The following is a 72089-nucleotide window of genomic DNA, read 5'->3' as shown; positions in this document are numbered from 1 at the left end:
AACCCCATGAAGTGTAGGCCAAACAGGCTCCTCTGGCCTTGGGGATTCTCCAGGCCAGAATACTGGAATGGGTTGCCATGCTCTCCTCCAGGGGATCTTCCCAACCCAAGGATGGACCCAGATCTCTGAGATGCCAGGCACTTTCTTTAAGAGCTGACCTGCCAGAAAAGCCTAAGAATACTGAAGTGGGTAGCCCATCCCTACTTCAGGGAATCTTCCCAACCCAGGGATATTAGATTTTATCAAATTATTTTTCAGCATTTATCGAGATGACCCTACTGTGTCATCATTTTCAGTTCTTTAGTAAGTTGCTTTATCCTGATGGATTTTCAAATGTTTAACGAATGCTACACTCTTAAGGGGACAAAAACCAATGGATTATGCTATGTCATACATTGTATGTATTGGTGTAGGCTGCCACAGATCAGCTGATTCATTCTCAGCCTTAACTGTTTCTCCTCTGATCCAAACAATTACTCCAATGTGGGGAGTGGAAACCTACTTCAGTTCTCCCACCCACCAAGGGCAGGTCAGGTTCAGACCTATTAACACTCCTGTTTTTCCCCTAGTTCCTTCATCCTACCAAGTTTTGTGGTTCTATACATTCTTTTCCACTGGTCAGGTACTCCTGTCAGCTCTCAGCTGGTGTTCTGCAAGCACTTCTGTGTCTGAAGATGTATTCCTGATGTGTCCAAGGAGAGAGGTGTATTCCTCCTGCAACTACCACTCTGCCATCTTGTTCATCTCAACTTTTTGACTATTAGAAATAAGACTGCTATGAACATTCATGTGCACGTCTTTGGGGAAACATTTTTTTTTTTACATAGTGAGGTGACCATGATTCCAAGACTTGAAGCAAGACAGCTCCATGTGGAGAAAGGGCAAGTGTATTCAGTGCAGTCTCACAGTCTGAAGACAGCAGTGTCTGAATGGAAGCTAGAACAAAGGAGGTGGGATGGAAAAAGCTTCTGGGAGGTGGCCCAGAATTAAATGGTCTTGAAAGTGCTTTAAGACCACCTCTCAAAGAGTCAGACATGACTGAGAGACTGAACTGAACTGTAGGAGGAAAGTGGGATGATTCTCATTTCCACAGACACTTCAATACAGCCTAATTATCATGGAGGTACTTTAGGCAAGATATTACAATCTAGATGATGGTGAAATGTGGGAGAGAACAGAATCAAAGCCTCGATACTGTGGCTGTGGGTCAAGGTTTGGAGGAGACATATGCTCCCCGCCTTGTGACACAACAGAGTTGACTTAGAGAGATGAGGATGACAGGTGAGTTTGGAGGGCTCCTAAGGGCCATTAAAAATGATGCATTTCCCCCCCATCAAATCATCTGGGTTGCCCCCCATTCTGCCCTAGAACTATCAGGATTGCGCTTTGTGATGTCAATTCTCAGCCAGGGCCACCATTGGCTGGGGAAGTGAGTTGCTGATCTCATAAAGCATAATGCTGTGGACCCTAGGGAGGGGTATATAGAGGTGTGCTCAGGGGCTCTGGAGCAGACCACTGGGTGTCTTCAAAATGACTAAAGGGACTCAGAAGCCACAAGGCTCTAGAGCACTTATGGAACAGCCGACTTCAGGTAACCAGGAGGAAAAGATGAAGACTTCCTGTCAACTGAGGTCCACAAAAGTGTCAAGGTGAGTTGAACCCATCCAAGCTCCTCTTGCCCATTGACACCGCCCCATGAGACCCCCCCCTGCCCTCTACTGGCCTGGCACATAGCCCGTCTCTGGTCACACTTTTCCTGAAACTATCGTTCCTATCCATCTTCACCCTCTTCCCCAAACAAGTGGCATTCTGTGCTCCCTCTCTTGTTCTCTCCAAGTGTCCAGAGTAACCAGGAGGGTGAATAAGTCATCTGGTCCTGAGCTTCATTTTTGTTCAATGGAAGATTTTTGATTACAGTTTTGCTTTCCATGCTTGTGATGGGTATGTTGGGATTATCTATTTCTTCCTGGTTCAGTTTTCGATTGTTATACTTTTCTAGGAATTTGTTCATTTCTTCCAAGTTGTCCATTTTATTGTCCTATAGCTGCTGATAGTAGTCTTTTATGATCCTTTGTACTTCTGTGTTGTCTGCTGTGATTTATCCATTTTCCTTTCTAATTTTGTTGATTTGATTATCCCCCCTTTCTTTCTTGATGAGTTTTGCTAATGGTTTGCCTATTTTATTTATCTTCTCAAAGAACCAGCGTTTATTTTTGCTGAGTTTTGCTATAGTTTCCTTTGCTTTTTTTTTGTATTTCTTCCCTAATTGTTTTTTTTTTTTTTATTTTATTTTTTAAACTTTACAAATTGTATTAGTTTTGCCAAAATATCAAAATGAATCTGCCACAGGTATACATGTGTTCCCCATCCTGAACCCTCCTCCCTCCTCCCTCCCCCCCATACCATCCCTCTGGGTCATCCCAGTGCACTAGCCCCAAGCATCCAGTATCATGCATCGAACCTGGACTGGCAACTCATTTCATACATGATGATATATACATGTTTCAATGCCATTCTCCCAAATCTTCCCACCCTCTCTCTCTGAAACAGAGTCCATAAGACTGTTCTATATATCAGTGTCTCTTTTGCTGTCTCATACACAGGGTTATTGTTAGCATCTTTCTAAATTTCATATATATGCTTTAGTACACTGTATTGGTGTTTTTCTTTCTGGCTTACTTCACTCTGTATAATAGGCTCCAGTTTCATCCACCTCATTAAAACTGATTCAAATTTATTCTTTTTAATGGCTGAGTAATGCTCCATTGTGTATATGTACCACAGCTTTCTTATCCATTCATCTGCTGATGGACATCTAGGTTGCTTCCATGTCCTGGCTATTATAAACAGTGTTGCTATGAACATTGGGGTACATGTGTCTCTTTCAATTCTGGTTTCCTCGGTGTGTATGCCTAGCAGTGGGATTGCTGGATCATAAGACAGTTCTATTTCCAGTTGTTTAAGGAATCTCCACACTGTTCTCCATAGTGGCTGTACTAGTTTGCATTCCCAGCAACAGTGTAAGAGGGTTCCCTTTTCTCCACACCCTCTCCAGCATTTATTGCTTGTAAACTTTTGGATCACAGCCATTGTGAGTCGTGTGAAATGGTACGTCATAGTGGTTTTGATTTGCATTTCTCTGATAATGAGTGATGTTGAGCATCTTTTCATGTGTTTGTTAGCCATCTGTATGTCTTCTTTGGAGAAATGTCTATTTAGTTATTTGGCCCATTTTTTGATTGGGTCATTTATTTTTCTGGAGTTGAGCTGTAGGAGTTGCTTGTATATTTTTGAGATTAGTTGTTTGTCAGTTGCTTCATTTGCTATTATTTTCTCCCATTTTGAAGGCTGCCTTTTCACCTTGCTAATAGTTTTCTTTGATGTGCAGAAGCTTTTAAGTTTAGTTAGGTCCCATTTGTTTATTTTTGCTTTTATTTCCAATATTCTGGAAGGTGGGTCATAGAGGATCCTGCTGTGATGTATGTCAGAGAGTGTTTTGCCTACGTTCTCCTCTAGGAGTTTTATAGTTTCTGGTCTTATGTTTAGATCTATAATCCATTTTGAGTGTATTTTTGTGTATGGTGTTAGAAGTGTTCTAGTTTCATTCTTTTACAAGTGGTTGACCAGATATCCCAGCACCACTTGTTAAAGAGATTGTCTTTAATGCATTATATATTATTGCCTCCTTTGTCAAAGATACGGTGTCCATATATGCATGGATTTATCTCTGGGCTTTCTATTTTGTTCCATTGATCTATATTTCTGTCTTTGTGCCAGAACCATACTGTCTTGATAACTGTGGCTTTGTAGTAGAGCCTGAAGTCAGGTAGGTTGATTCCTCCAGTTCCATTCTTCTTTCTCAAGATAGCTTTGGCTATTTGAGTTTTTTTTTTTTTTTTTTTTTTTTTTTCCACAAAAATTGTTTAATTATTTATCTAGCTCTGTGAAGAATACCGTTGGTAGCTTGATAGGGATTGCATTGAATCTATAAGTTGCTTTGGGTAGTTGTAGAGGAGGTAAAACTTCAAACTCATTCTATGAGGCCACCATCACCCTAATACCAAAACCTGACAAAGATCCCACAAAAAAAGAAAACTACAGGCCAATATCACTGATGAACATAGATGCAAAAATCCTTAACAAAATTCTAGCAATCAGAATCCAACAACACATTAAAAAGATCATACACCATGACCAAGTGGGCTTTATCCCAGGGATGCAAGGATTCTTCAATATCCTCAAATCAATCAATATAATACACCACATTAACAAATTGAAAAAAAAAAACCATATGATTATCTCAAAAGATGCAGAGAAAGCCTTTGACAAAATTCAACATCCATTTATGATAAAAACTCTCCAGAAAGCAGGAATAGAAGGAACATACCTCAACATAATAAAAGCTATATATGACAAAACCACAGCAAACATTATCCTCAATGGTGAAAAAAAAATTGAGCATTTCCTCTAAAGTCAGGAACAAGACAAGGGTGCCCACTTTCACCATTACTATTCAACATAGTTTTTCAAGTTTTGGCCACAGCAATCACAGCAGAAAAAGACAATAAAAGGAATCCAAATTAAAAAGAAAAAACAACTCACTATTTTTGCAGATGACATGATCCTCTACATAGAAAACCTAAAGACTCCACCAAAAACTTAGAACTAATCAATGATTACAGTAAAGTTGCAGGATATAAAATCAACACACAGAAATCCCTTGCATTCCTATACACTAATAATGAGAAAACAGAAAGAAAGAAAATTAAGGAAACAATTCCATTCACCATTGCAATGGAAAGAATAAAATACTTAGGAATATATCTACCTAGAGAAACTAAAGACCTATACATAGAAAACTATAAAACACTGGTGAAAGATATCAAAGAGGACACTAATAGATGGAGAAATATACCATGTTCATGGATTGGAAGAATCAATATAGTGAAAACGAGTATACTACCTAATTGTTATTATTACTTTTTTTTTTCTTCTAACCCTGGGATCTTCACTTCTTCTTTTTTTTAGTTGATTTGGGTGTAAAGTTAGGTCATTTATTTGAGGTTTCTCTTGTTTCTTAGGGTAAGTTTGTATTTCTATGAACCTTTTTCCCTTCAGATCAGATCAGATCAGATCAGTCGCTGAGACATGTTCAACTCTTTGTGACCCTATGAATCGCAGCATGCCAGGTCTTCCTGTCCATCACCAACTCCCGGAATTTCACTGAGACTCACGCCCATGGAGTCAGTGATGCCATCCAGCCATCTCATCCTATGTCTTCCCCTTCTCCTCCTGCCCCCAATCCCTCCCAGCATCAGAGACTTTTCCAATGAGTCAAGTCTTCGCATGAGGTGGCCAAAGTACTTGAGCTTCAGCTTTAGCATCATTCCTTCCAAAGAAATCCAAGGGCTGATCTCTTTCAGAATGCACTGGTTGGATTTCCTTGCAGTCCAAGGGACTCTCAAGAGTCTTCTCCAACACCACAGTTCAAAAGCATCAATTCTTCGGCACTCAGGCTTCTTCACAGTCCAACTCTCACATCCATACATGACCACAGGAAAAACCATAGCCTTGACTAGACGAATGTTTTTGGTAAAGGAATGTCTCTGCTTTTGCATATGCTCTCTAGGTTAGTCACAACTTTCCTTTCAAGGAGTAAGTGTCTTTTAATTTGATGGCTGCAGTAACCATCTGCAGTGATTTTGGAGCCCAAAAAATAAAGTCTGACATTGTTTCCACTGTTTCCCCATCTATTTCCCATGACGTGATGGGACCGGATGCCATGATCTTCGTTTTCTGAATGTTGAGCTTTAAGCCAACTTTTTCACTCTCCACTTTCGCTTTCATCAAGAGGCTTTTTTTGTTCCTCTTCACTTTCTGCCGTAAGGGTGGTGTCATCTACATATCTGAGGTTATTGATATTTCTCCCGGCAATCTTGATTCCAGCTTGTGTTTCTTCCAGTCCATCGTTTCTCATGATTTACTCTGCATAGAAGTTAAATAAACAGGGTGACAATATAAAGCCTTGACGTTCTCCTTTTTTTTATTTATTTTTTTTTTTTTTTTTTATTTAGAATCAGTCAGTTGTTCCATGTCCAGATCTAACTGTTGCTTCCTGACCTGCATACAAATTTCTCAACAGGCAGATCAGGTGGTCTGGGATTCCCATCTCTCTCAGAATTTTCCACAGTTTTTTGTGATCCACACAGTCAAAGGCTTTGGCATAGTCAATAAAGCAGAAATAGAGGTTTTTCTGGAACTCTCTTGCTTTTTCCATGATCCAGCAGATGTTGGCAATTTGGTCTCTGGTTCCTCTGCCTTTTCTAAAACCAGCTTGAACATCAGCATGTTCATGGTTCCCATATTACTGAAGCTGGCTTGGAGAATTTTGAGCATTATTTTACTAGCGTGTGAAATGAAAGCAATTTTGCCGTAGTTTGAGCATTCTTTGGCATTGCCTTTCTTTCAGATTGGAATGAAAACACCTTTTCCAGTCCTCTGGCCACTGCTGAGTTTTCCAAATTTGCTGGCATATTGAGTGCAGCACTTTCATAGCATCATCTTTCAGGATTTGGAATAGCTCAACTGGAATTCCATCACCTCCACTCTCTTTGTTCGTAGTGATGCTTTCTAAAGCCCACTTGACTTCACATTCCAGGGTGTCTGGCTCTAGGTCAGTGATCATACCATCGTGATTATCTGGGTCATGAAGATCTTTTTTGTACAGTTCTTCTGTGTATTCTTGCCACCTCTTCTTAATATCTTCAGCTTCTGTTAGGTCCATACCATTTCTGTCCTTTATCGAGCCAATGTTTGCATGAAATGTTCCTTTGGTATCTCTTATTTTCTTGAAGAAATCCTAGTCTTTCCCATTCTGTTATTTTCCTCTATTTCTTTGCATTGATCGCTGAAAAAAAAAGGCTTTTCTTTCTTGCTTTTCTTTGGAACTCTGCATTCAGATGTTTATATCTTTCCTTTTCTCCTTTGCTTTTCTCTTCTTTCTTTTCTTTTCTTTTTGCCATATGTGTTGTGTTTTTTTTTTTTTTTGTTTCTTTGCATATTTGCATTTCATTTCTTTCTGATTTTTCTTCTGTTATATGTCGGTCATTCAGAAGCACGTTGTTTACCCTCCATATGTTTCTATTTGTCATGGTTTCTTTCCCCCTGTAGTTGACATGCAATCTTACTGCTTTGTGATCAGAAGAGATGCTTGAAATGATTTTGATTTTTGTTTTCAGTTTACCAAGGCTAGATTTGTGGCCCAGTATGTGATCTATCCTGGAGAATGTTCCATGTGCACTTGAGAAAAAGGTGAAATTCATTGCTTTGGCGTGAAACGTTCTTTTTTTGAAATCAATTAGGTCTAACTGATCCATTGTATCACTTAAAGTTTGTGTTCCCTTGCTAATTTTCTGTTTGGTTGATCTATCCATAGGTGTGTGTAGGGTCTTAAGGTCTCCCACTATTATTGTGTTGTTTTTAATTTCCCCTTTCATACTTGTTAGCATTTGCCTTATGTATTGAGTGCTCCTATGTTGGGTGCATATATATTTATAATTGTTATATCTTCTTCTTGGATTGATCCTTTGACCATTATGTAGTGGCCTTCTTTGTCTCTTTCCACACCCTTTATTTCAAAGTCTATTTTATCTGATATGAGTATTGCTACTCCTGATTCCTGTTGCTCACATTTTGCATGAAATACCTTTTCTCAGCCCTTCACTTTCACTCTGTATATGCCCCTTGGTTTCAGGTGTGTCTCTTTTACACAGCATACATAGAAGCCTGGTTTTGTAACCGATTTATCAACTTTCTTTGTCACCTATCTATCCATTTGTCCATCCCTCTTTCCAATCAACAATCAATCTTTTTCCTTGGTGCATTTCAGTATGTGTCTCCTTAAGTATCTCAGCAAGCCTGCCATTAAGTAGTCAGCCGTGTTTGTTTGTATAGCAATTTTTTTTTGGATATTAACTTTACACACAATGAAATATAGCAATCTTTTTCTTTCCTCAGTCATGCTACTTTTTTGAACTGAAGTATAGTCCATTTATAATTTTGTGTTAATTTCTGCTTTACAGCAAAGTGATTCAGTTATAGACATATATTTACATATGTATACGTTGAGTGTGGAGATATATATATATATACACACACACACATTTTTTTTATTTAATTTTTTTTTTTTTTTTTTTTTTTTTTTTGTGTGCAGCAAGTGGAATTAGTTCCCTGACCAGGGTTTGAACCTGCATCCCTTGCAGTGGAAATCTGCAGTCTTAACCACTGGACTGCCAGGAAGACATATATATATATATATATATATATATATATATATATATATATATATATATATATATATATATATATATATATATATATATATATATATATATATATATATATATATATATATATATATATATATAAAATCACATTTGATTATGATTTATAATTGGATACTGAATGTAGTCCTCTGTGCTCTAGAGGAATTTGTCAATCCATTCCATATAATTTGTTTTCTATCTCTTAACCTGTCTCTTACTCCATTTCTCCCCAATTCTCTCTGCCCATTGAAGTTGTAAGTCTGCCTCTATGTCTTCTCTCTATGTCTATGAGTGTCTTTCTGATTCATACATATGTTCATTTGTGTCATATCTTAGATTCCACATTTGGATATTATGATATTATTTGGTATATATGTTTCCCTGTGTGCCTCACTTCATTTAGTATGATCAGCTCTCAGACCTTGCATATTGACTCAAATGGCCTTATTGTTGTAACTGTACATATTCCTGTATCTTTTTAACCATACATAGAGCTATTCATCTATGGTTATTTTCTAAAATATATTATTAAAAAGTGTTTATAAATCACTCTTGGTATAGTATGTCCATTTTGAGTCTGTATAAGGATTTTATATGTATCTGTCACTTCACTTAATTTGCCCAGTCGAGTCCAACTCTTTGCGACTCCATGAACTGTGGCATGCCATGCTTCCCTGTCCAATTACCTACTACCCAAGCCTGCTTAAACTCAGATGCACCGAGTGGGTGATGTGAACCAATGATCTCATCCTCTGTTGTGTGCTTCTCCTCCTGCTTTCAATCTTTCTCAGCATCAGGGGCCTTTCCAATGAGTCAGTTCTTCAGATAAGGTAGCCAAAGAATTGACGTTTCAGCATCAGTCCTTCCAGTGAATATCCAAGAGTAATACGCTTAAGGATTGACTGGATTGATTTCCTTGCAATCCAAGAGACTCTCCAGAGTATATGTGGGTATGAAAAAATATTCATTGTGCTTATGTTTCGTCTTTTGGAGACATAGAATAATACTTATGAATGTAATTCATAAAATGTTGATGTATTCTCTCATATGTATATGTGCGTATGAATAAATGTTTACTATGCTCTTGATGAAGGTGACAGAGGAGAGGGAAAAAGTTGGCTAAAAACTCAACATTCAGAAAATGAAGATCATGTCATTCGGTCCCATCACTTCATGGGAAATAGAGGGGAAACAGTGGAAACAATGTCAGACTTTATTTTGGGGGGCTCCAAAATCACTGCAAATGATGACTGCAGCCAAGAAATTAAAAGACGCTTACTCCTTGGAAGAAAAGTTATGACCAAATCTAGATAGCATATTGAAAAGCAGAAACATTACTTTGCCACCAAAAATCCATCTAGTCAAGACTATGGTTTTTCCAGTGGTCAAGTATGGATGTGAGAGTTGGACTGTGAAGAAAGCTGAGCGCCGAAGAATTGATGCTTTTGAACTCTGGTGTTGGAGAAGACTCTTGAGAGTCCCTTGAACTGCAAGGAGATCCAAACAGTCCATTCTGAAAGAGACCAGCCCTGGGATTACTTTGGAAGAAATGATGCTAAAACTGAAACTCCAGTACTTTGGCCACCTCATGCGAAGAATTGACTCATTGGAAAAGACTCTGATGCTGGGAGGGTTGGGAGGCAGGAGGAGAAGGGGACGACAGAGGATGAGATGGTTGAATGGCATCACTGACTCAATGGACGTGGGTCTGAGCGAACTCTGGGAGTTGGTGATGGACAGGGAGGACTGGCGTGCTGCGATTCATGGGTTCCAAAGAGTCGGACACCACTGAACGACTGAACTGAACTGAACGGATGCATATGATGCCCTCTCAAGCAGAAATAGAAAAATGATAATGAATGTAATTTATAAAATCCGAATGTATTCACTCATATATTTACTGTGGTTATACTGCCATCTCATGGAGAAACAGAAGAATGCTTATGAATGAAATTTATAAAATCCAGATACATTATTCACATATTGAAAAATATACTGTATAATTTATTAAAAAATTAACACATGATCATAACAGAAAATGTTAATTTCTTAGAAAAAAAAGAAAGAAAGAAAGAAATCGCCCATGATCTCATTTACTACTCGCTCAGAATTCTGAGTTCCTTAAATAGACATTTCTCCAAAGAATACATACAGATGGCTAACAAACACATGAAAAGATGCTCAACATCACTCATTATCAGAGAAATGCAAATCAAAACCACTCTGAGGTACCATTTCACACCACTCAGAATGGCTGCGATCCAAAAGTCTACAAGCAGTAAATGCTGGAGAAGTTGTGGAGAAAAGGGAACTATCTTACACTGTTGGTTGGAATGCAAACTAGTACAGCCACTATGGAAAACAGTGTGGATATTCCTTAAACAACTGGAAATAGAACTGCCTTATGATCCAGCAATCCCACTGCTCGGCATACACACTGAGGAAACCAGAAGGGAAAGAGACACATGTACCCCAATGTTCATCGCAGCACTGTTTATAATAGCCAGGACATGGAAGCACACCTAGATGCCCATCAGCAGATGAATGGATAAGAAAGCTGTGGTACATATACACAATGGAGTATTACTGAGCCATTAAAAAGAATACATTTGAATCAGTTCTAATGAGATGGATGAAACTGGAACCTATTATACAGAGTGAAGTAAGCCAGAAAGAAAAACACCAATACAGTATACTAACACACATATATATGAATTTAGAAACATGGTAACAATAACCCTGTGTACGAGACAGCAAAAAAGACACTGACGTATAGATCAGTCTTATGGACTCTGTGGGAGAGAGGAGAGGGTGGGAAGATTTGGGAGAATGGCATTGAAACATGTATAATATCATGTATGAAATGAGTCGTCTAGTCCAGGTTCAGTGCATGATACTTGGGATGCTTGGGTCTGGTGCACTGGGACAACCCAGAGGGGGGGTATGGGGGGAGGAGGAGGAGGAGGGTTCAGGATGGGGAACACAGGTATACCTGTGGCGGATTCATTTCGATATTTGGCAAAACTAATACAATATTGTAAAATAAAATAAAATTTATTAAAAAAAAAAAAAAAAAAAAGTAATTCTGAGTTCCTGAGCTGGAGAGATAAAATATCAGGGTGTGTTAGTTCTTTCACTATAAAATACTTTCTGTTATTTGAATTTTAGCAAATAACTTGGTTCTGATATGTGGTTCTTGCTTTGTTTACTTATACTGAAGATTTTTCTTTTACAAATACTGAGTAATTTGACCACATCTTTAGAGACTGCTTGCTTTATACTTTTTTTATTCTTTTTTTTTTTTTTTTCCGTTTTTGCTATAATTAAAAAATGTTGCATGTCGTGCCTCCAGGAAATAATACTGTAATGAACATTAGGGTGTATCAATCTTTTGGTTTTAAGGTTTTTTCCAGAAAAAATGCCCAGGAGTAGGTCATAAGGTGATTATATGTTTTAGTTTTTAAAGGAGCAGCAATACTCTTCACCATAGTGGCAGTACCAATTTACATGCCCACTAACAGTGCAAGATTGTTCCCTTTTTTCCCACATTCTCTCCAGGAATTATTGCTTGTAGAATTTTTGTTGCTATCTATTCGGCCTGGCGTGAAGGAATACCACATTGTAGTATTGATTTGTATTTCTCTAATGAATAGTGATGATGAACTATGGATGGAGGTTCATGACACTGTACAGGAGACAGGAACCAAGACCATCCTCAAGAAAAAGAAATGCAAAAAAGTAAAATGGCTGTCTGAGGAGGCCTTACAAAATAGCTGTGAAAAGAAGAGAAGCCAAAAGCAAGGAGGAAGGGAAAGCTATATCCATTTGAATGCAGAGTTCAAAGAATAGCAAGTAGAGATAAGAAAGCCTTCCTCAGTGATCAGTGCAAAGAAATAGAAGGAAATAAAGAATGGAAAAGACTAGAGATCTCTTCAAGAAAATTAGAGATACCAAGGAACATTTCATGCAAAAAGATGGGCTCAATAAATGACAGAAATGATATGGACCTAACAGAAGCAGAAAACACTAAGAGGAGAACTGTACCAAAAATATCTTCAAGACCCATTTAATCACAATGGTCTGATCACTCACCTAGAGACAGACATCCTGGAATATGAAGTCCAGTGGGCCTTTGGAAGCCACACTACAAACAAAGCTAGTGGAGGTGATGGAATTCCAGTTGAGCTATTTCAAATTCTCAAAGATGCTGCTGGAAAGTTCTGCACTCAATATGCCAGTAAATCTGGAAAACTCATCAGTGGCCACAGGACTGGAAAACATTAGTTTTCCTTCCAATCCTAAAGAAAGGCAATGTCAAAGAATGCTCAAATTACAGAACAATTACACTCATCTCACACACTAGTAAAGTAGTGCTCAAAATTCTCCAAGCCAGGCTTCAGCTATATGTGAACCATGAACTTCCAGATGTTCAAGGAGGTTTCAGCAAAGGCAGAGGAACAAGAGATCAAATTGCCAACATCTGTCAGGTCGTGAAAAAGCAAGAGAATTCCAGAAATACATCTATTTATTCTTTATTGACTATGCCACAGCCTTTGAGTGTGTGAATAACAATAAACTGTAGGAAATTCTCAAAGAGATGGAAATACCAGACCACCTAACCTTCCTCTTGACAAATCTGTATGCAGGTCAAGAAGCAAGAGTGAAAACTGGACATGGAACAGCAAACTGGTTCCAAAGTGGGAAAGGAGCACATCAAGGCTGTATATTGTTGTCGTGTTTATTTAACTCATATGTGGAGTACATCATGAGAAACCCTGTGCTGGAGGAAGCACAAGCTGGAATCAAGTTTGCTGGGAGAAATATCAATAACCTCACATATGCAGGCGACACTACCCTTTCTGCAGGCAGAAAGTGAAGAAGAATTAAAGAGCTTCTTGATGAAAGTGAAAGAAGAGAGAAAACGTTGGCTTAAAGCTCAACATTCAGAAAATGAAGATCATGGTCTCATCACTTTATGGTAAATAGATGGGGAAATGGCAGAAACAGTGGCTGACTTTATTTTGGGGGGCTCGAAAATCACTGCAGGTGATGACTGAAACCATGAAATTAAAAGACACTTACTCCTTGAAAGGAAAGTTATGATCAACGTAGACAACTTATTAAAAAGCAGAGACATTACTATGCCAACGATGGTCCATCTAGTCAAGGCTATGTTTTTTCTAGTAGTCCTGTATGGATGTGAGAGTTGAACTGTAAAGAAAGCTGAGCACTGAAGAAGTGATGATTTTGAACTGTGGTGTTGGAGAAGACTCTTAAGAGTCCCATGGGCTCCAGGGAGTTCCAATCAGTCCATTATAAAGGAGATCAGTCCTGGTGTTCATTGGAAGGATTGATGTTTAAGCTGAAACTCCAATATTTTGGCCACCTGATGTGAAGAGCTGACTCATTTGAAAAGACCCTGATGCTGGGAAAGATGGAGGGCAGACAGAGAAGGGGGGACAGTGGATGAGATAGTTGGATGGCTTCACTGCCTCAATGGACATAAGTTTGGAGGACTCCGGGAGTTGGTGATGGACAGTGAGGCCTGGCCTGCTGAAGTCCATAGGGTCGCAAAGAGTCGGACCCGACTGAGTGACTAACCTGAACGTAGCCTCTTTTTCAGTGTTTTTCATCATCTGTATGATTTCTTTTGGGAAATGACTATTTAGATCTGCCTGTTTTGTTACTTAAGGTGTTTTTTTTTTTGTTTGTTTGTTTTTGATACTTGGGCTACGTAGCCATTTGCATATTTTTAAAAATAATGCCTTGATAACTAATGGGAACTATCTGTGTAGCACAGGGAACTGCCCTCCATGCTCTGTGATGACCTAAATTTAGAAGAAAATTAAATGAAAGAGGTTATGTTTATACACTTGTACACCTAGTGTGATTTGTGTACAGCAGAATGTAACACAACATTGTTAAGCAACTACATGTGTATATGTGTACATACTCTAGGCTCCATTTAAAGGATGTTCTAAAAGAAGCAGATGTAATCTACAATAACAGAACTGAGAACAGGGGTTGCATGGGGAAAGACAGTGTGGGGAAGTATACCAAAGAAATTATCTAGGATAATGGGGAAAAAAATTTTTTTTTCAATGAGCATTAGATATATAATCTAGGTGAAACTGCAGAAATATTTCTGAAATGGACATTCCAAACAGGGTCTTGCCAAGTGGCTCTATGTATTTATAAATTTACTAGATAATGTCATATTGTCCTTCAGAAAGTTGCGTCACACTATGCGCTCACAACACTGCTGAAACACTCCTTTTCCAATTTGTCATCGTCCATTTGGAGGAAAAATTTGGTATATTTCAACTTTGTCATTGAACTTTGGCAGTTTTCATGGTGAGAAATCATAATCCATTATTGTTTTCGTTTGCATTTATTTTATTACCAGGTAGGTATGACATTTCTTCCTGATTTTTGGTAATTTTCCTTTTTTCGGGGGAGGGTAATTTGTATGTTTTTTTTTTTTTATTATTGTTTTTTTTTTTCAATTCTCTTCTATTGGGTTTTTCATCTTTTCTTATTTTAACTTTGGACTCTGCATAAATGAGGTAAATGAGTCATTTGTCAGCTGTCTTCCAAATATTTCTCAATTGTCATTTTATAATTCCGTGTTTATTTTCTATTCAGTCATGCAGGAGTTTTACTACAAAAAAAGTTATGTAAATTTTCCCTTTTAAGCTTCTGGACAAAGAACATGTAAAATAAGAAATTTTAAAGGTGGCCCAAAACTCTAGGAAGCTAGAGGGTGTGGTTAAAAGAATCGGGAGAGGTCAACGCTCTCTGACTTGCTCCCCATACTCCCCTAGAGGTGTCAGGATGAGGCTTTGTGAGGTCAAGGCTCACCAGGGCCTCCATTAGCTGTGCAAGTGGCTTGCTGACCTCATAAAGTGTAAGGGTGTGGCCACCTGGGGAAGGGTATATATAGGGGTACTCAGGGGCTCTGAAGTAGACCACTGCGAGTCTTCAAAATTACTAAGGTGACTGGGAAGGCTCTAGAGCACTGGAGTTTCAGTTTTAGCATCATTCTTGGAACAGCTGACTCTAGATACCCAGGAGGAAAAGATGAAGATCTCCCATCAACTGAGGTCCAAAGGATGTGTCAAGGTGAGCTGAACCCACCTAAAGCTCCTCTTGTCTTTCTCTGACTTATTTAGTATGATCATCTCTAGGTCCATCCATGTTGGAAAAAAAAGCATTATTTCGTTCTTTCTTATGGATAATATTCCATTGTATGCATAATATATCTGTCTTTATCCACTCACATATTTAAGTGCCTTAAGGTCGTTTGCATGTCTTTGCTACTGTACATTGTGCTACTATAAACACTGTTGTGCATATCACTTTTCTGATGGGAGTTTTCATCTTAATGGATATATGCCCAGTAGTGTTATTGTTGGATCATATACTAACTGTATTTTTAGAGTATTAAAAAACTCTATACCAAGGAAGGAGATAATGGGCAGGTAGTTCAAAAGGAAGGAATATATGTATACATATGGCTGATTCATGTTGAGGTTTGAAAGAAAGCAACAAAACTCTGAAAAGCAATTACCCTTAAGAAAAAATAATTATAATTATTATAAAAGACCTGCTTACTGTTTTCAATAGTGGCTGCATCAGTTTCTTGATTTTCATGTATAGTAGTGGTAGTGAAAGTCACTCAGTCATGTTCGACTCTTTGCGACCACATGGATTATACAGCCCATGGCCAGAATACTGGAGTAGGTAGCCTTTTCCTTCTCCAGGGGATCTTCCCACCCAGGGGTCGAAACCATGTCTCCTGCTTTGTAGGTGGATTCTTTACCAGCTGAGCCACAAGGGAAGCCTGATTTTTCATGTATGCTGATGCTGCTGCTAAGCTGCTTCATTGTGTCCTACTCTGTGAGACCCCAAGACGGCAGCCCACCAGGCTCCCCATCCCTGGGATTCTCCAGGCAAGAACGCTGGAGTGGGTTCCCATTTCCTCTCAATGCATGAAAGTAGAAAGTGAAAAGGAAGTCGCTCAGTCCTGTCTGACTCTTCACGACTCCATGCCCTGCAGCCTACCAGGCTCCTCCGTCCATGGGATTTTCCAGGCAAGAGTACCGGAGTGTGGTGCCATTATAGGATGTTGTTCATCTCCCTGCAGTACATGGTTGAGTTACATGTTTTTTTTTTTTTTCAAATCTGTTTTGTTTTGTTTTAATACATACTCTTAGGAGTGGAGCTGCCAGGTCATATGCTCAGTCTCTCGTATTCTTGAAAAGACAAATTCCAGCAATCAGAATCCAACAACACATTAAAAAGATCATACATCATGACCAAGTGGGCTTTATCCCAGGGATGCAAGGATTCTTCAATATCCTCAAATCAATCAATGTAATACACCACATTAACAAATTGAAAAATAAAAACCATATGATTATCTCAAAAGATGCAGAGAAAGCCTTTGACAAAATTCAACATCCATTTATGATAAAAACTCTCCAGAAAGCAGGAATAGAAGGAACATACCTCAACATAATAAAAGCTATATAAGACAAACCCTTCAGCAAACATTATCCTCAATGGTGAAAAAAAAAAAAAAGCATTTCCTCTAAAGTCAGGAACAAGACAAGGGGGCCCACTTTCACCATTAATAATCAACAGAGTTTTGGAAGTTTTGGCCACAGCAATCAGAGGAGAAAAAGAAATAAAAGGAATCCAAATTGAAAAGAAGAGGTAAAACTCTCTACTTTTGCAGATGACATGATCCTCTACATAGAAAACTCTAAAGACTCCACCAGAAAATTACTAGAACTAATCAATGATTACAGTAAAGTTGCAGGATATAAAATCAACACACAGAAATCCCTTGCATTCCTATACACTAATAATGAGAAAACAGAAAGAGAAATTAAGGAAACAATTCCATTTACCATTGCAACGGAAAGAATAAAATACTTAGGAATATATCTACCTAAAGAAACTAAAGACCTATATATAGAAAACTATAAAACATTGGTGAAGGAAATCAAAGAGGACACTAATAGATGGGGGAATATACCATGTTCATGGATTGGAAGAATCAATATAGTGAAAATGACTATACTACCCAAAGCAATTTATAGATTCAATGCAATCCCTATCAAGCTACCAACCGTATTCTGCACAGAGCTAGAACAAATAATTTCACAATTTGTATGGAAATGCAAAAAAAACCTCGACTAGCCAAAGCTATCTTGAGAAAGAGAATGGAACTGGAGGAATCAACCTACCTGACTTCAGTCTCTTTTACAAAGCCACACTCATCAAGACAGTATGGTACTGGCACAAAGACAGAATTATAGATCAATGGAACAAAATAGAAAGCCCAGAGATAATTCCACACACATATGGACACCTTATCTTTGACAAAGGAGGCAAGAATATACAATGGATTAAGGAGAATCTCTTTAACAAGTGCTGCTGGGAAAAATGGTCAACCACTTGTAAAACAATGAAACTAGAACACTTTCTAACACCATACACAAAAATAAAACTCAAAATGGATTAAAGATCTAAATGTAACACCAGAAACTATAAAACTCCTAGAGGCGAACATAGGCAAAACACTCTCCGACATACATCACAGCAGGATCCTCTATGACCCACTCCCCAGAATATTGGAAATAAAAGCAAAAATAAACAAATGGGACCTAATTAAACTCTAAAGCTTCTGCACAACAAAGGAAACTATAAGCAAGGTGAAAAGACAGCCTTCAGAATGAGAAAATAATAGCAAATGAAGCAACTGACAAACAACTAATCTCAATAATATACAAGCAACTCTTACAGCTCAATTCCAGAAAAATAAATGGCCCGATCAAAAAATGGGCCAAAGAACTATATAGACATTTCTCCAAAGAAGACATACAGATGGCTAACAAACACATGAAAAGATGCTCAACATCACTCATTATCAGAGAAATGCAAATCAAAACCACTATGAGGTACCATTTCACACCAGTCAGAATGGCTGCGATCCAAACACCTACAAGGAATAAATGCTGGAGAGGGTGTGGAGAAAAGGAAACCCTCTTATACTGTTGGTGGGAATGCAAACTAGTACAGCCACTATGGAGAACAGTGTGGAGATTCCTTAAACAACTGGAAATAGAACTGTCTTATGATCCAGCAATCCCACTGCTGAGCATACACACTGAGGAAACCAGAAGGGAAAGAGACATATGTACCCCAATGTTCATAGCAGCACTGTTTATAATAGCCAGGACATGGAAGTAACCTAGATGTCCATCAGCAGATGAATGGATAAGAAAGCTGTGGTACATATACACAATGGAGTATTACTCAGCCATTAAAAAGAATACATTTGCACCAGTTCTAATGAGGTGGATGAAACTGGAGCCTATTATACAGAGTCAAGTAAGCCAGAAAGAAAAACACCAATACAGTTTACTAATGCATATATATGGAATTTAGAAAGATGGTAGCAGTAACCCTGCATACGATACAGCAAAAGAGACACAGATGTATAGAACCGTCTTTTGGACTCTGTGGGAGAGGGAGTGGGTGGGATGATTTGCGAGAATGCATTGAAACATGTATAATATCATATATGAAACAAGTCGCCAGTCCAGGTTCAATGCACGATACTGGATGCTTGGGGCTGGTGCACTGGGACGACCCAGAGGGATGGTATGGGGAGGGAGGAGGGAGGAGGGTTCAGGATGGGGAACGCGGGTATACCTGTGGCGGATTCTTTCAATATTTGGCAAAACTAATACAGTATTGTAAAGTTTAAAAATAAAATAAAATTTAAAAAATTAAATTAAATTAAAAAAAAAAAATAAAGGGCACTTAGTAGTGACATTTATAATGGCTCCTACCAAATATATCTCACTAGTACCATAAAGATTCCCCTTTAGCAATGTTTCTCTACCATGTCTTCTCTGTATAGTATTTGATACTTTTTCACTACTCAGAGATGATACTTCATTAGCATAGTTTGATTATTTATAACAATACACTGGGCTTCTCAGGTGGCACTGTTGTTAAGAATCTTCCAGCAAAGGCAGGAGTCAAAGGAGATGTGATTTGGGAAAATGCCCTGGAGGAGGAAATGGCGACTCACTCCAGAATTCTTGCCTGGAAAATCCCAAGGACAGAGGAATTTGTTGGGCTATGGTCTCCGGGATCACAAAAAGGTGAACCTAAAAGACTTCTTGGTAATTCACTATAATGAGTGTATTTCATGTGCTGTTAAAGAAATACTGAGAATTGCATTTACCTGTTGGTATTTTCTTCCAGATACGGTGTGCTATTTGACATTTTTCATCCACACAAAAGAGTTAGAAATTTTTGTTGTTTGTTTTCATTTCTGTATTTCTGTATTTATTTATTTTATTCTTATTGTTTTTTACTTTACACTATTGTAGTGGTTCACCATACATCAACATGCATCCGCCACAGGTATACACGTTTTCCCCATCCTGAACCCCCTCCTACCTCCTTCCCTATACCATCCTTCTGGGTCATCCCAGTGCACCAGCTCCAAGCTTCCTGTATCCTGCATGGAACATGGACTGGCGATTCATTTCTAATATGATATTATACATGTTTTAATGCCATTCTCTCAAATCATCCTCTGCTCCCTCTCCCACAGGGTCCAAAAGACTGTTCTATACATCTGTGTCTCTTTAGCTATCTCGCATACAGTGTTGTCATTACCATCTTTCTAAATTCCATATATATGTGTTAGTATACTGTATTGGTGTTTTTCTTTCTGGCTTACTTCATTCTGCATAATAGGCTCCACTTTCATTCACCTCATTAGAACTGATTCAAATGCATTTTTTTAATGGCTGAGTAATACTCCATTGTGTATATGCACCAGAGCTTTCTTATCCATTCATCTGCTGGTGGACATCTATGTTGCTTCCATGTCCTGGCTATTAGAAACTGTGCTGCGATGAACATTGGAGTACACGTGTCTCTTTCCCTTCTGGTTTCCTCAGTGTGTATGCCCAGCAGTAGGATTGCTAGGTCGTATGGCAGTCCTATTTCTAGTTTTTTTTAAGGAATCTCCACAGTGTTCTCCATAGTGGCCATACTAATTTACATTCCCACCAACAGTGTAAAGGGGTTCCCTTTTCTCCATATCCTCTCAAGCATTTACTGCTTGTAGACATTTGGATCACAGCCATTCTGACTGGTGTGAAGTGGTACCTCATTGTGGTTTTGATTTGCATTTATCCAATAATGAGTGATGCTGAGCATCTTTTCATGTGTTTCATAGCCATCTGTATGTCTTCTTTCGAGAAATACCTATTTAGTTCTTTGGCCCATTTTTTGATTGGGTCATTTATTTTTTTGGAATTGAGCTGTAGGAGTTGCTTGTATATTTTTGAGTTTAGTTTATCAGTTGCTTCATTTGCTATTATTTTTTTTTTTCCATTCTGAAGGCTGTGTTTTCACCTGGCTTATAGTTCTTTTGTTGTACAGAAGCTTTAGAGTTTAATTAGGTCCAATTTGTTTATTTTTGCTATTATTTCCAATATTCTGGGGGGTGGGTCATAGAGGATCCTGCTGTGATGTATGTCAGAGAGTATTTTGCCTATGTTCTCCTCTAAAGACAGATATGTTTAAAGCTCAGAAGCCTTTGGAATATTAAGTGAGTCTGTTTTTTTTTTTTTTTTTTTCAAGCAGTTTGAGCTGTATTTAAATGTTGATGTTTTCTTCTTAAGAGTGTCTTGGATTTCTTTTTCACTTATCATTATTATTATTATTTTTTTTTTTTTTTTTGATGAGTGACTACTGTCATGTTCAAGGGTAGGTGTCATATCAAGTCCAGCAATAGGACCTTGTGTATATCAGATGTCCATCAGTGATAGTTTTAAGGCTGCTGTTACAGAGAAAACTCCATGCTGCAAGGCTTTATTATTTGTTCCTTTTTAGGATGGCCTGTGATGTCTGAGAGTTTTTGTCAGGCCTTGGAGTACATTAGAGTAGAATGAGCCAAAGGATGCCACCAAATCTGATGTATCCTCACTTTTGGATCTTTGAAGTAAGTGTTCATATTCTCTTTAAGTTGAAGATAAGGATGAGTTGGTTTTACATGTACAGATTCTTGTTCTGAAACACTGAGATGACTTTATGTATTCAGTAGTGCTTGCTTTTCCCTACATATTATTAGAAATTGTTTTGTCTACCACTCTTGCTGCAATAGGTTTATACGGATTTTGTATTTAAGATGTATCTGTGGGAAGAAATTAATATCAAGTTCCAGATGTATCCCTTCCATCCACCAAGGTCCTTGGCTACCATAAGTTTCTTGCCAGTTTGGATGTCCACATCACATTTATGTGGGTGCACACTGCAGTGGATTTCTGTATCCCACCACTCCAATGTATCCCATGATATTTCTTGAAATGTTCCTTCATTTAGTGTGATGATCTCTGGATTTCTCTCTATTGGTGAAGAGGGCCTACTTTCAAATTTCAATCCTGATTAAAGCTTCATTCCAGACCTATATCACACTTCTTTATCCATTCCTCTATCCAAGTGCACTATCTTAACTTTCATTTCTTTGATATTCTGAAAGATGCAGCAGGACCTAGTTTGGGGTGTGTGGTGTTTGAAATGTGTACATGTCTGAAATACTGCAGGAGAGGATTTGATTTATCATGCTGTCACAACCTCTTTATTTATTTATTTTTCTCTCATGGGAGTGCACCTTTCTAGTCATGTCCATAGTGGCTCTTACCAGGTCCATTAAAGCATTACCTTAAAGCGTCCACTGTACTACTCCTACTCTGCCATTGATGCTATGTCCAGAATTTGACAGTGGCCCTTTCCATGCTCATGCGGAGGTGATAATGTCCTCGGAGGTTAGATGTCTGTATCTCTTAGAATTCACCCTATGTGTCATGTGCTTTTTTAAAGAAACACGGAACTATGTTTGGCTGTTCATATCCTCTTCCTGTTAGTTTCTCCCAAGTTTACTTTACTTATTTTCCCCTCTGTGAACCCTGAAAATTTGTTAAGGATGGGTATCAATTAGAGCTCAGCATCCTTGCGAATATTGTGGCCATCAGCAAGCATTTTAAGGTTGCTGTTAGAGAAAATGTCCACAAGGTGACAGCATTTCTTCATTCCCTCCTCTTTTCCCATGGTAACAGCAGCCTCTGTGTTATTCCCAAGTCTGGTTGTAAATGAGAGTAAAATGAGACACAGGTAGTCACCAAAAGTTTTGGTTGTTTACACTTTGATCTTTTTTTTTAAGCGAAACTATATATTTTTTAAGACTATTAACACTCTTGTAGTTGTTCCTTAGAAACATTTCCACCTTCCTTTCCACAGACACTTGGAGGAATTTAGCTCTAGTTATTGTCAGAGGTATCTTTTGGAATCTATTGAGTACATATCTCTTGATACAGGAGTTCCATGTGGATTATGAATTGCATAGGTATTTGTGGGTATAACTCTATTCCAGCCTTCACCTGTTGTCCTCTCACCCACCAATACACTTTGCCAACTGTAAATTTCTTACCAGGAGTCCATTTCACTTTTCCTTGGGTACTCATCCCATCAATATGTTTTTTAATCCCTTCTGGAAGGCATATGTTATAATATCTCTTTAATCCGCCTTTCTTTACTTTCTGTGATTCACCCTAGATTTCTGCATATTCCTGCAAATGTTTTTTTTTTTTTTTTTTTTCATAATGTCAGACTCATATTTATTGTGTCTCTATGCCCCATATGTTTCTCTTTTAATTTGCAGCCAGCGATTCTCTTTCCTTTCATCTCTTGGGCATTGTGACTGCTGCTCCAGGGTATGTTTGTGGAGGTGGTGGTGTTGTATTGCTCAAATACTCTGGGAGTCGAGCTGACATATGACATTCTCTATGTCATTTTGTGATTCCTAGGCACTTTGGCAGCCATGCTTATAAAGTCTCTGACCACTTTCCTCCCACCAATGGCATACAGGGTTCCCCTTTACTAACATTGATCTACTCTTTCTTGTCTGTAGACTTTTGGATAATGACCTTTTTGGTTTCTTATTAGTGATATTGCCTTGCAGTTTAAGTTTTCAATTCACTGATAAAAGAGCAAATAAGGCACATTTCCAGAGGCTTCTTTCTAAACATTGACTAAGTATTTACCTGTTGATGTTTCCTTCCTTACATGTGGTTTGCGCCCGTTTGTTTGTTTGTTTGTTTGTTGTTTGTTTGTTTGTTGGCATGCCACACCTGGCCATTTTCTAAGGGTCAATTCAATTCGATCGCTCAGTCGTGTCCAACTCCTTTTGACCCCATGAATAGCAGTACTCCAGGCCTCCCTGTCCATCACCAACTCCCGGAGTTTACTCAGACTCACGTTCATCGAGTCAGTGATGCCATCCAGCAATCTCATCCTCTGTCATCCCCTTCTCCTCCTGCCCCCAATCCCTCCCAGCATCAGAGTCTTTTCCAATGAGTCAACTCTGCATGAGGTGGCCAAAGTACTGGAGTTTCAACTTTAGCATCATTCCTTCCAAAGAAATCCCAGGACTCATCTTCAGAATGGACTGGTTGGATCTCCTTGCAGTCCAAGGGACTCTCAAGAGTCTTCTCCAACACCACAGTTCAAAAGCATCAATTCTTCAGTGCTCAGCCTTCTTCACAGTCCAACTCTCACATCCATACACGACCACAGGAAAAACCATAGCCTTGACTAGATGAACCTTTGTTAGCAAAGTAATGTCTCTATATGCTATCTAGGTTGGACATAACTTTCCTTCCAAGGAGTAAGCGTCTTTTAATTTCATGGCTGCAGTCACCATCTACAGTGCTTTTGGATCCCCCCAAAATAAAGTCTGACACTGTTTCCACTCTTTCCCCATCTATTTCCCATGAAGTACATGGGACTGGATGCCATCATCTTCATTTTCTGAATGTTGAGCTTTAAGTCAACTTTTTCACTCTCCACTTTCACTTGCATCAAGAGGCTTTTTAGCTCCTCTTCACTTTCTGCCATAAGGGTGGTATCATCTGCATATCTGAGGTTATTGATAATTCTCCCTGCAATCTTGATTCCAGCTTTTGCTTCTTCCAGTCCAGAGTTTCTCATGATATACCCTGCATAGAAGTTAAATAAGCAGGGTAACAATATACAGCCTTGACTTACTCTTTTTGCTATTTGGAACCAGTCTGTTGTTCCATGATGAGTTCTAACTGTTGCTTCCTGACCTGCATACAGATTTCTCAAGAGGCAGGTCAGGTGGTCTGGTATTCCCATCGCTTTCAGAATTTTACAGTTTATTGTGATCCACACAGTCAAAGGCTTTGACATAGTAAAGTAGAAATAAATGTTTTTTTTTTTGGAACTCTTTTGTTTTTTTTCATGATCCAGTGTATGTTGCCAACTAGATCTCTGGCTCCTCTGCCTTTTCTAAAACCCGCTTGAACATCAGGAAGTTCACGGTTCACATATTACTGAACCCTGACTTGAAGAATTTTGAGCATTACTTTACTAGCATGTGAGATGAGTGTAATTGTGCGGTAGTTTGAGCATTCATTAGCATTGCCTTTCTTTGGAATTGGAATGAAAACTGACCTTTTCCAGTCCTTTGGCCAACTGCTGAGTTTTCCAAACTCGCTGGCATATTGAGTGCAACCTTTCACAGCATCATCTTTCAGGATTTGAAATAGCTCAAATGGAATTCCATCACCTCCACTAGCTGTTCTCATAGTGATGCTTTCTACGGCCCACTTCATTTCACATTCCAGGATATCTGGCTCTTGGTCAGTGATCACACCATCCTTATTATCTGGGTCATGAAGATCTGTTTTTGTACAGTTCTTCTGTGTATTCTTGCCACCTCAATTCTTGTTTATTCAGTGATATTCTAGCAAGTCTCTTCTTTGTCCTGGATTAAGTTTTCTGTTTCTCTGGATCGTTCCCATCAGCAAACAGAATGACTATAATGTTACCTCTCATTAAAAATCTGTCTTTTGGTGACATATCCTGCCTATGCTTTTTTTATTTCATATTTGCTTATGGTAGACTTCTGCAGAGTTGTTTGTAGAATTTGTTATCTCCAGGTCTCTCATTTTCCTTTAAATTCACTCTTGTCAAGATCAACAGTGAATTCCAAATGTTTAACTCAATGGTCAATTTTTAGTTGTTATTTTATTTAATTTATTGACAACCTTTATCAGAGCAGTGCATTTCCTCCTCCCTAAAAAAAAAAAAAAAAAAAAATGTTTCATTTGCATTACAGAATGCTTCTCTTTCCTGCTTCTTTTCTACCTACATTCTCCCACATACAATGTGTGACCTCTGTGTCTGGCTTTATTCATATGTCATATTTTCTTTTGAAATATTTACTTATTTATCTATGTGGCATGTGGAATCTTAGTTCCCTGCCCAGGGATGGAACCTGTGCATAGTCTTAAACACTGGATTTCCAGAGAAGTCCCCTAGTTTGTGTATTTTCAAGATTCATCCATTTCTTGGCTGTATAGCAATGCTTTTTTTTATGGCTGGATATGGTATATCAATATGGTATATGGCTTACATGAATTCCATTGTGAACAAATACCACAGGTTTTTTATCCATTCATCAATTAATAGATAATATTTGGATGGTGTATTCTTTGTGGCTCTTGTGAGTAATGTTGTTGGGAACACTGTTTTTGAATGGACTTAATAGTTTCAGGGATTTTTTATTTTTTTTATATACAAAAGAGTGAATTTCTTGATCATATGGCTACTATATATTTAATTTTTGAGGTACTGACAAACCAAAGTGGTTGTACAATTTTACAGCAATATATTTTCAACAATATATTTCAGCAGTATATTTTCAACATTTTCAACAATATATGAAGATTCATTTTCTCCACATCCTCTGCCGCACTTGTTATTTTTCCTGGTTTTGATTATAGCCAAGCTAATGTGTGTGAAGTAGTATTTCAATGAAACTGATTTACATTTTGCTAAGGGCTTCCCTGGTGGCTCAGAAGGTAAAGTGTGTGCCTGCAATGCAGGAGACCTGTGTTCAATTCCTGGGCCAGGAAGATCCCCTGGAGAAGAAAATGACAATCCACCCCAGCACTCTTGCCTGGAAAATCCCATGGATGGAGGAGCCTGATAAGCGACAGTCCATGGGGTTGCAAAGACTCAGACACGACTGAGCGACTTAATTTCTTTCACTTTCAATCATGTTAAGCAGTATTTTTGGTGAAATGTCTATTCAAATTCTTTTCCTGGTTGTTAAATGTTTTTAATTGTTGTAAAAAAAATCTAACTTAAATTTTTACCATTTTAACCATTTTTACATGCTAAGTATTTCACATACTTTCATCAGCCTTTTTGGAGACAGAAATGGCAACCCACTCCAGTATTCTTGCCTGGAGAACCCCATGGACAAAGGAGCCTGATGGGCTACAGTCCATGCAAAAGCAAAGACTCATACATGACTGAACAACTAATACACACACACACACACACACACACACACACACACACACACAGTCACAGTGTTGTTTTGTTGTTGTTGTCATTGTTTTCGCTGTGCTATGCAACTTGAATGACAGTTTCCTGGTTGAGAACCATACCCAGGCCCCTGATAGGAAAGCATGGAGTCCTAACTTCTGAACTACCATGGAATTCCTTATCATATTGTTATGAAACATATCTTTACACCTTTTCATCTTGCAAAATTGAAACGCTATACCCATCACCTGTCCCATTAAACAACAACTCCTCTTTTCTTCCCTGTTTCCCTAGATCCTGGACTCCATCATTCTACTTTGTTCCTTTCTATTGCTTGACTATGTTAGATATGTGGAAACGTATAGTATTTGTCTTTTTTTATGACTGGCTTAATTCCTTTGGCTAGATGTCTTTATTTACTTTTTAAATGAATTTATTTTTTTTTTAACTTAACAATAATGTATTGGTTTTGCCATATATCAAAATGAATCCGCCACAGGTATACATGTGTTCCCAATCCTGAACTCTCCTCCCTCCTCCTTCCCCATACCATCCCTCTGGGTCATCCCAGTGCACCAGCCCCAAGTATCCAGTATCATTCATCGAACCTGGACTGGCGACTCATTTCATATATGATATTATACAAGTTTCAATGCCATTCTCCCAAATCATCCCACCCTCTTCCTCTCCCACAGAGTCCAAAAGACTGTTCTATACATCTTTGTCTCTTTTGCTGTCTCGTATACAGGGTTATGGTTACATCTTTTGAAATCCCATATATATGTGTTAGTATACTGTATTGGTGCTTTTTCTTTCTGGCTTACTTCACTCTGTATAATAGGCTCCAGTTTCATCCACCTCATTAGAACTGGTGCAAATGTATTCTTTTTAATGACTGAATAATACTCCATTGTGTATATATACCACAGCTTTCTTATCCATTCATCTGCTGATGGACATTTAGGTTGCTTCCATGGCCTGGCTATTAGAAATACTGTTGCAATGAGCATTGGGGTACATTTGTCTCTTTCAATTCTGGTTTCCTCAGTGTGTATGCCCAGCAGTGAGATTGCTAGGCCATATGGCATTTCTTTTTCCAGTTTTTTAAGGTATCTCCCCACTCTTCTCCATTGTGGCTGTACTAGTTTGCATTCCCACCAACAGTGTAAGAGAGTTCCCTTTTCTCCACACCCTCTCCAGCATTTATTCCTTGTAGACTTGGATGACAGCCATCCTGACTTGTGTGAAAAGGTACCTCATAGTGGTTTTGATTTGCCTTTCTCTGATAATGAGTGATGTTGAGCACCTTTTCATGTGTTTGTTAGCCATCTGTATGTCTTCTTTGAAGAAATGTCTATTTAGTTCTTTGGCTCATTTTTTGATTGGGTTGTTTATTTTTCTGGAATTGAGCTGTAGGAGTTGCTTGTATATTTTTGAGATTAGTTATTTGTCAGTTGCTTCATCTGCTATTATTTTCTCCCATTCTGAAGGCTGTCTTTTCACATTGCTTATAGTTTCCTTTGTTGTGCAGGAGCGTTTAAGTGTAATTAGGTCCCATTTGTTTATTTTTGCTTTGATTTCCAATATTCTGGGAGGTGGGTCATAGAGGATCCTGCTGTGATGTATGTCGGAGAGTGTTTTGCCTATGTTCTCCTCTAGGTGATGTCTTAAAGAATCATGCATGTTGTGGCATGTGGCAAAATTTCCTTTATATGGCTAAATAATATTCCGTTGTATGTATATATCACATTTGATGGACGTTTAGATACTTCCAACCCTTAGATGTTGTGATTAGCACTGCTTTGAGCATGGCTGTGCAAATATCTCAAGACCCCATGTTAACTTCTTTTGAATTTACATCCAGAAGTGGAATTGCTGAATCATGTGGTAGTTCTATTTTGAGTTTACTGAGGAGACTTTATACTGTTTTCTGTAGCAGTTGCACCGTTTTAAAATCTATCCATAACACACAAGGATCTACTTTCTGTACCTGCTTGCCAAGAATTGTCCTTTCCTTTCTTTCCTTTTACCTTTCCTTTCATTCATATGTAAATACGCACACATGCACACACAATATTTTCCATATCCTTTTCCGTTATTATTTATCACAAACTATGAATATATTTCCTTGTGCTATACAGTAGGATCTTGTTTATCTATTCTATATATTAACATTATAGTTTGCATCTACTCATCACCAGCTCCCAATCTATGCCTCCCCCACGCTTCCTCTCTTGGTAATCATGTAGTCTGCTCTCTATGTCTCTCAGTCTGTTTCTGTTTCATAGATAAGTTCGTTTGTATCATATTTTGGAGTCCACATATAAGTGATACCATATGATATTTGTATTTCTCTTTCTGACATCCTAAGTATTCTTTTTAATGTTAGTGTACAGTCAAGTGTTTACTTAATTTCATTTTCAAAACTTTTGTTGTTATTGTATAGAAATCTGCTTGATTTTTAAAATATTTATCTTGTATTCTGCAAGCTTTTTATTACTTCTTGTACTTGTGGTTTCTTCAGGATTTTCTATATATAAAAGTATGTTATCTCCAATATACTTTGACTTTTTCCTTTCCATTCTGAAGGCTTTTTTTTTTTTTTAAACAACAAAAACAATAATTCCTTTTCTTACCTGATTGCTCTGGTTATAGAACTGCCAGTATAATATTGAGCCAAAGTGTGGGATAGACTTCCTTGTGTTGTTCCCATTCTTAGGGGGAAAGCTCTCAGTTTTTCATTATTAAGTATGATGTTAGCTGTGGGTCTTTTACAGGTACCCTTTGATTGAGAAAGTACTCTTCTGTTCTTAGTTATTATGTGTTTTTAACCCCTATTATGAAAAGGTGCTAGACTCAGGGAAATGCTTTTTCTGCAGGCAGATATGTTTTTTGTCCTTTATTGTATTAAAATGGCATAATGTCGATTGACTTTCATATAATGAACCAACTTTGCATACCTCCATAAATCCCACGTGATCATGTCATATAACCTTTTTTATATGTTGTTAGGGTTTTTTGCCAGCATTTTGTTGAGGACTCTTGCATCTGTATTCATAAGGGACATTGGTTGTGTGTCTGTGTGTGATGTCTCTGTCTGATCTTGGTATTAGAGAAATACTGACCTCATTTTGCCTGCTATATGGGGAAGAGACATGTGGAGTGAAGGATAAAACATTGTTGGATTTAAGTTTAGTCAGGATTAGAGGGAGAAATTTAGGATGCATCAGTGTGGATTTGAGGTGAGATTATCGAAAGAGTTCATTCTCAATTTCCTAGGCCTGTGTTAAGTGCTTGACATTGAATTATGCTGTTTCTTAACTATGTAGAGATACTATATACTTTGAATTTGTGCCCTATTTTCTGTATTAATATTTGTGAAATTAGTATTTGTGAATCAGTTGTAATGTGCATTTAAGATAAGTTTTTTTTCAATTTTCCTACAAAACAAGATGCCATTGAATAGCTGATGCTTTTAAAAAAGAGCTGTTAACCTTAAGTCTTGGAAATAAGCTTGTTTGTCTTTAAGATACGGAAACACATTTAAAAATTATAAATTTGCCAAAAAAGATGCAGCTGGTGTGTGGTTAACTTAGAATTCCAGTTTAATCTTCTTTGACTCCAAAGTCCATGTTTCTAAACAGTGTAAAATAGTGCTTTTGTAAAAAGATTTGTCCTTTACATGTGATTTGACCTAATGATCAGTGGTGTTTTTTTTTTTTTTTTTTTTTTTTTTTAAATAGAAAAGATTAAAATCAACATGGGACAAAGCTATGATTCTCGAGTCATGTAGACTTGTAGTCATAGGTTTTTCAGCTGCCATTTAGTCTCTTTGATGCTAAATGTCCTTATCTGTAAGATAAGGGTGTTTATAACTCCCCTAGAGTTTTGGAGATAAACAAATAGCATATTGTTCCGTACTTAGCTAATATGTAATATATTTATACTTAGGTGGCAGTTTATTTAAAGGAAGCACTGGGACTTGTGGCCACATCCTCCAAGAATAAAAGAAAAAAGTACTTAAAATATGGAACGACCATGTATGTTACGTGAAAAAGAACAAGAGCCAGAACCACAGAAAAGCGAGGGAGAAACCAAACAAGTAGATGATGAAGATGCTGAACTGATCTTGTTTGGAGTGGAACATGTAAATGAAGATGCTGATGTGATCTTTGTGGGGATGACCTCAAATTCAAAACCAGTTGTTTCAAACATACTGAACAGAGTTACCCCAGATTCTTGTTCAAGGAGAAAAAAGTATGTTCACTTCAAGAAAGATAATGCTCAGAAATTACAGCCTGTTAGTCATGTGACTCCTGCATCAGAAGCAAAGACTGTCTTGCCACTTTCTGTCTCTGAATCAAGATCAACAGATAGTCCTACTATTATTAAGCCTTTGTCCAAAGCGGACTATAAAAATATTTCACCACAAATAGTGCCTAAAACTTTTCAGAGTTATGTTCTCTTTATTTACCTTCACAAGTTCATTGCAGCATCCAGTAGAAACAGCAGTTACTGCAGGAGCAATGGATAAAAATGCTCATATATCAAAGTGACTTTCCACTTCTGAAACAAATAGCAATACATCCCAAAAGGCCTAAACTCAGTGATGGAATTATAGGAGAACATTCTTTAGCTTTGTCCCCTCCAGGTATTTTTCAAACAGTGACTACTCAGCAAAGCACACCAGACAGTGTTCATACCTCATTAAGCCATGTTCAGAATGGAGAATCTTGTCCAACACATTTTCCAAAGGACAATGTCCATTGCAAACCTATAAGTGCTTTAGGGGGAAATGGACTGACAAAAATTGACTTTCCAAGTGTAGCAAGTCAAAACAAGATTGTTGATCCCAGAAGGCAATCTGATTGTGTTACTCTGTGACTTCTACTATGGACAGCATATAGGAGATGGGCAGCCAGAACCGCAAACTCACACAGCCTTTAAACGCCTCAGCTGCTTGAAAGTTCTAAAAAATGTCAAGTTTATGAATCACATGAAGCACCATTTGGAGCTTGAGAGGCTGAGAGGTGACAGCTGGAAATACCACACCACCTGCCAGCACTGCAACTGCCAGTTTCCTACTCCCTTCCAGCTGCAGTGTCACATTGAAAGTGTCCATACTTCACAGGAGCCCTCTGCAGTCTGTAAAATCTGTGAATTGTCCTTTGAGACAGATCGGGTTCTCTAACAGCTCATGAAAGATAATCATAAGCCTGGAGACATGCCCTATGCATGCCAGGTTTGCAGTTACAGATCATCATTCTTTGCAGATGTGGATGCACATTTCAGAGCATACCATGGTAACATTAAGAGTTTACTTTGCCCGTTTTGTCTCCAAATTTTTAAAACTGCAACACCATACATATGTCATTATAGACAGCACTGGGAAAAGTTTTCATCAGTGTTCCAAATGTAGGCTACACTTTTTAACTTTTAAAGAGAAAAGACAGCACAAGACCCAGTGTCATCAAATGTATAAGAAGCCTAAGCATCTAGAAGGATTACCTCCTGAAACAAGAATTTTTATTCAGGTATCACTGGAACCCCTTCAACAGGATTGGTGGAAGTAGCATCCATTACTGTGAACACATCTGATTCTGAACCATCATCTCCCAAATCTAAAAGTAGGAGGTCAAAAAAAAAAAAAAATTCTACTTTCAATAAGTCTGAAGCAAGTATTTCAGTCAAAGTTAAAAACCCCATTAAAAACAAAGAATTCAAATTATAGAATTATTCAATAATATCAAATATAGGGAAACCAATGTGTAATTTATGTGTTTTTATTTTAAATACATGAAGTACAGCTTTGTTTAAATATTGAGATGTTATTTAAAAATATAGTACCTGTTTTTCATATAAGTATTTTAACATGTAAAAATTATGTGTGCCTGTGTGTGTGTGTGTGTGAGAGAGAGAGAGAGAGAAGGAGAGAGGTGGAGAAAGGAAAAGTAACAATGTATTTTGGTATTTCACATTATTTGCAAGTTCGAAAGCTCTGCTGCTGCTGCTGCTGCTGCTGCTGCTACTAAGTTGCTTCAGTCATGTTCGACTCTGTGCGACCCCAAAGACAGCAGCCCACCAGGCTACCCTGTCCCTGGGATTCTCCAGGCAAGAACACTGGAGCGGGTTGCCATTTCCTTTTCCAATGTATAAAAATGAAAAGTGAATGTGAAGTCACTCAGGCATACCTGACTCTTAGCAACCCCATGGACTTCAGCCCACCAGGCTCCTCCATCCGTAGGATTTTTCCCGCAAGAGTACTGGAGTGGGGTGCCATTGCCTTCTTCACTATACATGTAATCTGTAGAGTGGTTAGCAATGAAATTTTCAACTCTTTTCATGCCTTGAAGATCTCAGTATTAACTATATAGCCAAATTGGAATGGCTTTGTTATGGTATGGTCCTGTGTGCTGCTGAACTCTGTGAAGTGCCTCTGTTGTGCTGTTCTAAGATAAAATGCTTCCGAAAGCCTGATGTGGAGAAGTTGATGGAGAAACTATGATGTGAGTTTGGACCAGACACGGGATTTAGTTAGTGGAGAGCTGTGGCTTCTTGTCCCAGTAGAGGAAGAGGCATGCATGCACTCCAGGCATGGAGCCAAGGCAGAAGGAACACTGTCTGAGAGTGTCTTTACCTAGCCCAGGTACATGTCAAGGAAGCCAACCATTAAAATGCCTGTTAGGTGAGAGGCACCTGCAAGGATCAAGCAGGACCTGTGTATCATTGACTGCAGTTGGAGAAGCAGAGACAGTTAATAGAATGAGGCCTGGTGCCTTTGGACCTCCTGTTGAGTGATCAAAAGGGAATTTGATTCATTCCATCTCCTTTCCCATTTGGCTGGCCTTTAGTCAAAGTGAAGTAGCCCTATCGGTCTCCATCACAGTAGTAAAGCAAGTTAAGATTCCCCAAGAAAAAAGCCTTGACATCCAGTTTGATTTGTACTGGACCCATAGTTTTAACTGAAAAGGATCAAACACAGGGAACCTTTTCAGTTTATGAATTGAGCTAAATTTAGTTCTCTTTCCCTTAAGCTACAAAGGAGTTATCTGAGAAGAGTAAATGTAGTGGATACAAAGGTGATTAAAGCCTCTATAGAACTTTTCCTTACATTTTCCAGTTACATGTGTCTTACCCTAGTTTAACATGTGATGATTTCAGTTTTCTATCTTATCTTGCCTTGGGCACGAATGTATTAAAGTTAACAGCTAATTCTTTGTTTAATTTCCCATTTTATCAAACTAATACTGGGTTTCTGTCTTACTTCACACAGTCTGATGTGCAGGAATTTTCTCATTTATTTCAGTAATTATCAGGTCATAGAGTTATCATCCTTCCTCTACTGTATCCAACTACCTAGTCTGTGATTATACTTGTGGAAACCTTTTTTCGTGTGATCTCCAAGGGCTCTTTCACAGACCTGTGGTGTACCCTCTAAGTACTGGTTCCTGAATATCAGCACACTTGGCTTCCTCTGTGGGTTCCTGGAGTTGAGTCTCCTCCTGGAGATGAATGCCATACCTTCTCCACTTCTGGCACAGATACCTAGAATCTCTGTGCACCATTCAAGGAACCTGGAATCTTGGCTGTAGACCTATGCCAGGAGAAATCTCTCCGTTTCCTCTTCCTTTCTCCTCCTCTTTGTCTCTCCCCACTCTTTCCCACCCACCCCGCCCCGACCCGCCTCCACAATTCATTTAAATCCTCTAAGCTTTCACAAAATGCTAGAAAGTGATAATCACCAAAGGGTTACCATCCCTCTCAGAACAAAAGTGGAAGGACTACAGATGACTAAGCTGTAGTGAGTCTCTTGTCTCCATTTTAGGTAATTTCCTGAGTGTAAATTCAAACACAAGTAAATTGTATTTATTTACTCAATGCTTGATTGATTGGTTTGCACTTTGAATATTTTACTAGGCCTTTCCAGTTAGTTTGCTTGGGCCAAAGCACTTTGCTAAGTGTCAGCTTAAACCGCTTTTAGGTGTATAAAGAGTGTGTGTGTGTGTGTGTGTGTGTGTGTGTGTGTGTGTGTGTGTGTGTTCTCTGGTCTCAGGTGAAAACTATGTATAAATGTGCAGACTATTGCATTCTTATCTCCTTTATTCTATTTCTATTGTAAAAATATGAAATGTTTTATTTATATGTTTTTATTGTTGCTTAGGATTATCAACACTGTTACTGTTGTTTGCTCTGTAGTATGCTCCTAAGGAGTACAAGTTGATTTACTGCCAAATGAAAAGTTTCCAGTGATATGGTCCCTGACTACTTCCTCTCTTCCATTCTCTGTCATTCTACTCTACTGTTTTCCCCACTGCTGCCCAGTGTTTGACAACACTGGTCTTGCTTTCCCTAAGCAAATTCCATTTCTTCCCAATCCAAAGACTTTGCAAATTCTCTTCTTCTGGAAATGCTCTTCCCCTAGGCCTGCATGGCTTGCTACATCCCTTGTTTGAGCTTCACCAATGCTGTTCAAATCACACAATGAAATCCTCACGCCCCTCCTTTTCCTTCTCCTCCTTAAAGGCACTTTAAGTCTCTACACTCTTCTTCCCTGTCCAGCCTAAACTTCCTAGATTTTCACACACAGACACACATACACACAAAACCTGAAAAGAGATAATAACATCAGGGCTTTGCTTCGTAAAATTAACTTGAGTAAGTTTCTGTGCCTGCAGAACAAAGATAGTTAATACTGAGTTGAGTTCTTTCAGGAGCTTCCTCTCTTTTTCTATTGATACCTCTCTATTTTTTTCAGGCAATGACACTTTGTGTTTTTTTACAAATGTATTGAATATCTGTCAAGATGACTATTTTGCTTTGCCTTTGGTGAATTTCCTTGTCTACTTTGCTTGTTCTTTCAGGTAAAATTTATTGTTTTATTAATGTGGCCAAAACATTGTCAGTAAAATTACTATTTATAAAAATAAAATGTTTTTTGAAAAATTATTTCTGCTGTCCATCTTTTTACAAATAACATAGCATTTTTTGTTTGTTTCTTTTTTTTAAATAATCTTATTGTGTTGTCCAGAAATTCTAAACAGCGATGTGTAAATGGGTTTTCTGGTTCTTAGTACCATCAAAGGCAGTGAGGATATGGCTTAATGAATTTCTGTTTCTGTTTTTAGATTTTAAAGAGAATTGTTTCATTGGATATTTACAACATCTGTTGAGACATTTACTTTTCTTTCTTTCTCCCTTACTTTCCTTTTCTTCCTTTCTTCCCATGGCCGTCTTCCTCTTTCTTTCCTTCCCTTTCTTTTCCCAGGTTTTGGTTTGACTTGACCTTTCCTGAAGCAAAAGTAATTCCACTCAGGGTTGAATATTACCGTCTCAGAATCCCATTCCATGTGTCATTTCTAGTATTGGAATTAACCTCCTCTTCCCCTTATTAGATTGGCTATAGTTGTATCAATGTTTCTGATTTTTTTTTTTTTTTTTAAGAAGCAGCTCTTGTTTTATTATCCCAGCAAGTTTTATTTTTGTTGTTTTCTATTTTTGTTTCAATTCATATATACCTTCTACTTTGTTTAGGATTTTTTCTTTATAATCATATACTTTAAAAGCTTTCTTTACAAATTTTATGGAAATATATTTGATTTACAATGTTGTGTTTCAGATGTATATCAGAGTGATTTAATTATGCATAAATATATCTATTTTTAGGTTATTTTTCATTATAGGTTATTACATGAGGCTATTTCTTTTCTTTCTTTCTTTCTTTTTTTTTTTTTTTAACTAGATGGTTTAGGGCTTGACCTAACTTTATTTAAATAACCTATTTTGTCTGAATCCCAGATGGTTTCATGTATACATTTTTAAAATTAAAATTTCATTCTCTATGATTTTTGGCACATTAATTACAAAAATTTCACTACCTGCAGGCTGAATGTTTTAATTTATAGTTTACTGAGAATTAAGTTTTCCTTGGAGGTCTGAGGGTATGTGTGTATATACACTGGCATGTCTATATATACATCCTTTTCAGATTACTACATTTTTTAAAGATATATAAATATATTTTAAAAGGTATTTTCTGTTTGTACGGTAAAAACATGAAATGTTTTCATTCTAGAAATTTGCTCCCCAAAGGAATATAGTATAAAAAGTAAAAGTATAAAACTATTCCTTTGAGAATAATCCCTACTAACAGAACCTGGAAATGTTAAACAAATGATGCATAACACTTCCTAAAGGTGGTAAGAAAAACGTTATTCAAGGTAAGAGTACTACAGCTGAGGTCTTATAATATGGGAGAGAGATTGAGTTTAAGTCTGACTCCAGCAGGGACACAGCTGGGATTTATTCCTAAGGAACAGGGTGGGTCCATGTGATAGCAAAGAGAGACTGGGAGACTGAAAAGCAATGAACAACAACAGAGTGGGTGTCAGTGGATGGAAACTTATTAAGACGACCATAAGGGTGCTGGTGGATTCTGTCTCAACTGAGAGGATCATTGCTGAGGCTAGGAAAGACTGATAAGATATTGAAGTGAGTGATAAAGAATTTGATCTGATCTGAGGGTGGTCAGATCAAGGGTGAAGTGTGTTTTCTAAACTCAAGTAGCAGAATCTAGCTTAGATTAGACTAAATGGACAGGCACCCCGGTATAAAGACATGAACCAAAGTTGGCAGTGCATTAATGAACTACTGCTGCATAACAAATTATCCCAAAGCAACAGCTTAAAACAATATTATCTCATACTGCTGCTGAAAGTTGGGAATCCAGGAGTAATTCAGTTGAGTGTTCTGGCTCAGGTTTTCATGAGATTTTTGTCATCTGAAGCCTTGACATGGGCTGGTGGATTTCCTTCCAAGATGGCTTACTCTTTTTAACAGGGGCTCATATACCTAAGTTACACATAGAGGATAATAGGGGATGCAAAGTCAGCAGTTTTGATCCTTATCAAAACCAGGGTTTCTTTCCTGCAAATTTATCATATACAAATGGTTTAGGTGATTTACATCATCTTCTGTCCAGAAGGCCTAATAACATTTTATGACTCTTGACAAGGACTTATCAACAAAGACTTATTTTCTCTAAGAGTAATTATTTTTAAGGTTTGGCACCATCTTCCAAAGATAAAATTGCATTCCTATAGGGTGGATGTGTAATGGGTTTACAACAAAGGAAAGAATTTATTACCTTAAGGGTCTAAAGTTACTAACACCAAGACCACTACTTATTTTTTCTATATACCAACTATATTAATTAATACACATTCAAGGATACAATTCAAGGGATGTAAAAACTTGACAACAAGCATTGGCTCATCAATGAAATCCTTTACTAGTTTATTCTGACAGTTCCTAACTCTCTGAGAGGTTCTAAGCTGTTTGAATATCTTAAGCTTCCTGTGCCTCTCGAGGCTGGGCGACTGTAAACAATTGTATGTGTAGCTGTAGGAGTCCAGGTAAACTTGTCAGGCGAGTTAGAGACCCATCTGACGGGTTTGGGTTTAAACACTCCTAATTGCCCAGGAATGGTATTAATTGGAGCTGTAAGTTAACTCTTTGACAGAGAGAGCGAGATGGTGGTGGGGACAGCCCCAGTAAAATCAGAGGTGACAGCATAAAGCAATAAAGTAGGCAGACTCTGGTTTTTGGGGTAGATGCTCAAGAATATCCGGGGACTCCTGAGGCTCGATCCTGCCTTTGCGTATGCCGAGCCTCCTTCCCCATGACTTTTGTCACGAGTGGAATGTCTCTTGCCGGCTCCCGGCATCTCCCCCTTTTATTTCTTAAAACAGCCAGATGTAGCTCAGTCATGAGCCTCTGAATGCTCTGCCGAAGAATCCTGACAATACAAGGAAGAATGATTATTAGAAGCAGAATTAAAACAGCCACCGTGAGCATAGCTAAGGAAGGTAGACAGAATATTTTTTCCTGAAATGTAGTTAGAGAAAGTATGGAAGAAATCATTTGCTGTTCCAGTGGCAGTAAAATCTAATCGGGAGTGTTCCATGGTTGCTATTTGATTGTGAAGTTTCCCTAAGTCTAAACCTACATCAGAGCTGTTCCAGATACCTGAAATATGGTTTTAATCTTTTCCCAGTCAAAATCTGTCTCATTTACTTTCAGGGTGTTACACATATCCACCGGTAGTCAGCATGACAGGACAATGCCATTTTCACCTTTAAAGCCTGTAATTCAGTCCCAATATGTATTACTGCTTCCTCTAGGGCGTCTACCCTCATTTCTAATTTTCTGTCTATAGCTTCCTGTGTTGCCAATGCTAAAGAAACATTTTTGGACATAGAATCAACATACTGAGCAGTATGTACTTGTTGAGTCAATGATATTGCTGCCACAGTAACAGAAGTAATTGCACTTATCAAAGCTGCTATTCCCAAGATAAGTAAGCCCACAAACAGTCGTGTTCTCATTAAATCCTGCAGTTGTTGTAACACAGCAAGACCGTAATTATCATACCAATAAGAATGCAGAGACACAGGTATCATGAGATAGGGTGGGCATTTCAACACAACAAAAGAACAAACATTATATTGGGGGTCAAACAAGATGAAAGCATACATTGTTCACAAGTTACTATATTAGGTCCACCTGAATACTTAATGTGTACATTTAATCTTTTGGAGTCATTAGTAAAGAGAAGAACATAAGGTGAGGGTACACAAGCTAAAACAGAATAAGTAGAATTGCTATTTGGACGAAATAAGGAAATGCGAGCAGTGGCAGCATGGGCCTTCAAATTTCTGGCTGCCAAGAGGTTCTGTTCTTAGTTGTATAAGACAATATAGGTGAAACAAATTGATTATTATGCCATCTAGTAATGCTTAATGTCCAAGAAACCAAATCTTTCTTCCAATTATAAAATCTGCTGGGAAAGTCATCAAGGGGCAATGGGCTCCTATCTAGGTCTGAGTTACTCAATCTTGAATCATGTAATTCCCTCCTCCGGTATTCTATAATCAGCTCTTAAATGATAAGTACAAGATTTCCAAATCGGATACCCTGCACGATCATCTATGGTGTTCCATATGGCATCTGAAGCCTCGTATTATAACAACTTGGATATCCAGGAGGGGGTCTATGGATTATAAATTCGTGGGGATCAGGGCCCCAGGCATACGAGCCTGTAAAATCCAAAGTGCTAGATGCCCTCTACATTCAATACCTGAGGCTGGAGAATGAGTCAGAACTGCCTTTTAGAGGCTCCGACACATCCTTCTTTAGGGGGAATAATAAAGCTTTCTATATCACTGGGGAAGTTGGAAAAACAGGAAGGTCGTCTGCTATTCCCTGAAGGTAAAATTGAAATTAATAGGATATTAGTCTGTGGTATAGGAAGTATATGACCCTCCCAGTAACTGAGGCTGGTTTGTGTGGACCCGTGAGGGGGTCACTGTTCCAGGTAACTACTTGAAAGGTTGGAGGGTCTGGGAAGTAAGCCCAATACTTTTCAGGAATGAGGTAGGAGGCGCTTACCTGGCATGATAATAAGGCAAGCATAGCAATAAACATCTTCTCAGGGAGGTTGGAGAGCCCTGCAAAGAGGTTACTCCCTGTGCCTGATGGCAGTGTTTTTATTTGTCCCCAAGTAGGTATGGAGGCATTCCGGGTCGCCTGAGTCAGGCGGCCTGACCTCCTTTTGTGAGGCAAAGGATCAGGGGAGCAATATCCTGTATGTGAACTTGAGACATCTGTTTGGTGGCGGATCCGTTCCCTGTTCATCTGGGATCCTGATGTCAGTTGCTCCGATGTCATTGGTGTTTCCCGTGTTGGCGGGGGAGCGAAGCAGAGGAAGCCCTTTCCTCTTTCAGGTCGCGGCAGCCGTGGAACCCAGTATCCGAGAGGCTGAGACATGGCGAATCAATCTATCCGGAACCCAAACTGGAGAATCTGTGTCCTGTGGAAAAATACAAGCATATCCTCGACCGCTGGTTAACAATGGGTCGGGACCTTTCCATTGTCCGGAAGGAGATCCTTCCATTTAACTAATGGTTTTGCATTCAATTGCTCTTGGCACTAATGGCGAAGCATTGCAGTCATTCCAGCCGAATCAGTATTTAAAATATTTATTACAAAAAGAGCATGTTGCAAGAGGTGATGGGGAGAACTATATTTAAACTCCCTTTCTTTTAGTTTTTGAATTTGGGTTTTTAACGTTTGATGTGCTCTTTCCACAATGGCTTGTCCTTGTGGATTATAAGGGATGCCTGTATTATGTTTAATTTAAAACACCCGTAGGTGCTGTTGGAGTAGCTAGGCAGAGGAATTGCCAATTTGTTTGTAAATTAACTCTTTTAACATAGCTATCAGATAAAGCTGCTTCCACTTTTTCTAAGGCCTCCTGAGCCTCAGCAGTTAATTGTCTCTTAGAAGTTGGATCAGGATCCCTGCATAAAATGTTAAAAAGAGGTTTTAATTCAGCAGTAGTTAATTTTAAATAAGGCCTGATCCAATTAATGCCACCCCAAAATTTTTGATATTCATTTAAAGTAACAAGGTGATCTTTTCTCAATTTTAATGGGGCTTGAGTCACAGTTTCTGAATTGATAACCCATCCTAAGTAAGTTATGGGCGGATTGACTTGAATTTTCTCTGGGGCAATTTTAAAGCTTCTGTCTGTTAAAGCCTGAGTCAAATCCTGGAGAACAGTTTGTAAATGAGCTCTATCAGGGTATGCTATTAAAATATCATCCATATAGTGAATCATATACAGTTGTTCATATTTAGCCCTAATATCTTCTATAGCTGCATTAACAAATTTTTGACATAAAGTAGGGCTATTTTTCATTCCCTGGGACAACACTTTCCATTGAAACCTTAAATAAGGCTGTTTAAAATTTTCTGCTGGTAAACTAAAGGCAAATCGCTTTTATCCTCAGCATTTAAGGGGATGGTGAAAAAAACAGTCTTGTAAATCAATTACAATAATATTATATCCTTCTGGGATGGCTACTGGGTAAGGAAGCTCAGATTGTAAGGCTCCCATATCTTCCATAGTGGCATTAATAGCTCTTAAATCTTGTAAAAGTCGCCACTTGCCAGATTTTTTCTTAATAACAAATTTAGGAGTATTCCAGGGGCTATTGGAGGTCTCAATATGTCCCAATTCTAGTTGTTCAGAAATTAACGCTTTGGCTGTCAGTAGTTTTTCTTTAGTCAGAGGCCATTGTTCTACCCACACCGGGTCCTGAGATTTCAAGTAATGGGGTCGGCAGCAAAAACAATGGCCTCCATCAAAATTTGGATACCCTAATCCAGCATGGAACTTTAGAGGAGCAGGGCAAATTGGCTCAATTATTCCTGTCTGCTGTTTACCTAACCCTTTTGAAGGGTCATAGACCATTTGCAGCATTTGAAAAGTTACTTTATCATCAGGGCTAAAAAGTAACATGCCCATTTGAGACAGCACATCTCTCCCCACAGCGAGAAGGGCAGCGAAGGAATCACATACGGTTGGAATGTTCCACGGGTATCCTCAAATTGCCGGTCTAAAATTTTTGCACTTTGAGCTACTGTAGGAGCTCTCCCGATGCCCACTAAGTTATTTGCAGTAGTATGTGTGGGCCAGAATTGGGCCAATCTTTCCCAGAAATACAGGAAACATCTGCTCCTGTGTCTAATAGCCCTTCAATAGACTTGCCACTGACAAAAATAGATTTCATAGGACGCTTTTTAGTAATTTCTGTTACCCAAAAACCATGTCACTAGACCCAAATCCTTTGTCCTGTCTTTCATTTTGGGTGGCTGTTTGCCCAATTGCATTATGATAAGGCAAAAGTAAAAGTTGGGCTATTCTCTGTCCCTGATGTATTTGGAAAGTTTTAGTCAGGGGTGAAATCATTATCTGAATTTCTCCTGTATAATCTGAGTCAATTACTCCAGGAATAATTGTAAGACCTTGTATAGCTAAGGAACTTCTGCCTAGTATAATTCCTACCAGGCCTGTCAGTAATGGACCTTTAACTCCTCTAGGATTTTTATAGTGGGGCTATCTGGTATTAATACTGTTGAGGTGGTGGAACTGAGGTCCAGTCCTGCACTGCCTGAGGTTGCTCTGATGAGCTCTCTGACGGGATGAAGGGAATGAATGGGTTCAGTGAGACTGCCCCAATCATTGTCAGGGCCTGGGGCTGGCCCCTCAACCCATTTTCCGACTGCTGGTTGGGGCCTAAAAGGCTCCATTTCTATGAAATCTTGACCTACAGTCCCTTGCCCAGTGATATCCTCTCTGGCAGTGAGGGCAAAGAGATCTAGGATTAATGGGGAGTGGGGCAGGATTTTATGGAACAGACACAGCCAGTTGGGCGGATTAGGCAGATAAGAACCGGGTGGTCTTTGAGGGCAGTCATGAAAAGTGTGTCCCGTCTGGCCACAAGAAAAACAAGTTCCAGGGAATGCATTCCTGCCTTAGTTATTGGGATCACCTTGTGATGGCTTATTTTTGTTAGTAAAAAGATTGGACTGCCTGCTGATAAGAGTTTCCTTTATCGCTGCAGCTATAGCAACACCCTGTAGCATTGATGATCCTACATCTGCACACTGTTTCATATAATCAATTAAAGTTCCAGTTCTTCTAACAGGGCTCAATATGGCCTGGCAGGTAGAATTAGCATTTTCAAAGGCCAAGTGTTTTGTTAACAGTTCAGCTGCCTCAGAATCAGAAAACATTCTCTGGACAGCTTCTGAGAGTCATGAGACAAAGTCTTCAAATGGCTTTTCTCACTTTTGTTTAATATCAGATAAAGAGGTACCTTATGCTTTACCATCAGGCAATGAGCGCCAGGCAGAAAAGGCACAATCAGCCACCTGTTGTATAGCAGTCCTATCTAATTTCATCTGTTCATCATACGAGGGGTAGTCGGTCTGTCCAAGTAGTATAGGTTCAGTGATATGTTTAAAGTCTCCATTTTGGTTAGAAAAAGCATATATATGAGCGAGATCATCATATTCAGATTTCAAAGTATAAAATGTCCTATGGACAGGCAGGCCCTGGCAATTGATTTCCATTCTCTAGGTGTTAAGCATTGACCTGCTAAATTTTCTACTAGCTGCATCATATATGGGGCTTTAGGCCCATATGAGATACATGCGTTTTAAGTTATTTTACCAATTGAAAAGAAACAGGCTCCCAGTTGATAGCCTTTTGTTTTCTTTCATCATTGTCAAAAATTAAAGGGAACAAGCCTGAAGCTGGGGATCGAATTTCGCCAGGAGCAGAAGAGGCCCGTCTCTGTGGGATCGATTTTGGAATTTTCCCACTTCGATAGGGAGGTGGCAGTAATAATGCAGGTTTAATAGGACCTGTACGGCATGGTATGGGAGGTGGTATAGGAGGTGGTATGGGAGGTGGCAATGGCATAGGTTGCACATTCTCTGCTCTGTACTCTGGACCTCTTTGAACTGTTTGATATCCAAAGGTTACATATGGATTAACTCGGAAGGTCTCTTGGGAATCACTAGGGACATATGGTGTGATGGGAGACGTTTCCCTTAAGTTCTTTGGAGCTGATGGCCTGACAGGGAAGTTTCTCTTAAGCCTTTTGGGCCATCTTTGTTTAAGAGATCCCGATCTCCATCAGAGTGATATTTAAGTGTTATCTCGCCTAAATTCTCTTTTATTTTGGGTAAGGCTGATCTTGTTTTTCATCCCTATCTTTAAGTTGTTCCTGAGTAGTCATGGCTGCTAACATTTTTCTTAGTTGCCGATAGTCAGGCGGGTCTTCGCTTTTCTCATTTTCCTCAGGTTTAACTACAGTTTCGACCTCATTTTCCTCTTTAAAAGTTACTCTTTTAGATTCAGGGAAGGTTTAGCTACAACATTTTCTTCACTATCCCTTTTAAGATGTACTTTTTCTGAATCAGGGCAGGGTCTAAGACATCTCTAATGATATTCCATAAGGAAAAGGCGTCATTAGGCACCTTTTCTGAGCCATGTTCGCATGGTAAGTTTTTAGCTGTTTTCCTACTTTTCCCCAGACATCTAAGTTAACAGAGCCTTCGTCTGGAAACCAGGGACAGTGCTCTTGTACAAATGAAAAAAATGATTGAATGGCAGATTTTTTAACTTTGATTCCTCTTTTTTATTTAATAACTGTAAGATTACTCCTATAAAAAGCTGTCTTTCATTTGATTCAGTGTTACCCATGTCAGAAAATTAAGTATAGTAAAAGATTTTGCTTTAAGCTATCAAAAGATCAGGTTTTTCTTTGGCCTTTTAACTTCAGAAACTCTTTTTCTCTCTTTAAGTCTAACTCTTTAACACTTTCAACATTTCGCACTCCTCTCGCCCTGTCTATCCTACCAAGGGGGGGGGGTCTCTGGCACCCTTGAGTGGGGTCCTAGCCATCATAAAAAGCTGGAAGAACAATAGGGGTGATGACCCAGATTGTTCCGGGGAGGAACAGTAGGCTGATGAATCAAACTGTTCCAAGGGAGGAGCAGTAGGGCTGATGACCCAAAACTGCTCCGTGGGGAACAAGAGGGCTGGTGACCCAGTTGTTCTGAGAACGGGAGCAATAGGGCTGATGACCCAAATTGCTTTAGGAGCTTACCTTCAAAGACCTGTCTCAGGCACCACCTGCGGGGTGCAGCCCTGGCTGATCCAGGGTATTTGAAGGAGATACGGCCTAGAGCGACTATTTATATGCTAATTAGAGATATAAAGAGTAATAGAATGAGGATAGCTCAGTAGGAAAATTCAGTGGATAAAAGAGGCTGAGTAGCTTGATTTATGTGGAAAATCAATATAACCCGTGACACCAAGGGTTAGCTCTGACCACGGAGGCCACAGGTGCCCTCTCGAATAGCGGAAGGTGCCCCACACCTTAGACACCTTCTCGAGTGGGTCTTAGAAGCCCAGGCAAATAAATGGTGGCAGAGGACATCCGTGACTCCAGATGGAGACTTCAGCCAGAAGTTAAAGGAAGAATGACATGGGGAGACTAAGCATTGGTGAGCAAGGCCTGTAGCTTTATTTTTAACAGGGGCTTATATACCTAAGTTACACATAGAGGATAATAGGGGATGCAAAGTCAGCAGTTTTTGATCCTTATCAAAAACCAGGGTTTCTTTCCTGCAAATTTATCATATACAAATGGTTTAGGTGATTTACATCATCTTCTGTCCAGAAGGCCTATTAACATTTTATGACTCTTGACAAGGACTTATCAACAAAGACTTATTTTCTCTAAGAGTAATTATTTTGAGGTTTGGCCATCTTCCAAAGATAAAATTGCATTCCTATAGGTGGATGTGTAATGGGTTTACAACAAAGGAAAGAATTTATTACCTTAAGGGTCTAAAGTTACTAACACCAAGGCCACTACTTATTTTTTCTATATACCAACTATATTAATTAATAGAGGATGAGCAAGGAGGCTGCAGTGCCTTTTATGACCTAAAAGGCATAGTCAGACACTTCATTTTCATTTCTACAATATTCTAACATTAGAAATGAGCCACTAAGTCCAGCCAACAACATGTAAAGGGGAGTATAAGGTCCACCCTTGAAGGAAAGGACTTGTGGACATACTTTAAAACCCATGGTACACCCATGGCCACAAATTGTTTACATACTTGTATGTCCAAAATGCATTTTCCTGCAAATGCTTTCAAATAATTTGTCCATTACAGCATTAACTTGAAGTTCAGGACCTTGTCATCTAAGTCAGGTCCAGATATGGACCAGGGTGCACTTGGGCACTATCTCAAGTGTTCAGTCGCTCAGTTGTGTCCTACTCTTTGCAACCCGATGGACTGCCACACGCCAGGGTTTCCTGTCCACCATCAACTCCAGAGGCGTGCTCAAACTCAAGTCCATTGAGTTGGTGATGCCATCCAACCATCTCATCCTCTGCCGTCCCCTTCTCCGGCCTTCAATCTTTCCCACGTCAGGGTCTTTTCCAATGCGTCACTTCTTCGCATCAGGTAGCCAAAGTATTGGAGCTGCAGCTTCAGCATCAGTCCTTCCAATGAATATGCAGGACTGCTTTACTTTAGGATTGACTGGTTTGATCTCCTTGCAGTCCATGAGACTCTCAAGTCATCTCCAACACATCAGTTCAAATTATACAAGTGTAGTTCCTGTAGACCTGATGATCTGTGAGCAAAAGAGATGAGTTAATCTGCTCATTTCACAGCCAACATACAGTGCTGGGTCAGGCATAGATAACCTTCATAGACACTCCTGTTCCAGAAAGGGGAGGGGAGATAGGAGTCAACAGTAGCAGTTCTGAAATCCCACAGGTTCTTGTTGGCAGTCCTTTGATTAGGATTTAAGGCCTGGAAACTTCCTAGGCTTCAGTCTCTGAATTTTTAATTCTGCCCTCTGACATGATTCCATTGCATGAAAGGTGGATAGTATATGGTTACAGTGAAACAGTCTCCCTAGCCTTCTTTCTGCTTGTCGAAGGTAGAAGTCCACAGGTCTCTTATTTTGTACTATTGCTGGTCCTTTCAGTCCAATCTGAACTTAAATATGTTATTTTAAAAACTTGGTGTGTCTCCTGATAGTCTTATTGGTTTTCATGGCAAAGCACCCCACTCCAAAGCCACCATCACACATGTCTTCATAATAAGGCCTAGTCTGTCTTGGTTTTCTGCTGAGATAGCTGAGGGATAACACCCTGAAACCTGGTAGAAGTCTTATTGTGTGACTGATATGATCTCTGAATGACACCCCTAAACTCTTTGGAGGGCATTGGCCTGCCTAAATAATGCCATGAAGCATCCCCTTCCAGCTTTCTGAGGCTTAACAAAGAATTTTACAGTCACACTCATCTTTAGACCACCTTTATTAAAAATAAATAAAGGAATAAGAATAAGAATTGATGTATAGGTGCTATAAAATGTTATGTTTAGACCACCTTATCTCAATGCCCTGGATAGAACCTTGCTTGAGAGCCATTAATTTTAGCATCCTCTGTCATGTTAAAAGACTAGAAAATTTCCCATTCAGCAAGTTTTGTCTTATTTTTTAATAGTCTTTCTCTTAAATATTTTTTTTTAAATTTCCCTTTATATTTTACTATAGGCAGCAAGAAGAAATCAGGAAGCACTTTTGGCTGTTTGGCTGGAAATCTCCTTAGCTAGATATCTCAATTAATTAAGTACAGTTTCTCCTTCCTGGTACATTTTCTACTTTTCATAAACTGCAGATGTAGTGGACTTTTCTCTGCACACTCCCCAGACTCTTTTTTCCTGCCACTACTTTCTGCCACACATCCTGGGTGCACCCCTGTGATCCCACTTAGAACGTGTTTGCTCAGTGAGATAAAGGGGATCGAATCCCTGGCTTCAGTGCTTCTGCTGGCCAGAGTTTATGTACCTTTCTCTAAGATCTTCATTTTTTTGCTATCCAACTTCCATCACCTGGCTAGGTCAATTCCGGAAGCTCATACTCACAAGCATACTGGCAGGGACTTCTATGCGCATGTGTGCACACACATGTACGTGTACACAGTAACATCCCTGAGAGGAAACTTGCACACGTGCAGAATGACAAGGTTTCTTCTCTAGGAATATGAATTTTGGTAAGCACCTTTGTGCTCACAACGAAAAAGTAACTTTCTTTGTCCTGGTTGTTTCCTTTCGCTTGTTAATTAATCATGTCACCTTGCACTTCTAACTCTGTGCTGCTACTGCTGCTAAGTCACTTCAGTCAAGTCTGAGTCTGTGTGACCCCATAGACGGCAGCCCACCAGGCTCCCCCGTCCGGGATTCTCCAGGCAAGAACACTGGAGTGGGTTGCCATTTCCTTCTCCAATGCATGAAAGTGAAAAGTGAGAGGGAAGTCGCTTAATCATGTCCGACTCTTCGCCACCCCTGCATAGGACTGCAGCCTCTCAGGCTCCTCTGTCCATGGGAATTGCCAGGCAAGAGTACTGGAGTGGGGTGCCATTGCCTTCTCCATCTAACTCTGTGACTTATCCTCAAAGGTTACAAAATCTTGGCATTTGCTAGTGACACGGACTGACCTGCAGAGCAGCGAGCAGGGTTGGAAGCACTCGCCATGAACAGCTGTATGACATGCGCCTACGTTCTGCATTCTCCCATCACCTTGGACAGCTTCACAGTACCAGTCACATTGGTCTGATCCATGTGGGGACAGAAAACAAGGACCTTTGGGCTCAGCTGACTTGGAGAACCGCTCTCTCGGTGTGCACCTATCTAGGTCATTCCTTGTCAATGTTGTGCCCCTCTTGCTAGCCTACAACCCTTTATGGCCAACAACATTCTGAGTGAGGCCCTCTGTTCTTTCTCTCCGTGTAGCTTTCTGTGTGCTCCTGTCTACATGTGCCCCCAAGTGCTAACTCCATGTAGCAGGAAAAGGCCAAAGAGCCTCCAAGAGCCCCAAGAGACTGTGATAGGCCTGGGTCTTATCCAATGTTGTGAGAAAGGTGCACATGGATACAGGGTCTCTTCAGATACAAAGATTGGAACCTGAGACCATAAAGGTAAGGTGGCATCCCTACACGTCCTCCCTTCTGTTTAACAGTACCCATGAACACGGAGTCCCCGAACAGATGATGCCCTGCAAAACCTTCCCTTTCTGGGCCCACAGCTCATGCCTCCCTTGGGCAGAAAGCAGCTTTTCTAGCTCAAAGGTACCAAGAGGGCTTGAACCACCCAGGCCACAGTGATTTGCTAAATGTCAAGACTGTCTTGCAGTTGCTCTCATTAGGCCCAGGTAGGACTCCCTACAGTCACGCATCTCTGCTTGCCTACACAGCCCACATGCCAAGGAAGCCAGCCCCAAGTTGGGCCCAGGAGTGTCCAAGACGGTCACCTGGAATGCAGCTTCCCTCTGAGTGTCACCTGGTTTCAGATCCCCTATGACTAAATCAGAGATTTTGCTTCATCGAGACTGCTCAAATTCTCTCAGATGCAGATGCACACTTTTGCCCCTCAGGCCCCCAAAGCCAGTGGCAAGACCCCAGAGGAAAGAAGGAATTCTCGTCAGGACTTTCAGCATGCACCATGGGGTATCTTTGGCAGGACTGCTATTGCCTAGACCCTGGACCCTGAAAACCAGCAGGCCCCGAACTGCCCCCAGGGGCTTCCCTGTCTCCCACTCTCCTGAGGTCCTTTGGGACATGCAATTACTCCTTACTCACTCCGTTCCCTCCCTCACAGGCTCATCCGGGCAGAGGGTCAAACACGTACAACCACCTGTGCTTTCCTCACCTTTCTGCACTGCCAGGGAGGCAGGCTGGAAGTGCCTGGAGGCATGCCACGCTCACATCCTGTCTCTCCTAGAATGCCTGTGGGTTTGCAGGTACAGCTTACTTTAGCATGTCTCGCATTTTGTGTCACAGTGTGTGCCACACTCAGGGAGGGAATGTGCTGGCTGATGGGCTGCTCCTGGGCAGCACTGGCCCAGGACCTTTCCCAGTTCTCCTTCTCACATGTGTGGAACAAGTCTCCAGTGCAGCAGGCAATCTTAGCCTCCTCACCATCCTGGGTCTTGCCACAGCCACATCCACCATTTCAACAGGCCGGCAGTGTTCCCCCAGACTCAGGGATCCATAGGCAGTGGTTTCAAAGTCCCACCCCACCTGATTTGCCCTGAGTGAACCCTCAGACCATGAATCCCTTTTCCCAGTCCAAACACACACAACAACACAGTAGAAATGGTGAGCGAGTTTTGTGTTTGGTCTAATTGCAGATATCTGGAGCCATGGTCGGGAGTTATCACTGGCCATCCTTTCTTCATTCCCATCCTGGACAGGGTCAGTGCAGAGATACGGCAACAAACCACCTTCAGACTGGGAACGCCTCGTGCCTCCTCTTCTGGTTACTCAGCACCTCCTTTCCTGTCGCCTTCATCTCTGCATCTGCCCTGGGCTGGATACACAAAAACACACACATAAACACAGCCAACACAAGCACATGTGTGTATACACACATGCTTGGCATGGGGACACAAATGCAAACAGGGAATGCAGGTGTTTCAGGAGCTGAAGACGCCCATGTCCAGCAATGTCGGAGATGGTGTCAGTCGGCACCATGTCCTGCCTTTGGGGCTCCCTGTCCACCTCTTCCCAAATTCATCCGATTTTCCCAAGGCAGCCTGAAGCCACTTCGAGCTCAGCATGTGTGGTGGTGGTGGTGAGATCCGAGTGGTGAATGTGGAAATTCACCCAAGATCCCAAAGTCAGCACACAGGTGCATTGGGACCACTGAGAGGATGCCCTTTCAATGATAGGCCATTGCAGGGTAAGGGGCGGGAGTGAAGGGCCCAGTTAATCTCAAACTCAGTGAGCAGCAGGAGGCTGGAGGATGGCAGGACCCAGGGACGGATGATTCTGACACAGACCCTTAATTCACCCTGCCTCTAGGACTCTAGAGGAATAGGGTATCACCTAGGTATCACCTAGGACTCTCACACTGCAACCATAGCTGACTTGAGGGAGACTTACTTCACTCACAGACACACCGAGTCCCCCATGCCCCCAGTCTCAGCAAGTCACCTGCTACATGCATAACCCAAATGCCCGCTCTGCAGCCAGCTTCCATGAGCCTGAGCATCCCATTTGGGAAAGGATAGTGTCCCGGCTACGATAAGGCTGTCCCTCAGGGCCTACCTCCAGACCCCCTCACCACATGTGTTTCTGTCAGTTATCTCTGATGGAAGAACCTTCCTCCCTGAGGTAGTACTTCAGGGGATCGTCCCACACGTCATTGCTGATGAGCTGCTGGCAACACGAGCAAGGTCAACCCAGGGCTGACCAGGCCCCGAACCTTCCCATGAGCAGCCAAGAACTCCACCATCAATCATCAACTTTGTGCAGGCCCAAAGCAACCCCACATCAGCAATCCTGTTCGATTCTGGGCCATTGTGGCCTGAAAGCCAGTTGAGAAAATTAAGGCTCCTGGTGTCTAGACTGTGGCTGGGGGATCCCCATTCAAAGCCCTAGAACCAGTGGACTGGAGTGGAATGACATGCCCTGTACCCTGGGGAAAGACAGGGGAGACTGGGGTGGACTCCACAGGTGGAGCATCTACATGCTTGCACACCCACATTCATCACCCTGGGAGCCACGTTTTACCAGTGATGTCAAGGTAATACTCCTTAATGATCATGGTGTTCAAGAAGTAGGAGTTGTCCTGAAAGGAAAAGACCAGCTTGCAGGGGGACTGCAGATGGTTCCGCACCTGCACCTGCCAGGATAGGGAGGAGGGGAAAGGTGCAAACTTCTAGGGGCCTCAGCTTGCCTCCCAGGCAGGCATTAACAGCTTCCACGACGCCTCTCTAAAGTCTCACAGTGCAGCAACATGGCTAACAGGATCCTCCCACTCCCCACCAGGTCCCATACCCACCCTTCCTCAGTCTCCCTCACTGACGTTCAAGTCTATCATGTAGCGGAGAAAGTCTTGATCTTGGTTGCTGATCATGATGGAAACTTGAGGGTGGCTAATATTCTGCTTTAGGTCAAGAAGCCATTCAGGGAGCTACATGCCAGGCCAAAAAGAGCCAGGAGCATCAGTCCTAGTCTGGGGTGAAACAAGGATACTGGAAAAGGCATCTGCAAGGAGCTGGGTACTGCCTGTTACCTGGCCACCACTGATGTCATCAGGCTTTGCCATACCATCAGACAGGCTCATGGCTCTGGGCCCCTTGTTGTGTGCATCTGAGGTGGTCTGCATTCTCCAAGCAGGGGCTATTTCTGACCACTACTGTTCTCCTCCAGACCTGTGTATGCTGGGTAGTGGCATGTCACTGCTTACATGGTCAGATTTGCAGTCCTGTGACAATCCGTGTTTGAAAGCAAAGGGGTTGTGTGTGTGTGTGTGTGTGTGTGTGTGTGTGTGTGTGTGTGTGTGTGTGTGTGTGTGTGTGTGTGTGTGTATATGAATGACTCACATGTCTCAGCTATATGCCAGGATCACCCACATTTACAGCAATAACTGTGTGCCGATGCTGCTCTTGTGTACCATCTCTGGTCATTCCTGACTTGGAGGCCTCAGACGCTGCTCCTCCTCAGATGCAGGCCTGAAGGAGACACTCAAAGGTATGGCTGCAACGTGTACATATGTAGCCCTGCCCAAATCCTACTCGGCTGGGCCTTTGGAGCTTGCCAATTGCCCAGGACCACATTTCTTTCAGGGGCCTCCAGTGCCCTTCCTGTGCCCTCGCCCCTCCCCCTCCTCCTGCTCCTGCCCCATCTCCTCCTCCTCATGAGCAGCAGACCCAAAGGAGCAGCAGAAAGGATACAGTTTTGGCTCAGAAGCCAGGGATGCCCTGGATGATGGCACTCCCCCAAGCCAAGTGATGCTTCCTCCTCTGATGGTAGGCCCTGTGGTTTTGCTCACGCTCAGAGCTCAGTTCCACCTGCAGGGCGGCCAGTGCCTTCAGGACATCTAGTACTTGGTGCTCACTCGGGCCTCCCGGCCTGTCCTGGCCTTGCTCCTCCACCGTCTTCTCCTCCAGCTCTTGGGAGGACCACTGTTCCCGCTGCTCATCTGCCACAGCCTCCACCTCTTCCATGATGTCTTCTGCAAGCAGCTGGAACTTCCACCCAATACCTGCCACATCTCCGTCCACCAGGGTCTTGCTGTCTTGCACTGCCTCCACCCTAAAGAGGATGGCTTCTTCACCTGGCATGACAACTGGTGGTTGCAAGGTTCCAGCTGCACACAGCATCAGGATGGCAGATCCAGGGATGAGGGGTGGGGGCTTCTTCCTGAGTACTGGGGCTCACAGCTAAGAAGGTCGGGGGTTCCAGGACGCTCCCGCCTTCCTTTGATTGCCTCTCACGCTCCTCTTGGCCCAAGCTGGGGCAGATGTGAAGGGACACGATATATCAGCACACACAATGGTGCATAATGGCGGCCCAGGCTGCAGTAAACCTGTGGGACCCACTAGCTCTTTGGGGGTGAGGAGTGAGGGGGATCGTCGGGAGGCGGGGATTGGTGTGTTGGGGATGGCGTGAGGCCAAGGAAAGGGGTGCCGCACCGCCCAGGCCAGGGTGAACGGGCCCTGGGACATCAGCGGAAAACAGGCAGGAGCCTAGGCTGTGAGCCACGCACAGGCTCCTTTCCCAAATCTAGACCAAAGGCGGAGAGGGTAGTGGGCGGCACCCTTATGGACATGCCCCTAGACCAGAGGGCATCTTTCGCGGTTCCTGTGCTCCAGTGCCCCGACGTGGCCAGATTCTGCCCCAGGAATGTAGAGGGTTTTGCATGTGGCTGGGGTAGCCCCAGGCGCTGTCATTGACCTGGCTCTGGAAATTCCAACCACGGGTTCCTGCTCCGCAATCCAAACAATACACTCCTGTGTCCCCCAGAACCGGCAATAACTGGGAGCTCTCCCTGACTATCCAAAGGATATGCAGGGGTGCCAAGTGGCTGGATAATTTTCTTCATGGGACAGGGAGCCTGTTGCTGTCCTGATGCTAGGGGAGTAGGGAAAAACCCCCAAATTTGCTACAGTTGATCTTCACTGTTCAGGGAGACCAGAGCCTTAGGGTGCAGAGCTCGCTCTTTGTCTCTCTATCTTTGCTTCCGGCATAGCACTGTTTGGGGCAATCCTTCTGTATGTGTACCAGGGGCTGATGTCTGTGTGTCTCTGTCTCTCTACGTAGTGTTGTTGCCGTCTGCCACTCTCTGGACAGCAGCTCTCAGAAAAGACACTTATCCTTTGCAAGCCCTTTGCGTCCTGAGTGAGTTGCAGCAATGGGAGATTAGACGGTTTTAGTCCACACGTTCGGAGAGTGCTTTCTCAACCTTGAGAGCCAACAGTGGGCGGTCACTGCTGAACTGCAGAATTGGACGTGCGACCCTCCCTCCCTCGCTGGACAGATGTGAACACTGCACAGGCCTGAGGTGGCTTGGCCACACTTTGCACAGAGGGAGAAATGGGGCTCACTCTGCTGGCATGAGGGAACTCCCTGAACCTTGTTCGAATGCCTGCCAGGGAGACTCTAAATTTAGACAGTTCCCCTTAAGTTCCATGACTCACCGGTGTCAGGAGACATGCATGTCTGCCATTTACCCTATTGAGGCCCTTTCAAAGTGGTACTGTTCTCCACGTGAGAACACATCCCAGCCTGCCCTGTCACCCAAGCCTGTGGGGCCTGGAGCAGCAAGAGGACCAAGCTAAGCCAGCCATCCTATAGTCCTGATATATGATACATGCATTCTACAAAGAGCTTGAACATGGGCAGGACCCACCTGATTCAGTGCAAGGACTGAGATGTGGGCTCAAGAGTGTTTGTTGGGGGCTTGAACAAAGGCAGGACCCAGCCTGGTTCATTGGAGCGACTGAGATGTGGCCTCAGGAGTGTCTGTCTGGATGAACAAGGGGTGGATCCAGCCGCGATCAGTGCAGGGACCGAGATGTGGGCTCAGGAGTGTTTTTCGGGTGCTTGAACAAGGGCAGGACCCGGCCTGGTTCAGAGAAGGGACCCAGATATGGGCTCAGGAGTATTTCCCACGGATTTCAGCAAGTGCTGGACCTAGCCTAGTTCAGTGTAGGGAACGAGATCAGCCTGAGAGTCAAATGCACGCCAAGGAGTGTTTGTCAGGGTCTCGAACATGTGTAGGACCCAGCCTAGTTCAGTTCAGGGGCAAAAAATGGGGTCAGGAGTGTTTGTCTGGGCTTGAATATGGGCAGGACCCAGCCGCTATCAGTGCAGGAACCAAGATGTGGTCTTAGGAGTGTTTGTCGTGGTTGATATGGGCAGGAACCAGCCTGGTTTGGTGCAGGAACCGGGATGTTGGCTCAGCAGTATTTGTCATGGCTTGAACTTTGGAGGGACCCACCCTGGTTCAGGGCAGCAAGTGAGATGCAGGCTCAGTAGTGTTTCCTGGGGGATTGAACAAGGGGAGCACACACCTTAATTCAGGGTCAGGGAGCAATTTGTGGGCTCAGGATTGCTTGCTGGGGGTTTAAATAAGACCAGAAACCAGCCTTTGAGTCAGATGCAGGCCCAGAACAGTTGGTCAGGGACTTGAATATGTGCAGTTCCTGGCCTGGTTCAGTGAAGTTTCTGATGTGTGGGCTCAGGAGTGTTTGTCAGGGCTTTCAACAAGGGCAGGACCCAGCCTGCCTCAGTGCAGGGACCAGGATGTGGGTTCAGGAGCATTTGCAGGGGACTTCTGCAAGTGCTGAACCCAGCCTATTTCAGTGCAGGGAACAAGATATTGGCACAGGAGTGTTTGTAAGGGTCTTGAACAAGTGTGTGGATCACAGTAAAGTGTGGAAAATTCTGAAAGAGATGAGAATACCAGACCACCTGATCTGCCTCTTGAGAAATTTGTATGCAGGTCAGGAAGCAACAGTTAGAACTGCATATGGAACAACAGACTCATTTCAAATAGGAAAAGGAATACCCCAAAGCTGTATATTGTCACACTGTTTATTTAACTTACATGCAGAATACATCATGAGAAACGCTGGACTGGAAGAAACACACGCTGGAATCAAGATTGCCGGGAGAAATATTAATAACCTCAGATATGCAGATGGCACCACACTTATGGCAGAAAGTGAAGAGGAACTGAAAAGCCTCTTGATGAAAGTGAAAGTGGAGAGTGAAAAAATTGGCTTAAAGTTCAACATTCAGAAAATAAAGATCATGGCCTCCAATCCCATCATTTCATGGGAAATAGATGAAGAAATAGTGGAAAAAGAGGCAAACATTATTTTCCTGGGCTCCAAATCACTGCAGATGGTGACTGCAGCCATGAAGTTAAAAGATGCTTACTCCTTGGAAGTAAAGTTATGACCAACCTAGATAGCATATTCAAAATCAGACACATTACATTGCCAACAAAAGTTCGTCTAGTCAAGGCTATGGTTTCTCCTATAGTCATGTATAGTTGTTAGAGTTGGACTGTGAAGAAGACTGAGCGCCAAAGAATTGATGCTTTTGAACTGTGGTGTTGGAGAAGACTCTTGAGAGTCCCTTGGACTGCAAGGAGATCCAACCAGTCCATTCTGAAGGAAATCAGCCCTGGGATTTCTTTGGAAGAATGATGCTGAAGCTGAAACTCCAGTCCTTTGGCCACCTCATGCGAAGAGTTGACTCATTGGAAAAGACTCTGATGCTTGGAGGTATTGGGGGCAGGAGGAGAAGGGGACCACAGAGGATGAGATGGCTGGATGGCATCATTGACTCGATGGACGTGAGTCTCAGTGAACTCCTGGAGTTGGTGTTCGACAGGGAGGCCTGGCGTGCTGAGATTCATGGGGTCGCAAAGAGCCAGACACGACTGAGCGACTGATCTAATCTTAACAAGTGTAGGACTCAGCCCAGTTCAGTGTAGGGAGCGAGATGTGGGCTCAGAAGTGTTTGTCAGGGCTTCAACGTGGGCAGGACCCACCTGCTTCAGTGCAGGGACCGAAATGTGGTTTCAGGAGCATTTATCAAAGTCTTGAACAAGGGCAGGAACCAGGCGGCTTCAAGGCAGAGCGTGAGATGCGGGTACAGGAGTGTTTCAGGGGGGATTGAAAAAGGGAGGACACACCTTAGTTCAGGGGCAGGCAGCGAGTTGTCAGCTCAGGATGGTTTTGTGGGGCTTGAACAAAGTAGAAACCATTCTAGTTCAGTGCAGGGATGGAGATGTTGGCTCAGGAGTGTTTGTCAGGTATTTGAATGAGGGCAGGGACCAGCGTACTTCAGTGCAGTGAATGAGATATGGGCTCGTAGTGTTTCCTGGGGTATTGGTCAAGGGGAGGACACACCTTACTTCAGTGGCAGGGAGAGAGTTTTTGGCTCAGGATTGTTTGCCGGGGCTTGAACAAAGGCAGGAACTATCCTGGTTCAGTGCAGGAACCAAGATGTTGGCTCAGGAGTGTTTGTCAGGGTCTTGAACAAGTGCAGGACACAGCCTAGTTCAGTGCAGGGATGGTGATGGAGGCTCAGGAGTGTTTGTCGGGGGGTTGAACAAGGGCTTGACCCAGCCTATTTTAGTGCAGGTACTGAGATGTGGGCTTAGGAGTTTTTGTCAGGGATTTTGACAAGGTCTGGACCCAGCCTGGTTCAGTGCAGTTCGTGAGATGAGGGCTTAGTAGTGTTTCTGGGGGTTTGAACAAGGGAAGGACTCACCTTAGTTCAGGGGCAAGGAGCGAGTCGTCAGCTCAGGATTGTTTGTCAGGGCTAGAACAGAGGCAGAAACCATCCTGATTCAGTGCAGGGATGGAGATGTTGGCTCAGGAGTTTTTGTCAGGGAGTTGAACATGGGCAGGACCCAGCCTAGTTCAGTGCAGGGACTGAGATGCAGGCTCAGGAGTGTTTGTCAGGGTCTTCAACAGGGGCAGGACCCAGACTGCTTTTGTGCAGGGACCGAGATGTGGGTTCAGGAGTATGTGTTGGGGGATCTAACAAGGGCATGATCTAGACTGGTTCAGTGCCCGGGATGTGATATGGACACAGGAGTGTTTGTTGGGGTCTTAAACAAGGGCAGGACCCAGCCTAGTTTAGTGCAGGGACTGAGATGTGCGCTCAGCAGTATGTGTTGGTGGATCTAACAAGGGCATGACCTAGACTGGTTCAGTGCAAGAAATAATACGTAGGTTCAGGAGTATTTATCGGGGTCTCAGAGCAGGGAGTGAGATGAGGGATCAGGAGTGTTTTCTGGGGGATTGAACAAGGGCAGGACAGACCTAATTTCAGGGGCAGGGAGCGAGTTGTGGGCTCACGGTTGTTTGCCGGAGGCTTGAACAAAAGGCAGGACTCAGCCTGCTTCAGTGCAGGGACTGAGATGTGGGCTCAGGTTTATGTGTTGGGGGATCTAACAAGGGAGAGACATAGACTGGATCTTGTGCAGGGCATGAGATTCAAGTGTAGGACCGAGCCTAGTTCAGTGCAGTGACCGAGAGGTTGGCTCAGGAGCATTTGTCGGGCTTGAACATGGGAAGGACCAACCTGCTTCAGGGGCAGGGCCGAGATGTTGGTTCAGAGGTATGTGTCGGGGGCTAACTAAGGAAGAACCTAGACTGGTTCAGTGCAGTGACAGAGATGTGGACTCATGAGTATTTTCCAGGGATTTGAGCAACTGCTGGACCCAGCCTAGTTCAGTGCAGTGACCGAGATGTGGGTTCAGGAGTGTTTCTCAGGGTTTGAACATGGGAAGGATACAGCCTGCTTTTGTGCAGGGACCAAGATGTGGGCTCAGGACTGCACTGGAAAAAGGTGATTCCATTACTAATGAGTGTAATGCCTATATATAACAGTTAGGTGTAACTAGTCCATTGTGCCATTTAGGAGCACCTCAAGATGCAAGGCAAATGCAAGGAAGTAGGAAAGGGGGAATTAACAGTACCACAATTATAATGGGGGACTTTAATACCCGACTCACACCTATGGATACATCAACTGAAAAGAAAATTAGCAAAGAATCATGAGCTGTAAACGTACTTTTGTGTGTTATCTGCCTTTACACTTACTGTAGTCCTCTAGTATGGCAGGAGGAGATACTATGTAGTTGGCCATATTTAGTAGTGTCAGGAAGTTACCTAGAACAATTGGTAGAGTTGGGAAATTGATAGAAAAGTCCTAATACAAAGATGTACCTTCTAACTAGTGCTAACTTTCTTTTTCATAAGTGGAGAAGTACTCACCAAGAAAGTGAAATCCCAGATATCAGGTTATATGATCTCATAATTGGAATTTTCCTAAGATAGCAGTCTACATGCATATAAGTGAGTCCTGGCTTGAGACCCATTAATTATGTTAATGTTAGAACATGTCTGATAGAACACATCTCCGACAAGTCTCACACACCCTCCCTAAATTAATATCTCTTGAATTTCTAAGCTATGACTCTCTACTTGGTATAGTATCATAGGCTGAGGCTTTAAGGTTGTAAAAGCTCATAAAGGACAGAGACCACATTAATTTATTACATTTGGAAATATCTCCTCAAGGCCTGCAGCCAGGTCTGGAGCAGCTGCCATCACCCTAAATGTCCAGAAGCTAGATCTGAAATCTGCCCTTCATTCTCCTCTCCAACTTCCTCCATCTTATCACCAACCTGTGGTGTTGTCTGTCCCCCCCTGCCCTGGAAAGATACTTTGTTCTTACAGTCTTCATCATCTTCCGTGGGTGCCTACCCATTGCCTATATTTCATACTGTCTGCTGATTGAATGAACACAATTTATGAATGGAAAGCAGAGGCTGAAGACAGGCCTGCACAGAAGCTTCTGAAGTTACCTAGTGGGAATCTGCATTGACATGTGGCTACGTTGAGTGTTATTAGTGACTTGAATCCTGTTCACTTGGGCATCTGGGAAATGCACATTTTCAGTCTGAAACTGGCACAAAAGGCTTTTTTTTATTATTTCATTTTTGTGTACACCTTCTCTATAGTGTCCTATACCTGGTACTGTTACCTCCAAATATTCCCAGTTGAATGTGCCTTGGGCCTGATATGCACATATTCTGTCTTTTAGGCTTGGTTAAGATGGGAGGTTCAGAGGTCTTGTTGACACAATTTCTCAAATCGGTAGAGGACTTACAATCTACAATCTTTATCCATTACCAGGACATGTCCTTTGAAGGGCTGCGGTGTTAACAATGAACTTGCCTGGACCCGTGCTTTTGTGGCCCTAATGGCCCTTCATAGGACTGAGGACCATTTGATTATCCTTAGGCACTTCAGTTTGGACTGGATTTTATCCTTTTGTTTGTTTTTTAAGCAGATATATACTTTGCAAGCTAGAATTGGTCTTGTGGGGTTCTCACAAATCCAGAGGACTGGCAGTAAGACTGGTGGCAATAGATGAGAATTTTTGCCATGGAAAAGGTGACCTCATCACACCTGCAAACCCTCTGTGGGAAAGGCCCAGGTGGCTCCAACCATTTACAGGAGACCTTGTGATCCTGAAAGCTCCCCAATGGCTAGTGCAGCCTATTGTCTTGGTTAGGGAAGGTTAACGGAGGCATGATTACCATAATGTGCTTGCTTTGTGTCATCACTAAAGTAATAGGCAGAAATTGTTTTAGATAACATCCCTTTGCAATGACCATTCCTCAGGATTGGTGAGGTCCCATCGTCAGATTCAATTGATGGGTAAGAGAGTTCTTTACCATTTTCATTTCACTGAGAACCTAAGTAAGTACGGTGAGTATCATTAAGTACTTAGTCCAGTCCGACTTCTGACCCCATGGATTGCAGCATGCCAGGCTTCCCTGTCAATCACCAACTCATAGAGCCTGCTCAAACCCATAACCACTGATTCCGTGATGCCACCAAGCATTTCATCTTCTGTTGTCACCCTCTCCTCCAGACTTCAATCTTTCTCAGCATCAGGTTCTTTCCCAATGAGTCAGCCTTTCATTTCAGGTGGCTAAAATATCCAGGATCCAGTTTCAGCATCAGCCCTTCCAATCAATATTCTGAACTGATTTCCTTTAGAATTGACTCCTTTCATTTCCTTGCAGTCCCAGGGACTCTCAAGTGTTTTCTCTAACACCACATATCAATAGCATCGATTCCTTGGAGGTCAAGATTCTTTAGGTCCAATTCTTATCTCTGTACATAGCTTTGATGAGACTGACCTTTGTCTGCTTTATAATGTGCCGTCTAGCCTGGTTGTAACTTTTCTTCTAAGCAGAAAGCATATTTTAATTTCCTGAACAGAGTCACCATCTTCAGTGATTTTGGAACCTGCTCCCCCCAAATAAAGTTTCTCACTGTTTCCGTTGGTCCCCCATCTTTATGCCATGAAGTGATGGGACTAGATGCCATGAATCTCATTTTGAATGTTGAGTTTTAAGTCACCTGAATCACTCTCCTCTTTTACTTTGCTCAAGATACTCTGTAGTTCTTTCCGTGTTCTGCCACATGAATCATGCCATCTGCATATCTGATGTTATTAATATTTCTCCCAGAAAACTTGATCCCAAACCCTGTTTCATTCAGTCTGGCATTTTGTGTGATGAACTCTTCGTGTAAGTTCAATAAAGAGGTTGACAGTACAGCCTTGAAATATTCCTTTCCCAACTCAGAACCTGTCTGTTGTTCCATTTCCTTTTCTGACTGTTACTTCTTGAGCTGCATACAGATTTATCAGGAGGCATATAACATACTCTAGTAGTCCCATGTTTAGAAGAATTTAAAATGTTTTGTTGTGATCTACACAAACAAGACTTTGGCATAGTCAAAAAGGAGTAGATGTTTTTCTGGTGTTCTCTGGCTTTTTTTGATAACCCAACGTGTGTTGGTAATTTGATCTCAGGTTCTTCTGACCTTTCTAAATCCAGCTTGAACATCTGGAAGCTCATGGTTCACATTCTATTGAAGCCTGGCTTTGGGAATTTTGAGCAATACTTTGCGAATGTGTGAGATGAGTGCAGATAAGCAGTAGTTTGCACATTCGATGGATTGCCTTTTTTGTGGTTGGAATGAAAACTGAACTTTTCCAGTCGTCTGGCCACAGCTGTGTCTTCCAAATCTGCTGGCATATGGAGGGCAGCACACTCACAACATCATCTTTTAGAATGTGAAAGAGCTCAACTGAATTCCATCACCTCCATGAGCTTTGTTTATAGTTATGCTTCTAAAGTCTGACTTGACTTTGCATTCCAGGACGTCTGGCTCTAGGTGAGTGATCACACCATTGTGCTTAACTGGGTCATGAAGATCTTTTGTGCATAGTTCATCTGTGTATTCTTCCCTTCTCTTCTTAATAGCTTCTGCTTCTGTTATCTCCGTACCATTTCTGTCCTTTATTGTGCCCCTCTTTTGCATGAAATTTGCCCTTGATATCTCTCATTTTCTTGAAGAGATCTGTAGGCTTTCCCATTCTATTTATTTCCTCTATTAACTGGTTTTGATAACTGAGGAAGGTTTTCTCTCTTGCTATTCTTTTGGGACTCTGCATTCAAATGGGTATTGTTTTCATTTTCCCTTTTTTTTTTTGCGTCTTTGGTCTTTTCAGATCTTTGCAAGGCCTTATCACTTTGTCATTTTGCTTTTTTTTATATGGAAATGGTCTTTATCCCTGATTACTGTACAATGTCACGCCTCCACCCATAGGTCTTCAGGCACTCTGTCTATCAGATAGAATCCCCTGAATCTATTTATCACTTCCACTGTATAATCATAAGTGTTTTTGTTTTGCATGTGTAAAATATGCTAATCCCTATTTCATGCAGAGAAATCTTCACCCAGACTTTTTCAAAGAAATACAGAGAACCCTTTCTGTTATTCAGGAAATACATGAAATATAGCTGTACCTATTTGATGTTTTAGCTCAGATACCAATTTCTGATTCACTGAAAATTCTCTATTTCATGTGTACAGTTCAGTTCAGTTTAGTTCAGTCACTCAGTCGTGTCTGACTCTTTGCAACCCCATGAATTGCAGTATGCCAGGCCTCCCTGTCCATCACCATCTCCCGGAGTTTATTCTAACTCACTTCCATCGAGTCAGTGATGCTGTCCAACCATCTCATCCTCTGTCATCCCCTTTTCCTTCTGTCCCCAATCTCTCCCATCATCAGAGTCTTTTCCAATGAGTCAACTCTTCCTATGAGGTGGCCAAAGTACTGGAGTTTCAGCTGTAGCATCAGTCCTTCCAAAGAAATCCCAGGGCTGATCTCCTTCCAAATGCACTGGTTGGATCTCCTTGCAGTCCAAGGGACTCTCAAGAGTCTTCTCCAACACCACAGATCAAAAGCGTCAATTCTTCAGCGCTCAACAATCTTCACAGTCCAACTGTCACATCCATATATGACCACTGGAAAAACCATAGCCTTGACTAGATGAACATATATGACCACTGGAAAAACCATAGCCTTGACTAGATGAATCTTTCTTGACAAAGTAATATCTCTGCTTTTGCATATGCTATCTAGGTTGGTCATAACTTTTCTTCCAAGGAGTAAGTATCTTTTAATTTCATGGCTGCTCATTATCTGCAGTGATTTTGGAGCCCCCAAAAATAAAGTCTGACATTGTTTCCACTGTTTCACCATCTATTTCTCATGAAGTGATGGGACCAGATGCCATGATCTTTGTTTTGTTAATGTTGAGCTTTAAGCCAACTTTTTCACCCTCCTCTTTCACTTTCTTCTAGAGGCTTTTTTGTTCGTCTTCTCTTTCTGCCATAAGGGTGGTGTCATCTGCATATCTGAGGTTATTGATATTTCTCCCAGCAATCTTGATTCCAGCTTGCACTTCTTTCAGCCAAATGTTTCACGTGATGTATCCTGCATATAATTTAAATAAGCAGGGTGACAATATATAGGCTTGTGGTCCTCCTTTTCCTAATTGGAACCAGTCTGTTGTTCCATGTTCAGTTCTAACTGTTTCTTCCTGACCTGCATATAACTTTCATGTGTACAAATCTAGAAAAAATTTCATAAGTGAATAATCAAGATTTCATATTTCATATGAGAACATTTCTCCCCAGATTGTTATATGTGAAATACACAGAATTCCAAGTCTCATATCAGAAGACCTTCATTCAAGCTTTCTTGATGGAAATATAGAGAATTTCACAGCTCAAGCATGAAAATCTGTGGGAAAATTCCGCATTTCTTGTAGGAGAATGAATGCACTTTTTTCAAATGTTAAATAGACAGTATTCAATATTTCATGAAGGAAAGACAGCACAAAGATTTTCAAATGAGAAATATGAAAAAATTCCATATTTCATGTGAGAAAAACCTGTGACTATATTTTGATATGTGAAATAGTCATTTTTGTATTTCCTGTCAAAGAATCTGCATCCCGATTTTCATATCTCTAACATGAAAAATTCCACATTTTATGCAGAAAATATTGTATCTATACTTTCATATGAGATGTACAGAGAATTCCACATTTCTAGTTGGAAAAATTGTCCCCAGATTTGTATATGTGACTAATAGAGAAATTTATATTTCACATTCTGGAATATGCATCTAGATTTTCATATGTGAAACTGAGAATTTCATCTTTTATGAAGGACTATGTCATTTCAGATGTCTGTACTTGAAACAGGTAATACCTTCATCAAGAGGTGCCTTAATTCCTATTATTCTTCTGTCATTTGGGTGTTGTCATCTGGATAATTAAGTTATCATATCGCCCACATAAATTTTGTGTCTAGCTTGAGATTCATCTAGGATTTTATTTTTTCATGAGGTCCTCTGCACAGAAGTCAAATAACCAGGGCAACACTAGATAGCTTTGACTTATTCCTTTCCCGATTTTGAATCACTTCATTGTCCCATGTCCAGGTCTAACTGTTGTAAATTTAATAGCGTACACGTTTCCCAGGAGACAGGTAAGGGATTCTAGTATTCTTTTCTCTAAGAATTTTCCAAAATTACTTTTCTTTTTTAATGGTTTGTGTGCGATTCACAGTGTCCAAGTCATTAGCAGAAACAATTAAGCAGATATAGATGATTATATAGTCCATACATCAATTCATGTGTACCTGTTATGACTGAATCCCTAACTACACATTTCTGTGTTTTTTTGTTTGTTTATTTTTTGGTCATTGTTGCTATTGTCATTTTCTCTCTTTATCAAGTAGTCAAGTACCAAGTAGTCAAGTCAAGTATGAACTTGCCAACTTATTCTACAGGAATTAAATTATGCCCATGGCAGTCTCTGACCCTTGAGACTCACTGAATGGAATTAAGCTTTGAGATTCAAAATCAGACATCGGTACTCTGGGAAAATGTCAGGAACATTCAAAATATAGCTAGATATATTCAAGTGCTGACTTTTTGAGCCCAGTTATGCTATTATGTTTTATGTGGAAAGTTCTGCATTTCTTCATGCTGATGACAATTCATCATTAAGAGAAATTTTCTAGGGGGAAAACAACAACAACAACAAATGTGCTTGATTGCATGTTGGAAGTCAAAATAATACCAGTTACATGTGTATGTAAGCAACGTCCCATCAAACGGAGTAATTCATGTCCACTAATGTTTCATGTTTTGCTGTCAAGGAAAAAGAATAATAGAGCTTTCCAGAAAACACTGAGAAGTTCAAAGAAGGCAGAAATGTAGAAGGATATGAAATGCACCTCTCTCAATGTATAGATCAGAAATAATACTTCTACATGGTCAACAGTTTTCCCAGAGCATCAGATAAATACTAGCAGAAGACCCTAGTCCCCAGAGTGTCCCATGTGGGTTTCAGACATACCTGGGTGGGAAGGAATTAGGATGGGAGAAGGAGTATAAGAGGAAGCAAAACAAAACCTGAGGCTTGTGGTGGGAGATGGAGAAGCAGGGAAGAGATTTCCAGAATGAGGCAAGCCCCTTCAGTAAAGGGTAAATTGCTTTGGACTAAAAGGAAGCAAGGTAGAACAGCTGATGAAATATTATTTATATAGAGCAAAAGTTACACAGATAATGTGTCGTGGCTCTATATGGCCCAAACTGCAATGCAGCTCAACCAGTGTGCATGGGGTCTGGAAGCTGGACACGGGATTTAGAGAGCCATCCTGGGAGAGGACTGTTGTTGGTTATGTGGAGATGGCCTGACGGAGCACGTATGAGTAGTTGTGTAGCAGAAAATGCCTTTTGAGAAATCACAAACTGCCAAAGAGGCAGGACCTTACTGCTGTGTCACACTCAGGAGGTAGAGATACCTTTGTAGCCACTCCTCTTCCTGCCTGTTAACACCTACTACAAGGCAATAGAGAAAGACCAGTCAGAAGTACTACTCATGCTTCTGCAAAAACACGCTAGATAAGGATCCCATTAAGGCCAAATCTCTTCTGCCCATGGCTGCTGGCTCCTATTCATAATTGGCACCACCAGGGTTCCAGCACTCCAAGCAGCTGTACCACATCCTGTGCTCACCCAGGCAGGCCCCGGTGTGTCACGAGTTTCTCAGGGCAGACTCCTTTGGTGACCACATGTGAGGAAGGACAAAAATTACACCAGAGACCCAGGGATAGAGCCATTAAGCAAGAGGATTGGAAACCTTCCAACCAGTTGTGCACGCTGCAGATTAAATATACATGATTAATGACACAGACCCTGTATCTATGGAATACATCAAAAGATGAGAAGAGGCCAAAGGAAAGAAAATGCCCAGGATCAGGAGTATACTAACACATGTATATGGAATTTAGAAAGATGGTAACGATGACCCTATATGTGAGACAGCAATATAGACATAAATGTACAGAACGGTCTTTTGCACTCTGTAACCTAGATAGCATATTCAAAAGCAGAGACACTATTTTTCCAACAAAGGTTCGTCTAGTCAAGGCTATGGCTTTTCCTGTGGTCATGTATGGATGTGATAGTTGGACTGTGAAGAAGGCTGAGCGCCAAAGAATTGATGCTTTTGAACTCTGGTGTTGGGGAAGACTCTTCAGAGTGCCTTGGACTGCAAGGAGATCCAACTAGTCCATTCTGAAGAAGATCAGCCCTGGGATTTCTTTGGAAGGAATGATGCTAAAGCTGAAACTCCAGTTCTTTGGCCACCTCATGTGAAGAATTGACTCATTGGAAAAGGCTTTGATGCTGGCAGGGATTGGGGGCAAGACTAGAAGGGGAAGACAGAGGATGTGATGACTGGATGGCATCACTGACTAGATGGACATGAGTCTGGGTGAACTCCGGGAGTTGGTGATGGACAGGGAGGCCTGGCGTGCTGCAATTCATGGGGTCACAAAGAGTCGGATATGACTGAGCAGCTGATCTGATCTGATCTGATCTGAAGAGAAGGCGAGGGTGGGATGATTTTAGAGGTTAGCATTGAAAAATGTATATTATGATATGAGAAACAGATCTCCAGTTTGGATGTGATACATGAGAGAAGGTCCTCAGGGCTGGTGCACTGGGATGATCCTGAGGGATGGGATGGGGAGGGATGTGGAAGGAATGTTCAGCATCAGAAACACATGTAAACACATGGCTGATTCATGCCAATGTATGGAAAACCAACTACAATATTTTAAAGTAATTAGGCCCCAATTAATATAAATGAAATTTAAAAATATGTATATATACTTTAAAAAAAGCCTGCTGGGTTTCTCCAGTGATCCTGTGGCTTTAGAATTTCCCTGCCAATGCAGGGGACATGGGTTCGATCCTTGGTCTGAAGATATGGCACATGCTACCAAAGTAGATAACCCTTTTTGCCCCAACTACCTAATCTGGGCACCCTAGGGCTTCTGTTTGCAATAGAAGGGAGTACCATGAGACACTAGCTAACTGCAATGAAGAGTAGTCCCCAACTACTGTAACTTGAGAAACTTTGTGCACAGCAATGAAGAAAGTGCAGCCATAAATAAATAAATAATTTCTAAAAAATATAAATAAATTCTAGATTTTTAAATTTCTTCCATGTAATATGAATTTCCTGTATTTCATTGAATATCCAGATGTTGAATTGACTGCTTGAAATATGGAATTCCTATCTTTCAAATATTAAAATCAAGGGCACTATTCCTAAATGAAATATAAATTCTCTATATTTCACATATAAGAATTTTGGTGTAGATTTTCCTATATGAGTCTCTAAATTTCACATAGGAAAACATAGGTGTCAATTCTATTTGAAAGTTGCTATTCTCTATAATTCACTTTTGAAATTCAGGATGATTATGCTTCCTACTGCACATGTGGAATTCCTTAATTTTGTATGAAAATTTGAATGTAGATTTTCATAGATGAACAATGCAAATTTCTGTATTTCAAATTTTTACCACTGAAGCTATCATGGACCTTTAATAGTTTAGGAAAACATCCAAGATTTTCTAAAATTACCACCCAAAAGAGATGCCCTTTTCATGATAGCTGACTGTGATGTAAAACAGGAAGTCAGGAGATACATGGGTAACAGGCAAGTTTGGACTTGGGTACAAAATGATGCAGAACAAAGGCTAAATGCAGTTTTTCAAATACAAAGGTTAAACATAGAAAGACGACAGTGTTCCTGGTCTCCAAAATCATTGGGGACAGTGATTACAGCCACGAAAATAGAACACTCTAGCTCCACGGAAGAAAACCTATGATAAACCTAGATACAATGTGCTGAGAAGCAGAGACATCATTTTGTTGACAAAGGTCCGTTTAGGCAAAGCTGGTTTTTCCTTCCCCCCACCCCCAGGTAAAGCTAGTTTTTCCTCCCCTGCCCCCTCAGGGGATATGTATGGATGTCCATCTTGTGTGAGCCTACAAAGCATGGCTTAGTTCCACTGAGTTAGACAAGCCGGGGTTCATGTGATAGATTGGTTAAGTTTCTGCGATGGTGGTTTCAGTGTTTCTGCCCCCTAATGCCCTCTCTCAGCACTTACCATCTTACTGGGATTTCTCTTACCTTGGATGTGCAGTATCTCTTCACTCCTGCTACTGCAAAGTACAGCCGCTGCTCCTTACCTTGGACGTGGGATATCTCCTCCTGACTGCTGGCTGTTCCAGTGCCACAGAGCCACAGCTCGCTGCTCTAGTGAATTAGGAAAACTCAGTAATGGCCACAGGAATGGAATGTCAGTTTGCATTCCAATCCCAAAGAGAGGTAATGCCAAAGAATACTCAAACTACAACACAATTGCCTTCATCTCATGCACTAGTAAAATAATACTCAAAATTCTCCAAGGTAGGCTTCAACAATATGTGAACTGTGAACTTCCAGATGTTCAAGCTGGTTTTGGAAAAGACAGAGGAACTAGAGATCAAATTGCAAACATCTGCTGGATCTCTGAAAAAGCAAGAGAGTTTCAGAAAAACATCAATTTCTGCTTTATTGACTATGCCAAAGACTTTGACTCTATGGATCACAACAAACTGAAAAATTCTACAAGAAATGGGAGTATCAGACCACCTGGGCTGTCTCTTGATAAATCTGGATGCAGGTCAGTAAGAAACAGTTAGAACAAGGCATAGAAGAGCAGGCTGGTTCAAATAGGAAATGGAGTAGGTCAAGGCTGTATTGTCACCCTGCTTATTTAATTTATATGCATAATACATCATGAGAAACACTGGGTTGTATGAAGTACAAGCTGGAATCAAGCTTGCACCAAGAAATATCAATAAATATAAACATGCAGATGACACCACCCTTATGACAGAAAAAACGGAAGATCTAAAAGTCTCTTGATGAAAGTGAAAAAGAGTGAAAAAATGATTTAAAATTCAACATTCAGAAAACTAAGATCATGGTATCTGGTCCCATCACTTCATGCCAAATAGATAGGGAAACAATGTTAGACCTTATTTATTTTATTGGTGGATGGTGGGTCCAAATCACTGCAGATGGTGACTGTATCCATGAAATTAAAAGATGCTTCCTCTTTGAAATAAAATTTATGAGCAACCTACACTGTCTATTAAAAAGCAGAGACATTACTTTGCCAACAAATGTCTGTCTAGTCAAGCCTACTGTTTCTCCAGTAGTCATATATGAATGTGACAGTTGGACTATATAGAAAGCTGAGAAGAATAAATGATGCTTTTGAACTGTGATTTTGGAGAAGACTCTTGAGAAACCCTTGGACTGCAGGAGATCCAATCATTCCATCTTAAGGAGTTCAGTCCCTGGATGTTCACTTGAAAAACTGCTGTTGAAGCTGAAATTCCAATACTTTGCCCAACTGATAAGAAGAGCTGACTCATGGGAAAAGACCCTGATGCTGGGAAAGATTGAGGGAAGGAGGACAAGGGGATGACAGAGGATGAAATGGTTGGATGGCATAGCAGACTCAATGGACATGAGTTTGTGTAGACTCTTGGAGTTGGTGATGGACAGGGAGACCTGAACTCCTGTGGTCCATGTGGTCACAAAGAGTTGGATATGATTGCGAGAATGAACTGAACTGATCTGAGCCGATGTATGGATGTGAGAGTTCGACTATAAAGAAGCCTGAGTATCAAAACTGAGGTTTGAACCCTGTCCTGAAGGCAACTACTGAGAGTCCCTTGAACAGCAGGAGTTCAACCCAGTCAATCCTAAAAGAAACTAACTGTAAATGTTCATTGGAAGGTCTGATGCCAAAGCTCAAGCTCCAATATTTTGGCTAAAGGACTCATGAGAAAAGACTGCCACTCTAACTTGTCATGAAACATTATTGGCTCTAATGTGGGAAAGACTGAGTGAAGGAGAAGAAGGCAACAGAAGTTGAGTTGCTTGGACGTCCATCCTGGAATCTCTTGACTCAACAAAGGTGAGTCTGAGCAAAGTGTTGGAAACAGGGAAGGGTTGGGAAGGCTGCAGTGATGCTGTCCACGGTGTTAAAGTGTTGGAACTGGTCAGTCAACTGAAAACCAGCAAAAACTCTGTCTCATATATGTCAATCAGGAGGAGATTTTTGTACCTGAAATATGGAATTTTCTATATCCCCTTAGGAAAATTAAATGCTTCTTTATGAATTACGGATATCTCTCCATTTCATTTATGAAAGTCTGGATATTTCACTTCTTAATCTATGAGAGATTCAATTATTCAGGAAGCAAATTTTAATACAATGATGTTTACATGTAATACAGAGTATTGTACATTTCAAATGTGAAAATGAGGGTATACATGTCCATATGGGACATGCCATTAGAAAATCTGGGTGTCCATTTTCCTATATTAAAGATGAAATTCTCCGTATTTCCAGGACCAAAAACTGAGCACAGTTTTTGTTACATGAAATATGTAATTGTTTCTATTTCCCTTTGGAAAATATAGGTTTGAACTTTGCAGTATGATAGATGAAATCTGTGGAATTCATGCACTAAAAGGTGGGTCCTTGATAATTTAACATGAATTATGGAATGCACATTATTTCATGTATAAAAATCAAGGCACATATTTTCTTGCATGAAATATGGTATTCTCAATTGAATGTTAAAGTTTAATACCAAACAAAATTCTGTAAAATAATTGTCCATCAGTTAAAAATATATACTAACAAAGTTGCTTAAAACATAGTATTCCTTATGTTTTTTATTTCATCATCTAGATGTAGATGTTTCTAACTGAAATAGGAAATTCTCTATATCTCATGTATGTAAATCTGCAAGCAGGGTCTCCAATATGCGGTAGTGAATTCTCTATATTTGACATAAGAAAAACTGCTGGGGAATCTTGGACATGGCAAAGTCGGATTTTTGTTCCTTTCACATGTGAAAACCAGGCCACAATTTGTCTTATAAGATATGAACTGTACATATTTCAGATATGAAAATTTGAATGAAGCAATTTCACATGAAATATACATTTAGTCAAAGCCTTTGTTTATCCAGAAGTCATGTATGGAGGTGAGAGATGAACTATAAAGTAAGGTGAGCAGGAAAATTCATGCTTTTGAACTGTGGTGTTGGAGAAGGCTCTTGAGAGTCTCTTGGATGGCTAGGAGAAATCCAACCAGTCCATCCTAAAGGACATCAATCCTGAATATTCTTTGCAAGGACTGGGGCTAAAGGTGAAACTCCAATACTTTGG

General features: G+C 40.9%; 2 pseudogenes; one reads left to right on the top strand and one right to left on the bottom strand.

The window, feature by feature from the left end:
• The first annotated feature begins 30822 nt into the window (after positions 1-30822).
• LOC138986936 (zinc finger protein 280B-like) lies at positions 30823-40739 on the top strand (annotated as a pseudogene).
• Positions 40740-51364: 10625 nt separating this feature from the next.
• LOC138986935 (testis-specific Y-encoded protein 1-like) lies at positions 51365-53525 on the bottom strand (annotated as a pseudogene).
• Positions 53526-72089: the final 18564 nt, after the last annotated feature.

Source organism: Bos mutus, unplaced genomic scaffold, assembly GCF_027580195.1.
Source record: "Bos mutus isolate GX-2022 unplaced genomic scaffold, NWIPB_WYAK_1.1 CTG279, whole genome shotgun sequence".
In the NCBI taxonomy this organism is placed as follows: domain Eukaryota; kingdom Metazoa; phylum Chordata; class Mammalia; order Artiodactyla; family Bovidae; genus Bos; species Bos mutus.
This window is presented reverse-complemented; position numbering and strand designations above follow the sequence as displayed.